At 41.3% G+C, this 71,038-nt stretch overlaps 4 protein-coding genes across 11 annotated transcripts in view; 3 read left to right on the forward strand and 1 right to left on the reverse strand.

The window, feature by feature from the left end:
- Positions 1 to 5,102: 5,102 nt before the first annotated feature.
- On the forward strand, positions 5,103 to 20,811 carry LOC135514096 (drebrin-like protein B). Of its 3 annotated transcripts, XM_064937294.1 has the most exons (15): positions 5,103 to 5,301; positions 8,357 to 8,412; positions 12,063 to 12,175; positions 12,281 to 12,355; positions 14,095 to 14,241; positions 14,760 to 14,837; positions 15,682 to 15,833; positions 15,945 to 15,999; positions 16,580 to 16,654; positions 17,005 to 17,134; positions 17,460 to 17,576; positions 17,992 to 18,108; positions 18,298 to 18,377; positions 18,571 to 18,652; positions 19,363 to 20,811. In XM_064937294.1, exons 1-15 carry the CDS (start codon positions 5,219 to 5,221, stop codon positions 19,497 to 19,499), a joined length of 1,497 nt encoding a protein of 498 aa, XP_064793366.1. In that variant the 5' UTR covers positions 5,103 to 5,218; the 3' UTR covers positions 19,500 to 20,811. The 3 variants fall into 3 exon arrangements, with proteins under 3 accessions (XP_064793366.1, XP_064793368.1, XP_064793367.1); XM_064937295.1 differs by lacking the exon at positions 17,460 to 17,576 and having other exon boundaries at positions 5,105 to 5,301; XM_064937296.1 differs by lacking the exons at positions 17,460 to 17,576; positions 17,992 to 18,108 and having other exon boundaries at positions 5,104 to 5,301.
- A 7,082-nt stretch (positions 20,812 to 27,893) lies between these two features.
- Positions 27,894 to 35,499, forward strand: LOC135514097 (AT-rich interactive domain-containing protein 5A-like). Of its 4 annotated transcripts, XM_064937300.1 has the most exons (8): positions 27,899 to 27,997; positions 29,276 to 29,324; positions 29,487 to 29,574; positions 29,790 to 32,522; positions 32,748 to 32,800; positions 33,397 to 33,494; positions 33,591 to 33,750; positions 33,876 to 35,499. In XM_064937300.1, the coding sequence occupies exons 4-8, from the start codon at positions 32,369 to 32,371 to the stop codon at positions 35,139 to 35,141; spliced, it is 1,731 nt and encodes a 576-aa protein (XP_064793372.1). In that variant the 5' UTR covers positions 27,899 to 27,997; positions 29,276 to 29,324; positions 29,487 to 29,574; positions 29,790 to 32,368; the 3' UTR covers positions 35,142 to 35,499. The 4 variants fall into 4 exon arrangements, with proteins under 4 accessions (XP_064793370.1, XP_064793373.1, XP_064793371.1 ...); XM_064937298.1 differs by lacking the exon at positions 29,276 to 29,324 and having other exon boundaries at positions 27,894 to 27,997; XM_064937301.1 differs by lacking the exon at positions 29,276 to 29,324 and having other exon boundaries at positions 27,894 to 27,997; positions 33,612 to 33,750.
- A 346-nt stretch (positions 35,500 to 35,845) lies between these two features.
- gins4 (GINS complex subunit 4 (Sld5 homolog)) lies at positions 35,846 to 41,747 on the forward strand. Of its 2 annotated transcripts, XM_064937302.1 has the most exons (8): positions 35,846 to 36,155; positions 36,446 to 36,532; positions 36,628 to 36,741; positions 36,846 to 36,943; positions 37,077 to 37,165; positions 37,318 to 37,408; positions 39,270 to 39,374; positions 41,122 to 41,747. In XM_064937302.1, the coding sequence occupies exons 1-7, from the start codon at positions 36,060 to 36,062 to the stop codon at positions 39,364 to 39,366; spliced, it is 672 nt and encodes a 223-aa protein (XP_064793374.1). In that variant the 5' UTR covers positions 35,846 to 36,059; the 3' UTR covers positions 39,367 to 39,374; positions 41,122 to 41,747. The 2 variants fall into 2 exon arrangements, with proteins under 2 accessions (XP_064793374.1, XP_064793375.1); XM_064937303.1 differs by lacking the exon at positions 36,446 to 36,532.
- An 18,268-nt stretch (positions 41,748 to 60,015) lies between these two features.
- Positions 60,016 to 71,038, reverse strand: part of LOC135513534 (phytanoyl-CoA hydroxylase-interacting protein-like) — a 16,849-nt gene continuing 5,826 nt past the window's right edge. Inside the window, exons 2-5 of one of the 2 annotated variants that reach the window (XM_064936415.1) lie at positions 66,588 to 66,764; positions 65,112 to 65,286; positions 60,856 to 60,973; positions 60,016 to 60,756 (exon numbers count right to left, since the gene is read on the reverse strand). In XM_064936415.1, coding sequence (XP_064792487.1) covers positions 60,213 to 60,756; positions 60,856 to 60,973; positions 65,112 to 65,286; positions 66,588 to 66,755 — 1,005 coding nt within the window. In that variant the 5' untranslated portion in view covers positions 66,756 to 66,764 and the 3' untranslated portion in view covers positions 60,016 to 60,212. Of the gene's footprint in view, positions 60,757 to 60,855; positions 60,974 to 65,111; positions 65,287 to 66,587; positions 66,768 to 71,038 lie in introns of both variants that reach the window. The other variant, XM_064936414.1, reaches the window with a different exon arrangement.

Raw genomic sequence — 71,038 nt, forward strand, 5'->3', positions numbered from 1 at the left:
CATCCATTGTCATGCCTTTACATTGGCCTAACAAACAGGCCGTACTGCAAGTTTGTGATGAGCCATTGGCCCGCCACACTGTTGAGTGGCTTCCTGCACAATGGTGGGCCAGCTCAACCCTGGTCCATGATGGGGTGCTGGCCCTGCCATCAGGCTCAGGACAACCACAACTAGGGGTTGACTCTATCGGGAAGCCAGGTACTAACCCTGATCATGACCAGGGGCTGGACTCCCTGTCAACAATCCACTACAAAACCCACATACCAAACTCGATCAACTACTATTCCTTCTGAAATGTTTGTCAGGTGGCGAGAAGCCAAACTTGTGAAATGCTTGATATTGTCGCAGTGACTGTCTTTCCGTAGATTTAATGAAGGATCAGTTAGGTTGACTGGGCTGGAAAAACATGTTCTAGACTATAGACTGGTTTTTACTTACTATGGAGCTCAATGCATACGTTCTCATTATGACATTTAGAATAGGTCGTAAGGCTATGATTTTGGCACAAAATGCCTTTTCAAAATTGTTCTACAATTTAGCTGCAATGGATTGAATATCGACTCTGAATACATCAGAATCATCTGGCAGTAAAACCAATTCTTAAAAAGACAGGCAGTCAGTAATGCCACTGGACAAAACTTGGTTGCTGATTTCGCTCTTTATATTTGTTTGGTTATTTATTTATTCGTAATCTGTCTTCCAGTTGTCATTTTTTAGTGCAATCAGCATCGATACATCAAATGTTCCTTTCAGAATAACATCTTGGTTTGATCTAAAGAGATACAGACTAGAATGATCTCATGATAGGCAGCTTGGCATGCTTTGCAAAATGAAGAACCTTTTCACAGCCATTTGCCAGATATTAGGGATTTCTTTACAATTAATTTGCCTGACACCTTTAATTAAAATCTTATCCTTTACCATTTTGTGTATAGATAATGTAAATTGCTATCAGGGCTTGTTTTCCCCAAAGGGACATTTAATTCATTTGATCAGTAGATACTTGCCATGTAAATTTAAATAAATCTACAATTTAAATTTTTTAAATGTACAGACTTGCTAACTTGAAATTCAGGACCAGCCTTTTAAAATAAATGCATCTCAAATGTAGTACTGTATGTGATTAAGACTTTCCAACACCATAACTCTTCTTGACTATAAAAATATTTAATCAAATCAAAGGCCATTCTTGATACACAAACTGTTGACTGTGAAAAACCCAGCAGCGTTGGAGTTCTTGACACAAACGGGTGGCCCTGGTATCTACTACAATACCCTGTTCAGAGGAAAATAAATCCTTCTTTAACTCCCCCCCCTTCATCTACACTCGGTATTCTCAAACTGGGGTACGCCAAATAAAAATGTGATTCACATTAAAAAATATTTTCAAACAGTCCATTTATATTTTTCGAACGGGGCTATACATTTGGGTGAGTTTTTTCTCTCACCTTTAGTAGACTCGTTTCACTGCCAAAAATAAAATTAATCCATCTCGTGTTCAGCGAAGTAAACACAATGTCAAATACAGGTAGCCTAGTAGTTAGAGCGTTGGACTCGTAATTGAAAGGGTGTACGATCGAATCCCCGAGCTGACAAGGTAAATATCTGTCATTCTGCCCGTGAACAAGGTGCAGAACCATTATTGAAAATCATAATTTGTTCTTAACTGACCTGCCTAGTTAAATAAATAAATACGATTTTAAATTACATCCAATCACATGAACTGTTACTCTCTCACGGGACTTCCACTAACAGTCAGTATGTAGCCAAACGTAGCTGCTGCTCATGTTGGTATCTGTACTGATGGCGCAAAAGCCATGACAGGGAGACTGGAGTGGTAACGCGTGTGCAAGCAGTTACTCCCGACGCCACTTGGGTACACTGCATCATCCACCCGAGAGGCTCTTGATGCCAAGCCTGACAGTTTGAAAGATGTTTTGGACACTACAGTAAATGTGGTTAACTTTGTTAAAGCAAGGTCCCTGAACTCATGTATTTTCTGCACTATGCAATGATATGGGCAGCGACCATGTAACGCTTTTACAACATACAGAAGTGAGCTGGTTATCAAGGGGCAAAGTATTGACACGTTTTCTTTACTGACCATACTTTTCACTTGTCTGACCGGTGCACAACTGAGCAAGAGGACAAGTACATTCGTGTCTAGTTTGAGAAACGGGCGCCTCACACATCAACAGGCAGCTTCATTAAATAGTACCCGCAAAACACCAGTCTCGAAGTCAACAGTGAAGATGCGACTCCGGGAGGCTGGGTTCTTTTCCCCAATCTTAATATTTTATTTTTATTGGCCAGCCTGAGATATGGCTTTTTCTTAACAACTCTGCCTAGAAGCCCAGCATCCCGGAGTCGCCTCTTCACGGTTAACGTTGAGACTGGTGTTTTGTGGGTACTATTTAATGAAGCTGCCAGTTGAGGACTTGTGAGGCATCCGTTTCTCAAACTTGACACTCTAATGTACTTGTCCTCTTGCTCAGTTGTGCACCGGGGTCTCCCACTCTTTCTATACTGGTTAGACAGTTTGCGCTTTTCTGTGAAGGGAGTAGTACATAGCGTTGTACGAGATCTTCAGATTCTTGGCAATTTCTCGCATGAAATAGCCTTAATTTCTCAGAACAAGAATAGACTGACGAGTTTCAGAAGAAAGGTCTTTGTATCTGGACATTTTGAGCCTGTAATCGAACCCACAAATACTGTTGTTCCAGATACTCAACTAGTCTTAAGAAGACCAGTTTTATTGCTTCTTTAATCAGAACAACAGTTTTCAGCTGTGCTAACATAATTGCAAAAGGGTTTTCTAATTATCAATTAGCCATTTTAAAATTATCAACTTGGATTAGCTAACACAACGTGTCATTGGAACACAGGAGTGATGGTTGCTGATAATGGGCCTATGTACGCCTATGTAGATATTCCATTAAATCAGCAGTTTCCTGCTACAATAGTCATTTACAACAGTCTATACTGTATTTCTGACAAATGGTGTTATTTTAATGGACAGCAAATATGCTTTCTTTCAAAAACAAGGACATTTCTAAATACCCCAAACTTTTGAATGGTAGTGTATGTATGCACAGTTGAAGTCAGAAGTTCACATACACCTTAGCAAAATACATTTAAACTCGGTTTTTCACAATTCCTGACATTTAATCCAAGTAAAAATTCCCTGTTTTAGGTCAGTTAGGATCACCACTTTATTTTAAGAATGTGAAATGTCAGAATAATTGTAGAGTGATTTATTTCAGCTTGTTCATCCTGTTCCCAGTGGATCAGAAGTTTACTTCCACGCAATTAGTACTTGGTAGCATTGCCTTTAAATTATTTAACTTGGGTGAAATATTTCGGGTAGTCTTCCACAAGCTTCCCACAATAAGTTGGGTGAATTTTGGCCCATTCCTCCTGACAGAGCTGGTGTAACTGAGTCAGGTTTACAGGCTTCCTTACTCGCACATGCTTTTTCAGTTCTGCCAAAAAAATAATGTTCTATAGGATTGAGGTCAGGGCTTTGTGATGGCCACTCCAATACCTTGACTTTGTTGTCCTTAAGCCATTTTGCTACAACCTTGGAAGTATGCTTGGGGTCATTGTCCATTTGAAGACCCATTTGTGACCAAGCTTTAACTTCCTGACTGATGTCTTGAGATGTTGCTTCAATATATCCACAATTTTAATTTCTCATGATTCCATCTATTTTGTGAAGTGCACCAGTCTCCCCTCCGACAACGCACCCCCACAACATGATGCTGCCACCCCCGTGCTTTACGGTTGGGATGGTGTTCTTCAGCTTGCAAGCATCCCCCTTTTTTCTCCAAACAAAACGATGGTCATTATGGTCAAACAGTTCTATTTTTGTGTCATCAGACCAGAGGACATTTTTTTGCCCCCATGTGCAGTTGCAAACCATTGTCTGGCTTTTTTTAATAGTGGTTTTGGAGCAGTGGCTTCTTCCTTGCTGAGCAGCATTTCAGGTTATGTCGATATAGGACTCGTTTTACTATGGATATTAATACTTTTGTACCTGTTTCCTCCAGCATCTTTACAAGATCCTTTGCTGTTGTTCTGGGATGGATTTTCACTTTTTGCACCAAAGTACATTAATCTCTAGGTGACAAAACGCATCTCCTTCCTGAGCAATATGACTGCTGCTTGGTCCCATGGTGTTTGTACTTGCGTACTATTGTTAGTACAAATGAACGTGTTACCTTCAGGCATTTGGAAATTGCTCCCAAGGATGAACCAGACTTGTGGATGTCTAAAAAAAAAAAATAAATCTGAGGCCTTGACTGTTGTTCTTTCGATTTTCCCATGGTGTCAAGCAAAGAGGCACTGACTTTGAAGGTAGGCCTTGAAATACATCCACAGGTACACCTCAAATTCACTCAAATGATGTCAATTAGCCTATTAGAAGCTTCTAAAGTCATGACATAATTTTCTGGATTTTTCCAAGCTGTTTAAAGGAACAGTCAATTTAGTGTATGTAAACCTCTGACCCACTGGAATTGTGATGCAGTGAAATATTCTGTCTGTAAACAATTGTTGGAAAAATTACTTGTGTCATGCACAAAGTAGATGTTCTAACCGACTTGCCAAAACGATTGTTTGTTAACAAGACTTTTGTGGAGTGGTTGAAAATCGAGTTTTAATGACTCCAACCTAACAGGCTGTGTTATCAGGGTTAGATCAATTTTGTTACTAATATCAGAGATTAGGGATGTTTCTACTTTGGGTCTGTAAAACCATTTTTTGGAACATAAACAATAATAAGCTTATCTAGAACGCTTGGCCCCACTCTACATCCTGCTGTAGCTACCCCATATAACTCAACATGTAAAGTTTATTTTACAAGCAGAAAAGTTAACAAGTTAACAAGTTAAAAGTCTACTTTGAGACAAAAATTGGGGTTGCATGTAGCCTAGTCAGTGTATGGAAAAGAAAAACAGTATATACATTACTTGCATAAATGGTACAGAAAGAGTACTGTAAACATGACCAGTTTCACGTCAATGTTCCATCAGAGGGCGCCTAGTCAGAGTGGATGAGGTGGAATGTTCTGTCAGAGATGTCTCTGGTTTTGTTCATGTTATGAGACGAGTTTCCTGTGTGCTGAGCGCTCATTCAGAAGTGATTATATTCTACTTCCTCCATAAAGTAGCTTGGACGGGCGTTTCACAGCTAGCGCAAGTGTTTGAGCGAAAGAAAGATGGCAGTGAACTTAAGTAAAAACGGAATTTCCCTGACAAATGCTTACAAAGAGGTTGTAGATGAGAAATCCAACACCAACTGGTAAGGACCGTAGCTAGCTTTAATTGCCTCGCCATAACATGTTGCATCCGCTATGTTTAAGTAGCTAGCTCCCTAGCTAACTTAGCTATCATCAGTTAACTAGCTCGCTAGTTGTGCAATGAAAATGAATTGTGTTACAACGAAGCAGTATGATGATTATTGCCATGTTTCGTCGAGGTAAATCTGATGACCTTGTAGTCTGGCAATTTCCTTAGCTCGTTGAGTAGCTATCTAACGTTAGCTAATTAGTTAATGATGGTGCTATATAACATGACTAAGCCTATTTGAGTTACCTGTTTTATTTTATTTTATTGGACTCATTCACATTGCAATGCCTAAACTTGTATGCAGCTAACTCATTTGGCTAATGTTAGCTAGCTACAGTAGCTAGTTAGTCCGAATTTGTACTAGAGAAAATACGTTTCTGGAGCATCAAGTTAATTTTCTGTGTCACTTCAAATAAAACCTGTTGGTGTTTAAAGATTACCTTAATTGACCTGCTTTAGTTGTCAAGACGGTTTATCAAACCCAGAGGGTTTTAGTCTAAGCACACATCCTGTTGCTGAATTAAAAGTTATTTAGCTCAACCATGGCATAGGGACCAGACTTGGCTAACTAAAAGAGGAAGCTCTCATAAGTGTTTTTAGACATTTCTCACCATATAATTACACCGAACAAAAATAAACGCAACATGCAACAATTTCAAAGATTTTACTGAGTCTCAGTTCAAAAATAATTTAAATGAACTCATTCGGCCCTAAGCTATGAATTTCACATGCCTGGGAATATAGGTATGCATCTGTTAGTCACAGATACCTTTAAAAAAAAATGTAGGGGCATGGATCAGAACCAGGTGTGACCACTATTTGTCTCATGCAGCGTGACACATCTCATTTGCATAGAGTTGAAAAGGCTGTTGATTGTGGAATGTTGTTCCACTCCTCTTCAATGGCTGTGTGAAGTTGCTGATATTGGCTGGAACTTGAACATGCTGTTGTACAAGTCGATGCAGAGCATGCCAAACATGCTCAATGGTTGACATGTCTAGTGAGTATGAAACAATGGGGTCATTTTAAGCTTCCAGTAATTGTGTACAGGGCTGTGCATTATCATGCTGAAACATGAGAGGATGACTGGCACTACAATGGGCTTCAGGATCTCATGGTATCTATGCATTTAAGTTTCTATCAAATTAAAATGCAATTGTGTTCATTGTCCATAGCTTATGCCTGCCCATACTATAAAGCCACCATGGGGCATTCTGTTCACAACATTGACATCAGCAAACCGCTTGCCCACATGTCGCCATACATGCTGTCTGCCATCTGCCCGGTACAGTTGAAACCGAGATTCATCTGTAAAGAGCACACTTCTCCAGCTTGTCAGTGGCTGTCGAAGGTGAGCATTTGTCCACTGAAGTCGGTTATGACACTTCAGTCAGGTCAAGACCCTGTTGAGGACGACGAGCACACAGATGAGCTTCCCTGAGACGGTTTGACGGTTTGTGCAGAAATAATTTGGTTGTGCAAACCCACAGTTTCATCAGCTGTCCGAATGGTTGGTCTCAGATGATGACGCAGGTGAAGAAGTTGAATGTGGAGGTCCTGATCTGGCGTGGTTACATGTGAGGTCGGTTGGATGTATGCCAAATTCTCTAAAATGACGTTGGAGGTGACTTATGGTAGAGAAATGAACATTAAATTCTCTGGCAACAGCTCTGGTGGACATTCCTGCAGTCAGTATGCCAATTGCACGCTCCCTCAGCTTTAGGCATCTGTGGTATTGTGATACAACTGCACATTTTTTTAAGTTCTATTTTATTGTCCCCAGCACAAAGTGCACTTGTAATGATCATGCTATTTAATCAGCTTCTTGATATGCTACACCTATTAGGTAGATGGATTATCTTGGCAAAGGAGAAATGCTCACTAACGGGGATGTAAAGAAAATTGTGCATAACTTTTAAAGCAATAAGCATTTTGTGAGTATGGAACATTTCTGGGATATTTCAGCTCATGAAACATGGGACCAACACTTTACATATTTTTGTTTGGTATACATAGCTCAACAAAAGCTCTACATTTTGCACACTAGATTGCACTAAGCTGAAATCGCTGTGCCATTTCCTGTTTGTTCAAATTCTAATAGTTTGCCTAATTTCAGTATATGTGACAAAACAAGCAAGTATAGTGTACCATCTAAACCGAAAATATAGTATTTTCAGCTCTTTGAAGCTGATGTACAAAACTGAAAGTAAAAGATGCAAAAATTAAACTTAAGAACGGGAAGCATAGAAATGACTCACATAGACCACTGCGCCACTATGGAGTCTAAGGCACTGCATTGCGGTGCTTGAGGCATCTTTTTAAAGAACCGGTTTGATCCCAGGCTGTGTCGAGACCGGGAGACCAATGAGGCGGTGCACAATTGGCCCCGCATCACCCGGGTTAGGGGAGGGTTTGGCTGGCTGGGATGTACTTGTCCCATTGCGCTCTAGCAACTCCTGTGGAGGGCCTCGCACATGCACGCTGATTTCGGTTGCCAGTTGTATGGTGTTTCCTCTAACACATTGGTGCGGCTGGCTTCCAGGTTAAGAGATCAGTGTCAAGAAGCAGTGCGGCTTGGCAGCGTTGTGTTTCAGAGGATGTATGGCTCTCGACCTTCGCCTCTGTACGGGAGTTGCCGCGATGGGACAAGACTGTAACTACCAATTTGGCTATCATGAAATGGAACAGATCTACCGCTTCTTTGACTTGCTTTCAATGAGGATGATAGATCTATCTCACTTTTCAATGTGAATTTGGTGGGTCACCCAAAAAGTTACATATTGCAGCTTTAATGGTTCCGATCCGAAGTTATGCCGTTCAATCAAGTGTCATGTTTTGAGTAAGGCACATCACTTAGCCAGGTTGCTTCAGGATGCTATTCTGCAATAGCTTGCCAAGTTTGGTTGTGAATACTGATGCTGACAGTCTATTTAAACTGCTTATTAGGCTACCAATGTACAATTTTGCAATGGTTGTGTGATCCTGTAACCTGGCGTTCTTCTCTGCAGGGCCTTGTTCACCTACGAGGGGAACACTAATGATATACGATTGGCAGAGAAGGGAGGTGAGTGTGGTAGACAGAATCCAAGAAAGGCTCCAACATATAAATGTATTCTGTCTGGTATCGAGTCTGCAATGTTGTCTGAGATCATCACCCTCACTTAAGGTGTACCACTGAATTGCTCTCAAAGCACAGTAAGGCAATTTAAAAGATGCAAGCAAAGGTAAATGTTAATCTTTTGCAGTAGTGACACATTTTTATTGTTTGGGTAAGTCTCTCAGACAGTTTTCTTTCAGAAGATAACTATTTGCATATGTGAAAAGAAAGATAACCAAGCATGTGTAATATAGTAGGAGAAAACATTTATATTTTAGTCATTTAGCAGGCGCTCTTATCCAGAGCGACTTAGTTAGTGCATTCATTTTAAGGTAGCAAGGTGAGATGACCACATGTCAGTCATAGTAAGTTGGCAAAAAATGTCCTCAAATTAGCTATCATTAAGTAGAAAGTGTACCCAATCGTGCTTTAGCCAAGATTGAAAAATAAGAAAATCAGCTGCTTGACTGAGGTACATGAAAATCCCAAAAAAGAATCCTTGCCCCAGGACACTTCAACAGGTGACTACAGGAACATAAAGAAAATGAGCACTGTTTCTGCATAGATCTGATAATTAATTGACGTGGTATACGAAAAGGCTTATGCTGGTGTATCCGCCTTTTCGGAGGGCAGGAGGATTAATCAAGATACTTACAACTATGGTTGCAAAGGGTTGGAAAATTTGCAGTAAAATTCCGGCCTGGAATTTGGGGAATTTTGTAAAAAATTCATCAAAAAAAGTTAGCTTATAACAACAGTGAACCTTTTTTTTGTTGGATACACAAGGCAATTCTAGGTCTTGTGCCATATTTTGGTTAAACTATCCCCAATTCAATGGAATTGCAACCCTCTGCATGCACAGTGCATTCTTCCATCACATGTACAGCTGATTCTCAAGATCTTGCACACTGAGATGCTATTGAGCCCACACTACTACACTGTCTGAGCCAAGGACTGCATGCTTTCTGGTAAGTTTTGATTACAATACTGGGTGGGGTGAATATATTTTATATGACATGCATGATTTTTTTTGCATGTCATAAATAGTAGCCTACAGCAAAGTGTGTTTAAATAATTTCTAACTTGTTAACAATTTCTGATGGTTAGTTTTTGCTACCATGTGGGTTTTAGATTGCTTGAGCCTGCTAATTGAGGAGTGTTAATTCACCTGTTTCCATATATGTTTCATTTTAAAACATTTTGCAAAGGAGTTGTTTAATCTAACTGCTTAACTATTTATCTGCATATGGAATTGTATTCAGGGTTTTTTCACTCATTATTTTCATAATCTTTACAGGAAAATGCTGCGGCACCATCTGATGTGGAGACATTTCACTACAGCTAATGTAGAAGGAAAAGCTGTGTACATTTGCAAACACTGTGCCAACTCGTATGTGAAGAATGCAAGAAAGATGCTGCATCATCTGGCCAAGTGCATCAAATTCCCTCAGTTCTCACAACAAGCGACCTCTGACAAAAGTCCCTCTACTCCTATTTGAGGTGAAAAGGATGAATCAGACACTTTATCGATAGCAACAGCTCATGGTCCTCCTAAAATCGGCATTTTTCTTTTCACTCAATGGAGGAACGTAGTCAGAAATGCTGATGAATGTCTTGCTTGAGCCGTGTATGCAACTGGTTCACCTCTGCTCACAGGCATGGTGTATTGGAAGAGATTTCTGAATATTCTTTGCCCAGCATACACCCCTCCAACCAGACATGCGTTATCTACTCATTTTCTGGATGCAGAGTTCAACAGGGTTCAAGTGAAGGTCAAGCAAATCATAGAGAAAGCAGACTGTATTGCAATCATCTCTGGTGGGTGGTCAAATGGTCATGGACAAGGAATAATTAACTACATCATCTCCAAAACTAACCAGTATTCTACAAGCGCACAGACACAAGGGACAATAGACACACCGGTCTCGACATTGCAGATGAGCTGAAGGCAGTTATCAATAACCTTGGACCACAGAAGGTATTTCCACTGGTGACAGACAATGCTGCGAACATGAAGGCTGCTTGGTCTAAAGTGGAGGAGTCCTACCCTCACATCACACCCATTGAATCTGCTCCTCTAGGACATCATGGCACTGAAAACAATGGATGCACTCTACAAGAGAGCCAAGAAAATGGTTAGGTATGTGAAGGGTCATCAAGTTATAGCAGCAATCTACCTCACCAAGCAAAGTGAGAAGAATAAGAGCACCACATTGAAGCGGCCCAGCAACACCCATTAGGGTGGTGGTGTCATGTTTGACAGTCCTGGAGGGGAAGGCGTCTCTCCAAGAAATGGTCATATCATAGTCTGTCGATATGGACAGGCCCATCAAGATGGATGATGTATTTTGGGAGAGAGTGGTAAGCAGCCTGAAATCCTGAAACCTATAGCAGTAGCCATTGTACGGATTGAGGGAGACAATGCCATCCTTGTGATGTTCAGAATCTGCTTGCATATGTAAGAGAAGAAATTCCAACTGCCCTGCCCACTTCACTGTTGCTCCAAGCAGTGGAAACTGCAGTTCTGAAATGCATCAAAAAGCGTGAAGACTTCTGCCTGAAGCCCATACACGCCGCAGCGTACATGTTGGACCCCAAGTATGCTGGCAAGAGCATCCTGTCATGTGCAGAGATCAACAAGGCCTATGGTGTCACTTCATTTCATGAAGCTGCCAGTTGAGGACTTGAGATGTCTGTTTCTCAAACTAGACACTAATGTACTTGTTCTCTTGCTCAGTTGTGCACCGGGGCCTCCCAGTCTTTCCATTCTGTTTGGAGCCAGTTAGTGCTGTTCTGTGAAGGGAGTACTCCACAGCGTTGCACAAGATCTTCAGTTTTTGGTAATTTCTTGCATGGAATAGCCTTCATTTCTCAGAACAAGAATAGACTGATGAGTGTCAGATGATTATTTAGCCTTTTTTTAAATGATCAACTTGGATTAGCTAACACAACGTGCTATTGGAACACAGGAGTGATGGTCATGATAATGGGCCTACGTTGCTATTCCAATAAAAATCAGCAGTTTCCAGCTACAATACAATACATTAACAATGTCTATACTGTATTTCTGATTAATTGTGTTATTTTAATGGACAACAAATGTGCTTTTCTTTAATAGACTTGACTTTCTAAGTGACCCCAAACTTTTGAATGCTAGTGTATGTTGAAAATGTTTTTGGGAGATGTGACTGATCATTCAATATTCCCTTTCTTTTGTTGTTCAGTGAAATCATCCCATGTGAATAGTCAACTCATTTAATTAAAAGTTAAAATTGTAACTTTTTTTCCCTATTGGAAGGATTTAATCATTTGCAATTATGTCTACTTATGATTAAGGTCAAATGTTTGTTTCTGTTGCCATATGGTAAATATATCCAATGCAAAAAAAAACATATACATTTAAATGGTATTAATTCCCATGGAAAGTTTCCACCTCTGAATATTCCACAAAATCTGCAACCCTACTTACAACACACACTGTCAAAAATAGAGCATGTTGAGAAAGGGTGCCATTTGCCATATATTGTGTACATAATGTAGGCTATACACAGTCATGTACATGAGAGACTTTGCATAGAACATCAATTCTACAATGTTCCTGATACTGGTGTTTTCAGATGGTGGACTGGAGGAACTGGTGGAGGAACTTAGCAGCGGTAAAATAATGTACGCTTTCTGTCGTGTCGAGGACCCAAACTCTGGCCTGTGCAAATACGTCCTGATCAACTGGGTGAGTGCTGTACTACACTCCCTTTTCTTCCAAAGGTGGCACTCCTCTGTATTTTGTAAATCATGTTGTCAAGTTGAATGAATCCTATGAGTATTTGTGTTTCAGACTGGAGAGGGTGTGAAAGACGCCAGGAAAGGACTATGTGCCAATCATGTCAGCTCCATAGCTAATTTTCTCAAGGTAATATAATTTGGCATGGTTTAGACCACTCTAACTCTGGACCTCGAAGCCAATTCCAATGCATTTTTAAAATTATTCCCTTCAAATTAGGGACTGATTTAGACCTGGGACACCAGGTGTGTGCAATTCATTATCAGGTAGAACCGAACCAGCAGGCTCCGGACCTCATAGGCTAATAGTTGAGTACCCCTGGTCTAGGCATTTTCTCCATACAGACTGCTTATGTTTAGTTAATGATCAAAATCAACTACTTTTGGTCATGTAGTGTAATTCTGTAGTATGTGGACACCTGCTCATTGAACATCTCATTCCCAAATCATGGACATTGATGGAGTTGGTCTCCCCTTTCATGCTATATCAGCCTCCACTCTTCTCGGAAGGATTTCCACTAGATGTTGGAACATTGCTGAGGGAACTTGCTTCCATTCAACCACGAGCATTGGTGGGGCCGGTTACTGATGTTGGACGATTGGGCCTAGCTCGCAGTTGGTGTTCCAATTAATCCTAAAGGTGTTCAATCGGGTTGAGGTCAGGGCTCTGCAGGCCAGTCAAGTTCTTCCACACTGACCTCGACAAATAATTTCTGTATGGACATCGCTTTGTGCACGGATTGTCATGCTGAAACAGGAAAAGGCCTTCCCCAAACTGTTGCCACAAAGTTGGAAGCACAGAATCATCTAGAATGTCATTGTATGCTGTAGCGTTATGATTTCCGTTCACTGGAACGAAGGGGCCCGAACCAAGAAAAACAGCCCCGGACCATTATTCCCCATCCATCAAACTTTACAGTTGGCACTATGCTTTGGGGCAGGTAGCATTCTCCTGGTATCTGCCAAACCCAGATTTGTCCGTCGAACTGCCAGATGGTGAAGCATGATTCATCACTCCAGAGAATGCATTTCCACTGCTCCAGAGTCCAATGGCGGTGAGCTTTACACCACTCTAGCCGACATCATGCGCAATGCCAAGCGATCTTAGGCTTGTGTGCGGCTGCTCGGCCTTGGAAACTCATTTCATGAAGCTCCCAACGAACAGTTATTTTGCTGACGTTGCTCCCAGAGGCCGTTTGGAACTCTGTAGTGAGTGTTTCCACCGAGGACAGATGATTTTTACGAGCTTCAGCACTTGGCTGTCACTTTTATGTGAGATTGTGTGGCCTACCACCTCGTGGATGAACCATTGTTGATCCTAGACGTTTCCACTTCACAACAGCACTTACAGTTGAGTGGGTCAGCTCTAGCAGGGCAGAAATGTGACGAGCTGACTAGTTGGAAAGGTGGCATCCTGTGACGGTGCCACGTAGAAAGTCTGAGCTCTTCAGTAAAGCCATTCAACTCCATTGTCAAACATTGGCAGTATTCATGGCTGTGTCCTCCAATTTTATACACCTGTCAGCAATGGGTGTGGCTGAAATAGTCTAATCCACTAATTTGAAGGGGCGTCAACATACATTTGTGCATATATAGTGTATTTATGTGTACACTTGCAATACTAACCTCAACAGGACATGAAATTAAGAACAATTGCAGGATTGGTTGAGGTTTCTGAATCAGCTCTTGAAGTGGTCTGTTATCAGTTGTTATCATGAAAGTCACCTTGCTAACTGCATGTCAACAAATGCTATGGGTGGTGGCTGTCAGATATCAAATATCCCTCCTATGGACAGCTCTTTCATGGCCTTATCTGTCTGTAATGTGTGACGCGTTTGTTTGTAGCTAAAATGTCTGCTGTAACTCCAGGGAGCCCATGTCACAATAAACGCCCGTGCAGAGGAGGATGTGGAACCTGAGGCTATTATGCAAAAGGTGGCCAAGGCCTCAGGGGCCAACTACAGCTTCCACAAAGAGTCCAACAAGTTCCGAGACGCTGGTCCCCAGGGACCTGTGGTACGTACCAAATACATCATCTTATCCTTTTGGTAATTAAAATCAGAACATTTTAGTTATGCATTGAGTTTGTTTCATCTGATGTTAAGTGTCTGTAGATATGTTTTGTACAGGCAGGTTGCACTGTTAGGCAAGTTGCTTTGTGGTCAGATATACTCTCATAGCTAATTTTTTTCGGTTAATAACTTGTCTGCCTGTGGACATTTTTGGTAAGATTCATTGCACAAGGCTGCGGATGAGAGATTCTCAGTGTGGGTTTGTTTCCAACGTGTTGGATGTTGTGACGTGCAGAGCTGGTTGTTTACAATGACTCATGTGCAGTAGAATCCAGGGGCTTAGTTGAGCTCATGATTGTTGGCCAGGGCTGGAACCAGAGAGACCAGGCCAGGACTGGACAGGACAGGCTGTTTAAAGCCAATATGCTGTGTCAGTACAGCATCTAGGTGGGGGGTTGGTGTCTAGGAGTGCCAATTAGTTTTTTGTTGTGTTTAACTAACGCTTGTATTTTGTTGTGACAGGGCTCTGTGTATCAGAAGACCAACGCCATGTCTGAAATCAAACGGACCAATAAAGATAACTTCTGGGCGCAGGCAGAGGTGAGTCAGCCCCAACACCTTACTCCCACTACAGGGACTCCACGGTGCCCCACTCCCAGAGTGCAAAGAACCTTGGCGTGGCTCCAGCAGGTTAATGCTCTACAACATCCATAGAGTATGACCCTACCTCACACAGGAATGGCGCAGGTCCTAATCCAGGCACTTGTCATATCCCATGTAGAATACTGCAACTAATTCGCTGTTGGCTGGGCTCCCTGCTTGTGCCATCAACCTTCCTAAGTTCTCCATGTCGCCACGCTCCTCCACACACGCCACTGGTGTCCAGTCGACGCTTGCGTCATCTTCCAGACCCTGGTACTTGCCTACAGAGCAGCAATGTGAAGCCCCTCCTTACCTTCAAGATATGCTCAAACACTATATCCCAAACCGAGCACGCCACCTCTAGTCTCTTGGCCCTCCCACCCCTACAGGAGGGCAGCTCCCACTCAGCCAGGCACAACTCTTCTCTGTCCTGGCATCCCAATGGTGGAACAAGCTTCCCCCTAAACTAAGGACAGCGGAGTCCCTGCCCATCTTCTGAAAACGTTTGAAAACCTACCTCTGAAGAGTATCTTAAATAACTCGTTGCTTTTTCTACTTGCACTGACTTTGCTCTTGAGGGAAAATGTACTTGATACGATTGTGATGTTGTCTCACTTAGTTATCTTAAGATGAATGAACTATTTGTGAGTCGCTCTGGATAAGAGCGTCTGCTGAATTACAAAAATGTACATTTAAATGTAAGTACTGGTTAGATTTGCTTGTGTTGCTCAGCTTGTTCTGATGAAATAGTCCTTTATGACAGTGAATACCCTAACCTGGTCTCGTGTTCTGTGTATTTCAGAAAGATGAGGAGAAGCGGCAGCGGGAGGAGCGCAGCAAGGCAGATGAAGAGCGCCACAAGCTGGAGAAAGATCGGAAGGATCGAGAGGCCAAAGAGGCAACGCTCAGAGAGAAGAAAGACAAGGAGAGGGCCTCTATGATTGACCAGCAGAAGTGAGTAAAATGGTGGTTAGTTAACTTAGCTGGAGGTAGTTATCTTATCGAGTTGACCTTATTAAGACAGCCAGGTTTCCATTAAGTCTGCTTTTCCCATTTGTTTAACAGGAAGTACCAGCAGCAGCAGGAAGCTGAGAGCAGAGACAATGAAAAACAACAATGGGTGAGTTGTCTGCTGACTCACAGCAGGACAGGCCGGCTGACTGAGGAGAATTCAAATCAAATCCGCTATGTTTAACTGGTGTTTCATCCTCATGTAGGGGGCAGCAGATCCGTTTATGCAACATGCACCCTGCCAGAACTGGGTTCAAATACATGTGTATTTGTTATTTAAATAGGCCTACATATTTTCAAATAATGTAGCCTTACTCATTTACTTCTATTGGAAGTAAATATATAAATAGCCTACTATTTAAATGCATCTTTAAATACCTGGGTTAAAAGCATGGGAGTGTATTTGAGTCAGTATATTTTAAAATACATGTCAATACTTTCCAAGTGTATTTGCAAATGCATTCAAATATTGAACTATTAGTTTTTTTTCCCAAAAAAATATCGGAACACTTTCTTTGAAATGTATATAAAAGTAATTGAGATATTTGAACTCAGGTCTGCACCCCACCTAAATGATCTGTTTTAAATGTGAAGGCACACATTTAGGACGTAAGTATAAATCAAGAACAAACACAACCGGTAGGTGTAGCCTCGTGAGTAGTGTTGCATTATGTGTGGTGCATCATCAGGAGGAGCAGGAGAAGGACTTCCAGGCAGCTCAGAAGAAAGGGATGAAGCGTGGTGAATCTGTAGAGAAAGCCAATGTGAGTTAACTGTGGCCCCCTGTAGGTTTAATTATTGTTTAAAGGTTCCCTATACCCTGTGACTCAGAACCCTCTGTTTCCTGCTTCCCTTTCCATTGACACAACCAAATCTGCTCCTTGCTTGAATCTGAACTCCCCATAGCTTCACTTAACTTCATTTTCCTGTTGTACATTCTTTCTGCTCTACTACCATTTACTGTGGTCATGACTTCTCATCTTTGAACATCATTCAGAACACCTTTATGCATACAGTAGATGGTATTGTTCCCTTTTAATAAAGAACACATCTGGAATGTTGCTATGGCTATACAATACCCAGTGTGTCTGTTTGACCACATGGTGTGTTTCAGGAGGCGGCCTCCCTGATCTCTCAGCGCTCTATGAACCCCAGAGAGATGTTCAAGCAGAGAGAGAAGGGCATGTCCCCCAGCACTACAGACACCCCTGCTGCTGCCCACACCCCTGCCAGCCCCCAGCCAGGTATGCCACCAATTCAATACAACTCTTTGCTTTTTATATACATAGTGTAGTTCTTAAAATTGTTTTTTTCCATGAGTGTTTCCTAGCTGGGCTTTCTAGCTCTGTCAGGTGGGGATGTGGTCTTGCAGCGAGATCACGGGATTGTCTGGGCCATGTTGAAACATGCAGGAGGAGAATCTTGTCGCATTACTCTGCCTTCATCAACTTTAACTCATTGTCTCGTATCACATCTTGTCTCTAGTCCACATCTGCTTTGTGTTGTCTCTGCTCTGCTGGGTAACCTTCCCGGCCAACCTGTCTGTCTGCTCTGGTGTGTGTTTCTCAGGGCGTTTGAACAGCCCTTTTCTCTCTAAGCAACCATGCGAACCCGAGCCGTCCCGCTTGCCCCTGCGCCAAGCCTCCCCTCTGCCCACAGGCTCCGCCTCTCCTGTCCCTGCTGCAGGTCTGAGTTCACTCATACTGCTGACACAAACTGACCCTTTCCCAACACACACACACATACTTCACATGCAGGTGACTGAGTGACATACAATTGCTATGTTTGTGATTTGGTCAAATACCTACCTGATGCTACTCGCTTTAAATCCATCAATCTAAATGATTGACCTGATGCTACTCCCTTTCATCTCTTGTTATTTCAATTTAACATCACCCTCATGGCTCATAGGCCATGTCCATCATTAGATCACTGTACATCATCAATCTCATTCAGTGTCTTGTTGTTTTCCATGACACTTGACAGATGGTTTTATAATTATTCCGTGTCTGAATATTTGAGTGCATGCATTAGTATGTTTGTACACTGTGTGTATCTGTGCTTGTATATCATTTGTGTGTCATAATTGTGTCATAATAAGAACCCAGTGTGGATGAGCCCGTTGTGGATGAATCCACTCCCAGTGTGGGTGAGCCATCCCAATCTGAGTGCTTAGATGAGCAGGATGCAACCCCTGAGGATCAGTGGCAAGATGAAGGTGGGCCCTGCTCCCCACACACCTCAGTCTGAACACACAACAGTCCGATTCATCTGTGTTTCATCATGACCCTTTCTCTGGACACATTTCATAATTACTTTGTACTCTGGATCCCTGGTGTTGCTGCTTCCACCTGTTGGTAGAGAGGTATTCCTTTTTGGATAAAGACAATTTACTTTTCTGTTTCAGTAAAGGCAACCACAGCTCCCACTGAGCACAACCATGCCACAGAGCCAGCCCAAAACAACCTCTATGAGGAGCCCCCAGAGGTAAATATTTGTCAGCACATGAACATTGAGATTCATTATTTGTAAACAGCAGTAGTATACTTTTTTTTTAAATCAGAAAATCCCTCATCACAGTCATTATTGAAATACCATTTGGACTTTGGTAAAAATTTGCGCTTGGACTTAAATGTGAAGAGCATTCTCAGAGGTATAGCACCCCTTGTTGTTCGCTCAGGTGGAAGAGAACACAAATGAGGTGGCTGCAAAGAAGACGGACCGAGGCGTCTGTGCCAGGGCTCTATACGACTACCAAGCTGGTAAGCATTGTTAGTCACGGCCCACTGACAATTTACAGTAGACACTGCCCACTGAACTGGTTCTCTGTGTGAACAATGTGTAACCGTGATGTATTTCCCATATGGAGAATGTGGGTGAAACTGCTAGATGGAAACTGGCAGTCAGTGAGCAGTGGTTATTACCCTAGGATTTTTTTCAACAACCGTGGCAAATTTGCGGGGGGGGGGGCAGCATGGTTTTAGAGGCACTCTTCTTGGCCCCATTGACAATGTTTCTGTTTTAATGCTAATTTCCTGAAATTCTACACATTTTGCCATGGGGCTGAGAGAAACTGCAGTTTCAAAACTAATTTCCTGAAATTCTACACATTTTGCCATGGGGCTGAGAGAAACTGCAGTTTCAAAACTAATTTCCTGTAATTCTATACTTTGCAATGTCTTATGCCTTGTTTTTATGCTATCTGGGTGACTCAAACAAAATCAATGGGAGCCACATGGCATGACATTTTGGGAATTTATGATTCTCTCGTTTTTATTTTGGTGAGTTCTCAAATATTGTCTTATAAAATAATATATAGGTCCATTATCCTTTCTACATACTTCCTGTTTTTTTAAGTGGGGTTCACGAAATCAGGGAAACATTGGCGACGGAATAGACACCTTACAATAATACAGTAACAGATATCCGAATGGACATGGTGATCTAAGGTATTGCTCTTTTCATTCCACAGCTGATGAGACAGAGATTTCCTTCGATCCTGATGACATCCTCAATGGCATCGAGATGATTGACGAGGGCTGGTGGCGGGGCTATGGCCCAGACGGTCATTTTGGAATGTTCCCAGCCAATTACGTGGAGCTGATCTAAGTCCATACCTTTCCCGCTCACTAGATCAGCATATAGGAGGCAGAAGAGAACCCCCCCCCCCAGAAGAATTCAGCAGTAGGAAAACTGCTAGCTCCAGAACACAGCATGTCAGAAGTAACTCAACAGTGAACTTTTCAGAGTCTATTGCTGAACTGTATCCTTCACATTATGGACCAATGTATGAACAGTGACCAGGGGGTGCTCAAATCTATCCCCGTTGATAAGAGAAATTTCATTTATGTTGTGAGAACTTAGGTGGCATTGTTTAGGTTTTGATGAAATCCCAAACTGAATCTCTTCTGTGATGCAGTAAATTGTCAGCCTTTTTTTAAAATGTTTCAATTCAAGATTCCATTGTGAACATTAATAGCACTTGTACATCACATATCTTAAAAAGTGAAGCCAGTTTTGTTCCAGATGTACTTTTTTTTGTTATTTGTATCATTCACTCATGTCATGTTCAGGATAATAACATTTCATAGCTCGCATAACGGTACCAAATATATATTTTTTGCCTTTTCCTCAGACTGACATTTTATGTGAGTTTGCTTAAGTAATCCTGTGTGAATTTCAAACCATAGTTTGGTATTGCAGTTGAATATTAGAAAACCAAAATGTTCTATATTTGCTGTGCTCTCCTGTGTGGCTGAATTCAAGAAAAGATGGGGGTGAAAATGACACAATCATCATATCCTTGTGCAAAAGTATTATTTTTTTTAAAATATGTAATGATTATGCTACAGAGCTTGTCCCCATACCCACCCTCCCTCTGCCCTCTTTTGCCCCTAGAGAATTTTAATGACTGACTGTTTCAGGGACCAGTTACATGAAACAAGGCATGAGTAATCTTTCCTGTCGTGTTGTTGAATCGTCTTGTCATTATCTGTGTCTTGGGTACAATTTGTCTCTGCTTAACCTGTCTTTCACAGTCCAGCTTTCATCCAAATACAGGTCTGTGAATGGCTGAATTTGGCAGGCTTAAGAGAGCAATGATCAGATGCTGTTATCATGTGAGAGTGCCAAATGAGGGTAAAGGGGTGGGGTGATGATGCTGTCCTCTGGAAAGTGCTTTCTCTCATTCTAATCTGTGTGGAAACTTCCTAACTGTTATGCAACTTCCCTGCTTTTTTAACTTACAATGAAATCATTGCAATAAAAAGTGTGTGGGACATTGTCACTTTAAATAAAGATTAAAAAATGATTAAAAAGGGTCACTGTAATTTCAAGGTGCATGATGTATCCGTTGTCCTTGTTTTTCAAGAGTATATTGTAATGCAAATACTTTCGTCATAATAAAAGAGTTCAAGTAAAATGTGTACAAGTCTTACGGCATCTTTTATAAATGTTGGTTGTGGCGGCAGTAAGTTGATTTAAACATGGGAGGGCAGTAGTAGCTAGCTGAATAGAAAGGAGTGAAAGCATTGGGGACATTCAAGGAGCTGTTTGCAACTGTTGCTACAGTTAGGAGTATCACTTTTAGTCTCATACATAAACCTTAGCTGTGATATATATATTAATTCTATAAGTAGTTTCCTGGAATGAGAACATAAAGGTAACTGCCGGGGATTGTTATTACCTCAGTTTCAGTTTCACATGAACGGACAGTTTTAAGTGAACGTTTTTTTCCCATCGTTTAAGATAAGATCTCACTTTTTTTCCCTCAACTGAAAAGACATGCCTTAAAGCCTCACAATGTGCACTTTCTAAAATTATTAGTTCATCGTGTTACTGAAAATGGCTGAAACTTACAAGAAACCTAAAGTCACACGAAAAATGAAGAACTGAAAGCATAGACCTATATTTGTTTTCTAACAGAATACAAAGTGTAACTAGAAAGGCCATTTGATGGGTTCCAAACCTAGAGACTGTCCTGTGAGTCAAACCCAGAGACTGTGCTGATAAGAATGGCAAAAACAATTCTGAACTGTTTCAGCAGTCTACTGACCCTCTTCACTGAAAGGCTGAGATAAATGTCATGGGATCTTTTACATTGAATTTCTCACTGTAAACGCTCAGTTTAACTTGGTATTAACGTGAATGTCATGTGGCATGCATTATGTCTCTAAGATTTACATGTACAGTGCATTCAGAAAGTTTTCAGACCCCTTGACTTTTTCCACATTGTTGTTACAGCCTTATTCTAAAATGGATTAAACACATTTTTTTGCTCATCAAACTACACACAATACCCTATAATGACAAAGCGAAGAACATATTTTTTTATGACATTTTTACAAATGTAAGACTATGTAAATAAGGTATTTGGATAGTGACACAATTTGCATCATTTTAGCTCTGTACACCACCACAATGGATTTGAAAGGAAACAATCAAGTTGTGCTTTAAGTATAGACTTTCATCTTTAATTGAAGTTTTGTCTTTAATTGAGTTTTGTCAAAATGATTGTATGAACCGTGTAGGAATTACAACCATTACAGTCATTGTGTTAGTATGTTATGTATGTTTGTAATAAATAGTCTGTTATATGTGAAAATGTGTTCGTATTATAAATTGTATTTTAATGTTTAAGGACTTTTGGAAGATTAGTCCAAATGGGGACAAAAAGAGATCCAAATTAAACCAATCAAAAATCAAAATAGACATCACTAGATGCTGGGTTTCTTCTCCGGTGATGCTCTGCCAGGCCTTTACTGCAGCTGTCTTCAGTATCTGCTTGTTCTTGGGGTGTTTTGCTTTCAGTTTTGCCATCAGCAAGTGAAATGTATGCTCAATTGGATTCAGGTCAGGTGATTGACTTGGCCATTGCAGAACATTCCACTTCTTTGCCTTAAAAAAAGTATTGGGTTGCTTTTGCAGTATGCTTCGGGTCATTGGCCATCTGCACTGTGAAGTGCCGTCCTATGAGTTTTGAAGCATTTGGCTGATTCTGAGCAGATAATATAACCCTAAACACTTCAGAATTCACCCTGCTGCTTTTGTCAATAGTCCCCATCAATAAATACAAGGGAACCAGTTCTATTGGCAGCCATACATGCCCACGCCATAACACTACCTCCGCCATGCTTCACAGATGAGGTGGTATGCTTCACAGATGAGGTGGTATGCTTCGGATCATGAGCAGTTCCTTCCCTTCTCCATACTCTTCTCTTCCCGTCATTCTGATAAAAGTTGATCTTTGTCTCACCTGTCCATAGGATGTTGTTCCAGAACTGTACAGGCTTTTTAGATGTTTTTTGGCAAACTAATCTGGTATTCCTCTTTTTTAGGCTTACCATGGTTTACATCTAGTGGTAAACCGTCTGTATTTACTCTGGTGAAGTCTCTTGATTGTTGACTTTGACACAGATACGCCAACCTCCTGGAGGGTATTCTTGATCTGGACAACTGTTGTTAAGGGGTTTTTCTTCACCAGGGAAAGAGTTATTCTGTCATCCACCACTGTTTTTTCTGTGGTCTTCAGGACCTTTTGGTGTTCCTGAGCTCACCAGTGTGTTCTTTCTTTTTAAGAATGTACCAAATAGTTGATTTGGCCACACCTAATGTTTTTGCTATCTCTCTGATGGGTTTGTTTAGATTTTTCAGCCTAATGATGGCCTGCATCACTGGCAGTGACAGCTCTTTGGACTTCATATTGAGGGTTAACAGCAACAGATTCCAAATGCCACACTTGATATCAACTCTAGACCTTTTATCTGCTTACTTTTAAATGAACTAATTAGGAAATAACACACACCTGGGCATGGAACAGCTAAGCAGCCAAATGTCCATTTAGTTTTGGTCCCTTAAAAAGGGGGGGGGACACATATAAGAAGTGTTGTAATTGCTACGCTGTTCACCTGATTTGGATGTAAATACCCTCAAATTAAAGCCCAAAGTCTGCACTTTCAGCTCATATTCATTCAATTCCAATATGCTTTGGTATATGATGTTGTAGACAGCTAAAATAATAATAACTTGGTCAATGTCCAAATATTTATAGACCTGACAGTAAGTATTTAGACTCTCTGCTATAAGACTCGAGAAAGAGCTCAAGTGCATCCTATTTCCATGGATCATCCTTGAGATGTTTCTACAACTTAATTGCAGTCCACCTGTGGTAAATTAAATTGATTGGACATGATTTGGAAAGGCACACACCTGTCTATATAAGGTCCCTCAGTTGACAGTGCATGTCAGAGCAAAAGCCAAACCATGAGGTCGAAGGAGATCGGAGACAGGATTGTGTCAGGGCACAGATCTGGGGAAGGGTAACAAAAAATGTCTGCAGCATTGAAGGTCCCCAAGAACACAATGGCTGCCATCATTCTTAAATGGAAGAAGTTTAGAACCACCAAGACTCTTCCTAGAGCTGGCTGCCTGGCCAAACAGCAATCGGGGGAGAAGGGCCTTGGTCAGGGAGGTGACCAAAAACCACTCTGACAGAGCTCCAGTGTTCCTCTTTGGAGATGGGAGAACCTTCCAGATGGACAACCATCTCTGCAGCACTTCATCAATCAGGCCTTTATGGTAGAGTGGCCAGATGGAAGCCACTCCTCAGTAAAATGCACATGACAGCCCGCTTGGAGTTTGCCAAAAGGCACCTAAAGGACTCTCAGCCCATGAGAAACAAAATTCTCTGGTCTGATGTAACCAAGATGGAACTCTTTGGCCTGAATGCCAAGCGTCACGTCTGGAGGAACCTTGCACCATCCCTACGGTGAAGCATGGTGGTGGCAGCATCATAATGTGGGGAGACTAGTCAGGATCGTGGGAAAGATGAACAGAGCAAAGTACAGAGAGATCCTTGATGAAAACCTGTTCCAGAGCACTCATTACCTCAGACTGGGGCGAAGGTTAACCTTCCAACAGGACAATGACCCTTAGCACACAGCCAAGACAACACAAGGAGTGGCTTCAGGATAAGTCGCTGAATGTCCTTGAGTGGCCCAGCCAGAGCCCGGAATTGAACCATTGAAACTCCCCAAATACAGGTGTGCCAAGCTTGTAGTGTCATGCCCAAGAAGACTCGAGGCTGTTATCGCTGCCAAATGTGCTTCAACAAAGTACTGACTAAAGGGTCTGAATTCTTATGTAAATGTGATATTTCAATTGATTGATTTTTTATACCTTTGCAAAAAAATCTGAAAACCAGTTTTTTTTCTTTGTCATTATGGGGTATTATGTGTAGATGGATGAGGGAAAAAACGATTTAATCAATTTTAGAATTAGGCTGTGATGTAACAAAATGTGGAAAAAGTCAAGGGGTATGAATACTTTCCCAATGCATTGTATCTATTTGAGTTGTATCTATTTGAATGCTATCATGTATGTACAGTTGAAGTCAGAAGTTTACATACACCTTAGCCAAATACATTTCAACTCAGTTTTTCACAATTCCTGACATTTAATCCTGGTAAAAATTCCAAGTCTTCGATCAGTTAGGATCACCACTTTATTTTAAGAATGTGAAATGTCAGAATAATAGTAGAGAGAAGGATTTATTTCAGCTTTTAGTTCTTTCATCACATTCCCAGTGGGTCAGAAGTTTACATACACTCAATTAGTATTTGGTAGCATTGCCTTTAAATTGTTTAACTTGGGTCAAACTTTTCGGGTAGCCTTCCCCAAGCTTCCTGCAATAAGTTGTGTGAATCTTGGCCCATTCCTCCTGACAGAGCTGGTGTGACTGAGTCAGGTTTGTAGGCTTCCTTGCTTGCACACGCTTTTTCAGTTCTGCCCACAAATTTTCTATAGGATTGCGGTCAGGGCTTTGTTATGGCCACTCCAATACCTTGACGTTGTTGTCCTTAAGCCATTTTGCCACAACTTTGGAAGTCATTGTCCCTTTGGAAGACCCATTTGCGACCAAGCTTTAACTTCCTGACTGATGTCTTGAGATGTTGCTTCAATTTATCCACATAATTTTTTCCCTCATGATGTCATATATGTTCTGAAGTGCACCAGTCCCTCCTGCAGCAAAGCACCCCCACAACATGATGCTGCTACCCCCATGCTTCACGGTTGGGATGGTGTTCTTCGGCTGGCAAGCCTCCCCTTTTCCTCCACACAAAACCATGGTCATTCTGGCCAAACAGTTCTATTTTTGTTTCAGCAGACCAGAGGACTTTTCTCCAAAAAGTACGATCTTGTCCCCATGTGCAGTTGCAAAGCGTAGTCTGGCTTTTTATGTCGGTTTTGGAGCAGTGGCTTCTTCCTTGCTGAGCTGCCTTTCAGGTCGATATAGGACTCGTTTTACTGTGGATATAGATATTTTTGTACCTGTTTCCTCCAGCATCTTCACAAGATCCTTTGCTGTTGTTCTGGGATTGATTTGTACTTTTCGCACCAAAGCACATTCATTTCTAGGAGACAGAATGTGTCTCTTTCCTGAGCGGTATGATGGCTGCGTGGTCCCATTGTGTTAATACTTGTATACTATTGTTTGTACAGATGAATGTGGTACCTTCAGGCGTTTGTAAATGGCTCCCAATGATGATCCAGACTTGTGGAGGTTTACATGTTTTTTCTGAGGTCTTGATTTCTTTTGATTTTCCCATGATGTGAAGCAAAGAGGCAATGAGTTTGAAGGTAGGCCTTGAAATACCTCCACAGGTACACCTCCAGAGATGAGTCTTCAGTAAAGACTTAAAGGTTGAGACCGAGTTTGCGTCTCTGACATGGGTAGGCAGACCGTTCCATAAAAATGGGAGAAAGCCCTGCCTCCAGCTGTTTGCTTAGAAATTCTAGGGACAATTAGGAGGCCTGCGTCTTGTGACCGTAGCGTACGTGTAGGTATGTACGGCAGGACCAAATCAGAGAGATAGGTAGGAGCAAGCCCATGTAATGCTTTGTAGGTTAGCAGTAAAACCTTGAAATCAGCCCTTGCTTTGACAGGAAGCTAGTGTAGAGAGGCTAGCACTGGAGTAATATGATCAAATTTTTTGGTTCTAGTCAGGATTCTAGCAGCCGTATTTAGCACTAACTGAAGTTTATTTAGTGCTTTATCCGGGTAGCCGGAAAGTAGAGCATTGCAGTAGTCTAACCTAGAAGTGACAAAAGCATGGATTAATTTTTCTGCATCATTTTTGGACAGAAAGTTTCTGATTTTTGCAATGTTACGTAGATGGAAAAAAGCTGTCCTTGAAATGGTCTTGATATGTTCTTCAAAAGAGAGATCAGGGTCCCTTACATCAGTAAGGGATCAAAGCCTTCACCTGGATTCACCTGGTCAGTCTATGTCATGTGTTCCTAATGATTTGTACACAATGTATTTTGTGTATAAAAAATGTCCATGTTTTCATCAGCTTAATAAAAGTAAATTGTGAGTCAAATTAAATATTTAATCAACTGACATCAATATCACAATTGCACGAACCAGTAACAATCGTAATACAGTTATTACATATTACTTAACTATTTGATGTGACAAAAGTTAAGATCTGTGAGAGCGCTCAGCACCTGCCCAAGTCATTAGTATATAAAATGGAAGAATTAATGTAGCGGGTTGAATCAATCAAGGTAATTATTTTTCAACAGCAGTGAAACAAGTGTTTTGTCTCAAAAAACTCCCTGTGAGATCCGGCCAGCCAACTGATAGGCTTGTTATTTTGACATTTAAAGGTTAAACATATATCCAAATGTCATACTCTATCTGCAACAAGTGGAAGACTACGGCCTATGCATTTCACTGAGATTTGAAACGTCTCTAGAGCAAAGCTGGATAAATAGTATCCTGCACCAATATTGACAGCTGTATTTGATTTGCTAGGTTTTTATTGAATACCTCCTAAGTTTATGCATAGATAAATTATGATTCAGCAAACCATTCCCATGGGTGAAATGCAAATTTCAGTGTGGTAGAGACAGTTTTGTTGAAAAGATCAAAATATCAGATTTTGTTTAGGCTTATATGTAGGCCTAATCTTAGCTCATTTCAATGACTATCTAGACAAAATGTTTTTATTGCTATTAGGTCAACATGTGGATTGAAATGAAATGATACTAGATTACTTTAGAATTTTTTGGGGCGATGACTGATCAGATCAAATGTTGACATAAAGAGCCGTTGTGTTGAAACGCCGTGCGATGTTTATTAACAGTGAGAATCGCATAATGGTGAACTTACTAAATGACGGAGAGTTTGACTGTGTGATATTAGATTGCTTCTTGTGTAAATATTTTCTGTCTGGGTTTTTAATGATTTGACTACAATGATCAAATATATCATCTGTTTTTGTTTTTTCATCTGTGTAGACTAGTCTAGTAAAACACATAAAATATTGCCTCAGGTAATCAATCTGAGAAAGGCTACATGAGAGTAAACAATTATTAAAACTGTGCTTCAATGTGCCTTGAGCCTATTATTAGGTGTTCAGAAAGCTGCTATCAAAAACTCTAACTCCCAGACTCACTTGCTGTCCCCCGAGACATGACGAACCAATGATGATCCACTGAAGACGTCTTATTTCGAGGTGTGCTGAATTAGAGGCGCTTCTTGAATAAGTTGTGCTGAAACAAAGTAAACGATCTTCGGGATTCAACGTATTGTTTTGTAATGAGTAAGTTTTTTTTTTAAATGTTAAGTACCATCAGCTTTCATTGTTTTAGTTGGAGAAGAATCTAAATGTTTTGGCAAATACACGTAGTTATAATGATGATGTAGGCTGGAAATTGTGGCACTGTTTAAAAGTATTTGCAATCAGACAACAGCCTATTGTTTTTAGTAACGTCGATCACACATTCAAATTTTAATAATACGAAATAAAATGTGATGGGAGGTTGTGAAATTGTGCTTAAGGTAGGCTACATTGCCTGGGGCAGGTAGGATATTGTAAGAATGCAAGTTAACTGACAAAAGTTTTTTTTAATAAAGACATAAATTACATGCATGTACGTACGTTCATACATGACAAGGGAAGTTTATGCAAATGTTATAATTTGTATACTAAATTAACTTTTTCGTTTAAAAAAAAGCACTGAGCAGAAACATTTGAAATGCTTTATTCAAGCAATATAGAAATATTAGTAACATTCCTAATTACTGGTTTGGAGCTTATGACACTGGAATACAACACAGATATGGTCAATTGCAATTTATCAAGACTTAAGCAGGTTACTTTAAACTGTAGATTAATTTGAATCAGATAGAAAAATACTTGTGATTCATTGGAAGTACCTCAATTACATATCTTTTTCTTTAAAAAAGTCCTTCATACATTGATCAAAGTACATATTTGAACAGATGAAATAGAGAAGTTCTATAGAAAGCATGATTCATGCTGTAAACCACAGCTCAGGAAATGGCTGATCTCGAAAGAGAAGCATATATTGGGTGAGGAAGAGATAAGAATGTGGTTGTTCACAGTTCATGGACAATGACAAATACGTTTGACAGTTGTCAGGATGGAACATGGACCGATTCGCTTTCAACCTTTTTATGTCTTATACATTCGGATCAGTAATACGGTTTTACTCTGGCAGCTAACAAAGACATGTTGTACCTAAAAATGATGGAGGGGTTTGGTCTTGGGTTTGGTGTATGATCATTTGTTTTCATTTATTCACCAACACATGCAAATGAAAAACTGAAAACCAAATAAAATTGTATGCCTTACATTTACATTTTCATCACATTTCTCATTTTCATTCATGTTGTAATGCTTTCATATCAAGAAGAGTACCACATAACTGCGGTTAGACTCATAAGCAGGAAGTGGTTTTGTAACCATGTGGTTTTATATTAGAACTGAATTTTCTTTTGTCGGTACTGGAGTGTGTTAGTTGACAAAATATTCAGTAATAGATCACAAGTCCACTCTTTCTTGCTGCTGGCACAGGACTGGAAATGCAACCATAGGGGAACTACAGAATCAGACTTTCACATAGGTAGGGTTTTATTGTGTCTTGTTCTGGATCACCTGGTCTGCCTGATGATGAATATGGGACATACACCATTCTTTGCTTACAGTTCACACATGCCCTGTATGGAGTGGAGGATGTGTGCTCTCACATAGTTGTGACTGTTTTTCCCCCTATGTTCCGTGGCAGTATTAGATCCTGAAGGGGAGCGAGACACCAGTAAGAGACCAGTCCAGTCAGGGAGGAGGGCAGAGGTGTGGAGGGGACACTGAACCAGGTGAGATGGGACACTGTCATTTATCACTCATAAGGACTCCAGGCAGCTTGAGACACTTTCAGTACGCTCACATCCTTAATTTCTTATTTGTGTTTCATTTCCCCACTGCTTTCAGTTCTCTATTTCTTCAAAAATCAAATAAGCATATCAAATATGAGGCTTGTGTAAGGGGTGAATTTTCTCTGACAAATGGTATGTTTTCTTCTTCTTTACAGAAGTAGTAAAATAACAAAACCACAAGTCACCTGAAGTCACATGCATGTCTTCTCTGATATGTCTGAATTCATGTGTGGCCATACAATTTAAAGACACAAATATATCTAAAGGGAATGATTTCTACAATTAGAAAATAAAATGGAATGTGAAGTACAGAGGCTACCGAAAGTCGAGTGTTTGTTATTGATAAGTGTATTTTATGTTTATGGTTTGCGTATGTTCATTGTGGCATAAATTCACAATTTTGTTTTGTCATCATCATAGGAAATAATATTGCTAAGTGTCATGTTGCAATATCACAAGTCTGAACGTTTCAGCTTATTCACAAATGAGTAATAGGAGGAAGGTGATTATTTTATGTGGGAGTTAAGTGGGTGGTGTATTATGGAGTGTGAAAGAATATACATACACATTTCCCTGTAATCTATCTGCACATACAGAAACTGCAGGAGTTCCACTCAGACACAGTTCTGGTAATTGAAGATTTGAAAATAAAAGTTAGAGCAGAGAAGCATCAAATTTCCAAGACACTGATCTGAGATGAAAGACTGTGGTTTCTGTGGTGACAAGTGGCCTGTTGATAGCATCAACCTGGCATCAATCAACGTGAGTCTTGTTGACACATTGACATCAACATCTCCTATGCCCTTTTCCAAAATGTGAATGTGGGGGAAATGTAGAGGCTGTTTACTGACAGTCTTTCACAGCGATATTCATGCTTATTTTAGTGTGTGATTTACTGTGATGTATATTGTATGCTGGGTTTCATGACTCGGACTGCAGTTGTTTCCTGTATGAAACCAATGTCACATGGAGCTGACTGACATCTCTCTGTTTTGTGGTCCAGCCATGAATAGAATGCATTTATTCAATATAGTATACAAATAAATTAACAACTGGCTTGCTTATCTTATAGTACTTACTGTAAACCTGTTCAATAGTCATGTGCAACTAATGCATTACGTTTTTAGAAAAATACTATTGAATATTTTCTGGAAATGTATTGCCCTATATGACTAATCCATATTCCAGTCATACATGCTTTGTCTTTGTTCTTATGAAATTTGCATTGCAACCCATTGACTAACAGATTAGATGTGAAGATGGCTGTGTATGTCATTAACAATTATTCTGCAACTCTGTAAAGTACTTAACCATTTAAAAATATATATTTAGTTGAAAATGACCTAAAACGCAACGTAACTCATCTATCCATAGCAAGAGAAAGTTGCAGCTGGCCAGTCAAGGCAGGAAGAAGAAAGTGAGAGAGCATTGCATGGTGTTAGTGGAGAATCTCATGGATGAACGATGGGCTGTTGTAGCTGGGAACTGTATCTATGGGACAGCTGTAAAGAGCTGTGAGTCAGTCAGTGCTATCCCAAATAGGGGCCTACATCTTCACTATGACTCACCACTGGGTCCCGCTTCTCGGAACCAGTAACCACAGATAGGAACCTGATTCAATATGAAACTCTGGTTGACTTTTGCCTACAGTGCAGCATACACCACCGAAACAAAATAGTCTCTGTATTTGGTGATTCAGACTGGGATATTTAACATATGTTTTCATTTTCTACTCTCATTTGATGTAAATGCAATAAAAAATATCAAACTTCTACACTATCTGTCCATAACCCTGTGCAAATTGTACCTGTATGAATGAACCTGTATACAAAACCAATATTTTCCCTTTCAGAATTTGGACTGTTGCCAAAAATGATACTTTTACAAGTTTTGGGGAATTTCAGCTTCCTATACTTTTGTTATGTTAGTAAGTGTTAGTTTGATCAGTTTAACGTGTCATATACACTTCTCATCCTGACGAGTGCAGTGAATGTGAGAACATTTATTGGTGAGCTTTGGGGTTAATTTCTGCTTGCCTCTACTGTTTCATTTGTCATTTGGTATCAACCGCATGTTGTGACTTTTCTACTCCTTAGTGTTTGCTGACACAAAGCTTAAACAGAGTTCATAATAATCCATTCCTGAAATATGCCTTTGAAAACAACTCTATGCTAAACCAATAGCACTACTGATAATTGCAAACAAAATGTTCTTACTTCACTTTTTTTTGCATGGAACAGATTCTAATCATGTGAACTACTTCCTACGCTACTCAGTCTTTGTCATTTCTAAATTACATTCATCCCATTCACTTTCATGTCAGTGGAAAATATATGTATAACAAAGGTCTTGTGAGTAAAGGCTTTGTGGGGGAAAGAGGCCTTTCATACTGTGTAAAAAAAACTATTCATACCTTCATATTTGTTATTACCAGGTCTAGACCATATGTCTGTTGGTTTCCCTTTTGTACAGGATGTATGATTACTTATTGAAAGGGGTGGTAAAAGCCAACTCAAATTCTAGTTGTCCAAGAAAGGACAAGTAGTTTGAGAACAGACTTGGTTGCAATCAACAACATAAAAATGATTTCCTATTTTAAGATTGGTTTATTTGCTCATTGCAGTTCTGTTTTGAATAATTACATGTAAAGTAATAGTATGCATTCCTGGAATTGGATTTGCATTTCTATCATTTCTCTCCCTCTTTTGTCGATCTGGTGGTCTCTACTGCAGCGATGGAGATTTCTGACTCGGCCAGTGACTGTGAGGAGAGGCCCAGTTCTAGCCCAATGGAGACAGAGGAGAGGTCCTTCATAGCAGGTTTGCACTGTTTCATGAAGGACCGTGGCACACCCATCGAGAGGATACCACACCTGGGATTTAAGCAGAGTGAGTCCATGTTCAAAGCATAAAGCCATAGCTTTATCACCCAATCTCTATCTGCATACATTATTATATAGATTAATTTCTTCTGCTCAGAGCACCTCAATCTCGAGCGTAGTTTGAAGTAAATGCGTGTGTTAACACCATCTCATCATACTGTAGCTTCATAGTGAAAATTATTAATTATATCATTGTGCAATGTCCCCATGGAGTTCAAATTTCTACTTGCAGTTAACCTGTGGAAAATCTACAAAGCTGTCGAGAAGCTTAGCGGTTACGACTCTGTGAGTACACCCATATATAGTACAGAATCATTCAATATGTTCACCAGACATAGGTTGTTGCTGTTTTTTTTTACACTTGACCTGATTGTTGATCATACATACAGAGATGGCAGTGGCAGCTACTCCTTGTATATATTTGTTATGTTGTCAAAGAGACCACGCAGCTTAGCATCTTGTGTGGCACATTAGCTTTAGTTGACAGGATGTTAACATGATTGTTCCTACCACATTAAGAGCCAAGTCCACACTAGGCTGCCAACATGAACCTGGCCATGTAGCCTACCGTTCTACTGCTTTGTTCTCTTTGGCTGAATGAAGTTTCCACTCTGTAGCATGTGTACACACCCAATGCGCTGAGAGAGGAAGGGTTTCTCTGAAATGCCACTTGAGTCAAATTTCACAGGAGCTTGGCCAATAGGACCTTGTTCTCTATTTTAGTAATGGGCCATTTATTTAAGCTCCCTCCATATATTCTTAATTAGTTCCAAAAGACAGATTAAGCATTGTCTTATACTATATGTCAAATATAGGAATAGTGATTCTGGATGAGTGTCTTAAAGGTGCATGTTTGCTCACTATGGTGTATGATCCAACAGGTGACCTCGCGGCGGCTGTGGAAGAATGTGTATGATGAGCTGGGCGGCAGCCCAGGCAGCACCAGTGCTGCTACCTGCACTCGCAGACACTATGAGAGGTGAGGACAGATACTGCTTTGCTCCGGCTAACCTGTCAGTCAAATCACTCCATCTTTACCTGTTTTCATGGTGTCATCTGTTTGTGTTAAATACAGGCTTGTTTTACCCTTTGAGAGACAGTTGAGGGGGGAGGAGGACAAACCTCTGCCTCCATGCAAACCGCGCAAACAGTATAAGAGGAGTCCAGATGGCAAGGGGAGCAAGTCTGAGGGCAAGAGGAAGAGGCCCCATCTGGAAAAGGAGACAGACTCTGAGGTACCTCACCTTTTACCTGTTAATGGCCATTGTCATAACAAAGTCACTTCCTGTACTTTATTACTCCTGCCTATGTACCCCACCTGTATGAGTGGAAATGACCTCTACATGTTGTCTCGTTACAGGGCCAGGTACATTCTACTCCATTGTCTCCATGGACTACTCCATCTGAAAGCCTCCACCCAGACCATCCTCCACCAATCAGTGAGACTACGGTGTGTGACGACCTCTCTTCCTCAGCATGCACCCTATCCCGCCCAGCCCAGGGCCCTACCTCATGCCCCTGGAGAGGAAGTCAGCTCCAGTCTGCTGCTGCAGATATCATCTCTCCTCTGGAGAAGAAGAAGCGTATGGCCCAGGCCAGCCTGAGCGAGTCCCAGGACTCACAGAGCGCCAGACAGGGGGACCGTAAGGGCAGGCCCTCTGTGATTCACTGCTCCCAGTCCCCAGGGCTCTTCCTTCCCAGCCGGACACGCACTACCTCTGAGGGCTCTCCTCTCCCTCCGTCCTCCTCCTCCTCCCGTAGCCCGTCCCCCTACTCCATCTCTTCTGAGGACTGTCCAGCACTAACTGAAGACAGGCCCCCAGTACCAAAACCAGAAGTACCCCTTAATTTTTCCAGCAACCCTATATCTGCCCACAGTGGGGTCCACAAGCCTCAGACCTGCAGCCCTGTTGTCAAGGAATATGTTGGCTTCCCTGGAGGACAAAGAGATTTCCCTCACGTCAGCCCCCTACCAGTTGAAACTGTCTCTATCAAAGGTCGAAGTAAAAACTCTGTATGGAGCCCTGTCTGCAATGGGAGTAACAGACATCCAGCTCACCAAATACCCCCACCAACGTCTTGTACATATACTGTTAGGTCTTGCTTGGTTCCATCCACCTCCAGTTTCAACAAGGTTTATCCCAAGTCTATGGAGTCTTTGCGGCCTATACCCTTTCAGCCAGGTTACACATTCCATCAGAACCCAAATAGGCCCATGTTGCATGATGACAGTCTGATCTATAAGAAGAAACTACAGATGGTCCCTCGACATTATCAGACGGAGAAGAAGCAGAAGTCCAGGACAATGTTGCCCAAGCCACTTCCAACTCAACAGCCTGTGTTCCACCCTAATGCCAGCATCCCAGTGTCCTACCTCATCCCAGCCTATGACAGGACAAGGGGAGACTCTGGGCAGAAGCCGCCTGTACACCCTCTCTTTATACCTACCCACGTCAGACTGTCCCAGTCCCAGACCAGCCCTATGTACCGCCATGTCCCAACGGGACACACACATACTTCCTCTTATGAGCCTGCTCTCTACTCCTATCCCTTTCACATTCCTATGTGTAATCCCCATACTGGATACAGCATCACTGGTGTGCATTATCCTCACACCAAGCTTTGATAGCCCCACTCTCAGACTCAAGGCCTATTGACAATGTGACAAGTCAAACAGAGATAATGACAGTACCTGCTTCGTTCTAGACATTTTCAAAACTTGCCTCGAACACTGCTGCATTCTATGTGAGTGATCAAAAGGCAAACATTGTTGTGATTGTTATGCTGAGATGTGCTCCCCTCCATGGCAACTGACAGAATTGCACTGATAAAAAGGACTATACTTTCTGTATTTGTAACAATAACTTTGAGGTTTACTGCAATGCACATGTGCTTTTACAGTATGATCCAATCATTTTACATTGATATAATATATGAAACAACACAGATTTATTTTTCTATTTCTGAATAAAATCTAAAACTATTCCTGTCTCATCCTAGCCTGCATTCTTTGGTAAGTAACCATGGTCTTTTTTTCTACAATATTTTAATGACATTGGAGCCAAATTAAACTTAAAAATAACATGCTCCATAATAAATTTTTGAGAAATGGGACATAGCACTTGATCCATGGAAAGTAAACTACTGTTCATTAAATTAAATATTTCATAAATGTCCCTAGCACAGGGCAATGCCTGAGCTGAAATAAACATAGTTTTGCAAATAACACTTGTATTGTATTAACTGTAGGCGTAAACCAAACACTGCGCGTTTGTTGCGCACGTTTGAAAGTCTCCGACACCTTCACGCGTTGTGTTCCGTTGGCGCGAACTTTAACCGGAAGTGTGTGGTTTTTGTTTGTTGTTTCCGTGTTGTGCTCTCGAAATCGAGCTTTACAGTATTGTTATTTGTAGTTGTAATGTAGTTGTAACGTAGAATGTTAACATTCTGCGTAGTTCAGCAGAGTACCAACGTTTTCTGGTCTGCGGTTGAATAATTATTGTAGACCTAGCAAGTCCGCTGAAGAGCAATCATTTCGGATGCGATGTCTGATGATCATGATGCCAGCGACATGAGCGGAGGAGATGATGGTCAAGAAGATGTGATGACTCCATCGGAACTGATTAGGAAACTGGAAGAGGTAGATAACTAACTAGCTTGCTAGCAATGTTCACTATATTGTAGCCAGACACACATGTTTTGCAATGCACAGATCCTGTCAATACAAAAAAAACGACCTTGTCACTGCTGCATCTCTATCATAAAGTGTGTGTGTGTGTGTGTGTGTGTGTGTGTGTGTGTGTGTGTGTGTGTGTGTGTGTGTGTGTGTGTGTGTGTGTGTGTGTGTGTGTGTGTGTGTGTGTGTGTGTGTGTGTGTGTGTGTGTGTGTGTGTGTGTGTGTGTGTGTGTGTGTGTGCGCTCTGTCCCCAGGCTTGGCTGAATGAGAAGTTCTCTCCTGAGCTTCTGGAGAACAAGTCAGAGAGGGTGGAGTGTGTGATGGAGCAGCTGACTCACATGGTAAATGGTGGTGGGGTGCAGCAGCTGTGTCTCTGTGAGCATGAAGGTTCCAGTAATAATAACAGGACTACTACCTTGTGTGATCCTGTTGACAGGAGGCCAATCTGCAGCGGGTTAGGAAGGGTGATATGAAAGCCAGTGTCCACCGCATGGAGATTGACAGGATTCGCTATGTCCTCAGCAGCTACCTCCGCTCTCGCCTCCAAAAGGTAACAACATCCCAGCATGGTGTTTGATGATGTTCTTATGAGAGGGACTATAAATTAATGCTCGGACTGACACCGTTCTCTCTGGTCCTTTGTTACATATGTAGATTGAGAAGTTTTTCCCTCATGTCCTGGAGAAAGAGAAATCTCGAGCGGAGGGAGATGCTTCGTTCCTGTCTCCAGAGGAGTTTGCCTTTGCCAAAGAGTGAGTGTTTTGTTGACGTTGCCGTTTGTGGTTATAATGACTGTAGCTGGACGAAAGTCTGTGCGTTGTTTGAATGTCTTATTTACTTCCATTATTACTATCGTATGTGCTGTGTTCCATCTCTTCCATTCAGATATCTGGCCAACACAGAGACCTATCTGAAGGCTGTAGCTCTGAAACACATGCCCCCAAATCTACAGACAGTGGATATGCTAAAAGCAGGTGAGGCCTGGCAAGGTATTATTTACTATAAACAATATTCTGATGGGCTGCTTGTAAAAAATATCAGTGGCATAATGTTTAATGTGCATGGATGGAAGCATTGTATTCACATGCCACATGATTAACTCCCATGTGTAATGATGTGTACCCAGTGCCAGAGCCCTGTCTGGACTCCTTTGTGTTCCTGCGTGTGAGGGCGAGACAGGAAAACATCTTGGTGGAACCTGAGACAGACGACCAGAGGTACAGTATCACATATGGGCATTGGACTGATTGATGGGTGCTACAGCTTCATGAGAGCAGCTCCATTTTTATTTGGAAAGGCTTACTACTATCTCATTTTGATGACGAAGTATCAAGATTCAAGAATAAAGTCATAATTTGGATGTTATATATGCAGCATATGTGGCAGAATATGTCTGTATACAGTGCCTTGCAAAAGTATTCATCCCCCCTGGCATTTTTCCTATTTTGTTGCATTAAAACCTGTAAATTAAATATATTTTTATTTGGATTTCATTTACTGGACTTACACAAAGTAGTCAATTGGTGAAGTGAAATGAAAAAAATAACTTGTTTCAGAAAAAAAATAATTTTAAATTAATTTTAAAAACAAACTGAAGTGGTGCATGCATATGTATTCACTCCCTTTGCTATGTAGCCACTAAATAAGATCTGGTGCAACCAATTACCTTCAGAACTCACATAATTAGTTAGGTTGCACACAGGTGGAATTTATTTAAGTGTCACATGATCTGTCACATGATCTCAGTATATATATACACCTGTTCTGGAAGGCCCCAGAGTCTGCAACACCACTAAGCAAGGGGCACCACCAAGGAAGCGGCACCATGAAGACCACGGAGCTCTCCACACAGTTCAGAGACAAGGGTTATAAAAAACATATCTGAAACTTTGAACATCCCACGGAGCACCATTTAAATGTTTTTTTAAAGAATATGGTACCACAACAAACCTACCAAGAGAGGGCCGCCCACCAAAACTCAAAGACCAGGCAAGGAGGGCATTAATCAGTGTCAACAAAGAGACCAAAGATAACCCTGAAGGAGCTGCAAAGCTCCACAGCAGAGATTGGAGTATCTGTCCATAGGACCACTTTAAGCCGTACACTCCCCAGAGCTGGGCATTATGGAAGAGTGGCCAGAAAAACAGCCATTGGTTAAAGAAAAAAAATAAGCCAACACGTTTGGTGTTTGCCAAAAGGCATGTGGGAGACTCCCTAAACATTTGGCCATCAAGGAAAATGCTATGTCTGGTGCAAACCCAACACCTCTCATCACCCCAAGAATACCATCCACACGGTGATACATGGTGGTGGCAGCATCATGCTGTGGGGATGTTTTTCATTTGCAGGGTCTGGGAAACTGGTCAGAATTGAAGGAATGATGGATGGTGCTAAATACAGGGAAATTCTTGAGGGAAACCTGTTTCAGTCTTCCAGAGATTTGAGATTGGGACGGAAGTTCACCTTCTAGCAAGACAATGATCCTAAGCATACTGCTAATGCAACATGCGAGTGATTTAAGGGGAAACGTTTAAATGTCTTGGAATAGCCTAGTCAAAGCCCAGACCTCAATTCAATCGAGAATCTGTGGTATGACTTAAAGATTGCTGTACACCAGTGGAACCCATCTAACTTGAAGGAGCTGGAGCAGTTTTGCCTTGAAGAATGGGCAAAAATCCCAGTAGCTAGCTTATAAAGACATACCCCAAGAGACTTGCAGCTGTAATTGCTACAAAAGGTGTCTCTACAAAGTATTGACTTCCTGCACGCTCAAGTTTTCTGTTTTTTTGGTCATATTTCTTGTTTGTTTCACAATAACAAATACTTCAAAGTGGTAGGCATGTTGTGTAAATCAAATGATAAAAACTCCCCAAAAATCTATTTTAATTCCAGGTTGTAAGGCAATAAATAGGAAAAATGCAAAGGGGGTGAATACTTTCGCAAGCCACTGTATATGTGTTTTCTATTTACTGTTACTGTCTGCAAGAATATACCAGCGTACTCCACAGACATTGTTTTGTTATTTATTGATATTCCTGGTCTTTTGCTATTTGACATTTTTTGTCCATTTTCTTTCAGAGAGTATGTTGTGGATCTTGACGAGGGTTCTCAGCATCTGATGCGGTATCGCACTATAGCACCTCTGGTTTCAAGTGGAGCAGTACAGCTAATTTAACTGTCAAGGTACTCAACTAATAGGCCTCACTGATTTCCCTCATATCTAATCTATGACACACACATCATTTACATTACATTTAAGTCATTTAGCAGACGCTCTTATCCAGAGCGACTTACAAATTGGTGAATTCACCTTCTGACATCAGTGGAACAGCCACTTTACAATAGTGCATCTAAATCATTTAAGGGGGGGTGAGAAGGATTGCTTTATCCTATCCTAGGTATTCCTTGAAGAGGTGGGGTTTCAGGTGTCTCCGGAAGGTGGTGATTGACTCCGCTGTCCTGGCGTCGTGAGGGAGTTTGTTCCACCATTGGGGGCCAGAGCAGCGAACAGTTTTGACTGGGCTGAGCGGGAACTGTACTTCCTCAGTGGTAGGGAGGCGAGCAGGCCAGAGGTGGATGAACACAGTGCCCTTGTTTGGGTGTAGGGCCTGATCAGAGCCTGGAGGTACTGCGGTGCCGTTCCCCTCACAGCTCCGTAGGCAAGCACCATGGTCTTGTAGCGGATGCGAGCTTCAACTGGAAGCCAGTGGAGAGAGCGGAGGAGCGGGGTGACGTGAGAGAACTTGGGAAGGTTGAACACCAGACGGGCTGCGGCGTTCTGGATGAGTTGTAGGGGTTTAATGGCACAGGCAGGGAGCCCAGCCAACAGCGAGTTGCAGTAATCCAGACGGGAGATGACAAGTGCCTGGATTAGGACCTGCGCCGCTTCCTGTGTGAGGCAGGGTCGTACTCTGCGGATGTTGTAGAGCATGAACCTACAGGAACGGGCCACCGCCTTGATGTTAGTTGAGAACGACAGGGTGTTGTCCAGGATCACGCCAAGGTTCTTAGCGCTCTGGGAGGAGGAAACAATGGAGTTGTCAACCGTGATGGCGAGATCATGGAACGGGCAGTCCTTCCCCGGGAGGAAGAGCAGCTCCGTCTTGCCGAGGTTCAGCTTGAGGTGGTGATCCGTCTGCCAGACAAGCAGAGATGCGATTCGCCACCTGGTCATCAGAAGGGGGAAAGGAGAAGATTAATTGTGTGTCGTCTGCATAGCAATGATAGGAGAGACCATGTGAGGTTATGACAGAGCCAAGTGACTTGGTGTATAGCGAGAATAGGAGAGGGCCTAGAACAGAGCCCTGGGGGACACCAGTGGTGAGAGCGCGTGGCGAGGAGACAGATTCTCGCCACGCCACCTGGTAGGAGCGACCTGTCAGGTAGGACGCAATCCAAGCGTGGGCCGCACCGGAGATGCCCAACTCGGAGAGGGTGGAGAGGAGGATCTGATGGTTCACAGTGTCGAAGGCAGCCGATAGGTCTAGAAGGATGAGAGCAGAGGAGAGAGAGTTAGCTTTAGCAGTGCGGAGCGCCTCCGTGATACAGAGAAGAGCAGTCTCAGTTGAATGACTAGTCTTGAAACCTGACTGATTTGGATCAAGAAGGTCATTCTGAGAGAGATAGCGGGAGAGCTGGCCAAGGACGGCACGTTCAAGAGTTTTGGAGAGAAAAGAAAGAAGGGATACTGTGTTTTTAAAATATGTTGGAGTGTGCATGATTCCAATCCAAATCTTACGTAATAGACTGCTTTGTACTATCATTTTAGCCTTTGCTTTTTGCCCTGAACATGGTCTCTTGGCAGCATTACCAACACAACAATGAGGCAATTTGCCTCTGAACTGCAACACAACAGGCAGTATATTATTATAGCACGTTTGCAGATCTGTCTCTGTAATAACATAGGCATACTCTATTTGGTCTGTTTTAGGTCCCTCTGTCCTTTGTTCAGTTCCACTTGTGATGGCTAATGACCAAAGGAACACTGACTCCCTTCATTGAACATTGCCTATATTGATTGAAGTACATTGAGGAGGGCTATATGGGCGTTATTTGTGGACTACCAACTCTTCAGGATCCGGGCATGAACTGGAATGTCTTTTAAATATGTTACTGATTTACGTACCTGAGGACACTCATATCTCTCACATGAAGCCTGCTTTGAGTTGTAATGGTGATCATTGGATATATAGAAGGCTATAAGTGAGAGAGACTTGAGGATGACAGGAATAAAATCATGTTATCTACATGTACATTATAAGGTTGAGTGGCACAAACAAATATAGTGAGTGTGTTTGTTGCTTGTACAATAAATGTGATTTGAAGGGTGTAGAGAATGTCTCAGTGGTCATGTACAGTGTACACATATAATTGCCATTGGCAATTATATGTGAGAATACTCTTGCTTTCCAACCACGGTGCAAGCATGACATTGCCATACATGAATTTGTATTTCGCATGCTGTTGCTGCCTTGGTCTTATGATGTGGTCTATTTCAAATCTGGGTGTGTGAATTGCTTAGACCAATAGAAATAAAGATGTAGATTTATGTTTATAGCCAGACTGATATTAATACTTTGACTCCATGGTATGATGTCAAGTCCCCTGTTTTGGGGACCTGTGTGTTTCTGGTGCCGGTTTCCGATCGCCTAAATCGATATGTGGCCACAAAATGGCTTGCATTGAGAGGTAGCCCTGATTTCTCACGCATAGGAGTATGTCTCTTATACCTTTGTGAAGCATGATAAGAAATCTGACACCACTTGAAGCTGGGATATCCCTCCTACCATTTATTTTGGTCTTCCGACTGTCAACTCCTGCCTGAACCCTACGTCACAGCCGCTAACAACGCATATTCCTGGAATCCTTACATCATAATGCAGCAGGAGAGGGGATTCGTCGCTGTAGCACATTCAGAGGTTGGTTTATAGCCAGCAATCTAAAGTAATTCATAGATTTCTGTTTGTCATAGATGGACAAGATTAATATGAAATGAAAGGTGAGTTCTGGAAGCCAAGCTTGAGCTCTGAGATGTTCACAGTGATGGGAGCAGACGTTTAGATCAAGAGAGACCTTTAGAAAATATGTACACTTTCTCTAACACTAAATATATAAATATGTCTTTTACAGTTGTACTCTAGTTAGAAAAAGTACAAGTCATTTCAAGTCTTATGCATACAGTTTTGTGGAATAGGAAATGTATCATATTTGTACTGTGTATTTGAGCTTGTGCCCTCAACTGACGACCCCTAACTATTTTTAACAGAAAGGTGAGATTTGAACCTTTCTTGGAGTATGCAGTGTTATTGTTTATGGTCCTCTCATGATAAATCATTACTTTTGGGGATTACAAAGAATACATTTTCAGTTACATTTAGTATACATTTAAGAGGTTAAGTCTTTAGGAATAGGACCTTGTCTCACGTTGCCCCCGAGTAAATAATGGTTGATCAAGCCATAAGCTGTGCACTAATGGTCCACAAAGACACAAGCTGTTTGTAGGTGAGAAGAACACGCCTGCATCATTACATGCATTAATCTTACACACATCCAATGACACCCAGAATTCCTCTCTTTCTATGCATCAGTAAAACATCTCAGTTGTGTGATCATTTATGAAAGGTCATACAAACGATGTACTGTACAGTACCTTCAGGAAGTATTCATACCTCTTCACTTATTCCACATTGTGTTGTGTTACAGCCTGAATTCAAAATGGTTTAACAATACCCCATAATGACAATGTGAAAACATGTTTTTTGAAAATGTTAGCACATTTTTTGAAAATTAAATGCAGAAATGTCTCATTTACATAAGTATTCACACCCCTGAGTCAATACTTTATAGAAGCACCTTTGGCAGGAATTACAGCTGTGAGTCTTTCTGGGTAGGTCTCTAAGAGCTTGCCACACCTGGATTGGGGCAAAATCTGCCCATTATTCTCTGTCAAAAATGATTATTGCTAGACAACCATTTTTAGGTCTCCATAGTTTTTCAAATACATTTACACTGAGTGTCCAAAACATTCTATGACACAGACTGACCAGGTGAATCCAGGTTAAAGCTATGATCCCTTATTTATGTCACCTGTTAAATCCACTTTAATCAGGGGAGGAGACAAGTTAAAGAAGGATTTTTAAGCCTCGAGACACTTGAGACATGGATTGTGTATGTGTGCCATTCAGCTGGTGAATGTATAAGATGAAAGAATTAAGTACCTTTGAATGGGGTATGGTAGTAGGTGCTAGGCACACCGGTTAGAGTGTGTCATGAACTGCAACACTGCTGGGTTTTTCACACTATCAAGAGTGGTCCACCACCCAGAGGACATCCAGCATACTTGACCCAACTGTGGAAAGCATTTTAGTCAGCAAAGCCAGTATCCCTGTGGAACGCTTTCGACACCTTGTAGGGTCCATGCCTCAACGAATTGAGGCTGTTCTGAGGGAAAAAGGGGATGCAACTCAATATTAGGAAGGCGTTCTTAATGGTTTGTACACTCAGTGTAAGTCAAAACTGTAACTCAGCCACTCAGGAACATTCACTGTCTTCTTGGTAAGCAACTTCAGTGTAGATTTGGCCCTGTCTTTTTAGGTTTTTGTGCTGCTGAAATAAAGGTGGATTCATCTCCCAGTGTCTGGTAGAAAGTAGAGAGAACTAGACCTCTAGCATTTTGCCTGTGCAAAGCGCCATTCTGTTTTTTTTTAAACCTGAAAAAAATCATGTCCTTAATGATTACAAGCATATCCATAACATGATGCAGCCACCAGTATACTTGAAAATATGGACAGTGCTACTCAGTAATGTTTCATATTGGATTTGCCCCAAACAGAACACGTTGTATTCTGGACAAAACGTTACTTGCTTTGCCACATTTTTGCAGTATTACTTTAGTACCTTGTTGCAAACAGGATGCATGTTTTGGAATATTTTTTATTCTGTATACAAGCTTCCTTCTTTTCACTCTATCAATTGGTTTTGTATTGTGGAGCAACTACAATGTTGTTGATCCATCCTCAGTTTTCTCCTTTCACAGCCATCAAACTGTTTTAAGATGACTATGGGCCTCATGGTGAAATCCCTGAGCAGTTTCCTTCCATTCCAGTAACTGAGTTAGGAAGGATGCCTGTATCCTTGTAGTGACTAGGTGTATTGATACACCATCCAATGTGTAATAAATAACTTCACCATGCTCAAAGGGAGATTCAGTGTATGATTTATTTTTATTTTTTACCAATCTACCAATAGGGGCTCTTCTAAGTGAGGGCATTGGAAAATCTCCCTGGTCTTTCTGATTCAGTCTGTGTTTGAAATTCATTGCTCGACTAAGGGACCATACAGATTATTGTGTGTGAGGGGTACAGAGATGAGGTTAACCACTAGTCCACATGGAACTTATGTGACTTGATAAGAAATCTTTTACTCCTGAACTTTCACTGAACAAAAATATAAATGCAACATGTAAGGTGTTGAAATAAAAGATCCCAGAAATGTTCCATACGCACAAAAAAGCTAATTCTCTAAAATGTTGTGCAAAAAATTGGTTTACCTCCTTGTTAGTGAGCATTTCTCCTTTGCCAAGATAATCCATCCACCTGACAGTTATGGCATAGCAAGAAGTTGACTAAACAGCATGATCATTACACAGGTGCACCTTGTGCTGGGTACAATAAAATGCCACTCTAAAATGTGCAGTTTTGTCACAAAACACAATGCAACAGATGTCTAAAAATTTGAGGGAGTGTACAATTGGCATGCGGACTGCAGGAATGTGCCATTTATCTGCAGCCATCATCTCAGCATGATAATGCACGGCCCCATGTCTCAAGGATCTGTACACAATTTCTGAAAGCTGAAAATGTCCTCGTTCTTCCATGGCCTGCATACTCATCAGACATATCACCAATTGAGCATGTTTGGGATGCTCTGATCAACGTGTACGACAGCGTTTTCCAGTTCCCGCCAATATCCAGCAACTTTGCACAGCCATTGAAGAGGAGTGAAACAACATTCCACAGGCCACAATCAACAGCCTGATCAACTCTATGCAAAGGAGATGTGTCGCGCTGCATGAGGCAAAAGGTGGTCACACCAGATACTGACTGATTTTCTGATCCACACCCATACCTATTTTTTTAAGGTATCTGTGACCAACAGATACATATCTGTATTCCCAGTCATGTCAAATCCATAGATCAGGGCCTAATTTATTTATTTAAATGAACTGAGTTCCTAATATGAACTGAAACTCAGTAAAATCTTTGAAATTGTTGCATGTTGCATTTATTTTTTTATTGAGATTATTTATGCTTGTCATAACAAAGGGGTTGGATATTTATTGACTAGATTTCAGCTTTTCATTTTTAATTCATTATTTGAACTGTCCAAAAACATAATTTCACTTTGACATTATGGGGTATTATTGTGTGTAGGCCAGTGACCAAAAGCTAAATTTAATCAATGTTAAATTCAGGCTGTAGCACAACAAAATATGGAAAAATTCAAGGGGTGTGAATACTTTCTAAAAGGCACTGTAGTTTCACCCACTATATTTGGACAAATATTGAATCATACGTTGCCATTAATGCTGATATTGCAGGGCTTAAATGCTTGTGATTAAATATGAACTGAAGGTGATGCAAGTTAGAATGGGTCATGTTTAATATCTCAGTTTTTAGTAGTCATGGTTTTTCCGGTTATTAGGCTACATCTGGTTGACTCAATATCATCAGCTCAGGGTTCTTTTTAGTCCACCTGGCTGTGCTGCTGCTCCAGTTTCAACTGTTCTGCCTTATTATTATTGGACCATGCTGGTCATTTATGAACATTTGAACATCTTGGCCATGTTCTGTTACAATCTCCCCCCGGCACAGCCAGAAGAGGACTGGCCACCCCACATAGCCTGGTTCCTCTCTAGGTTTCTTCCTAGGTTTTGGCCTTTCTAGGGAGTTTTTCCTAGCCACCGTGCTTCTACACCTGCATTGCTTGCTGTTTGGGGTTTTAGGATGGGTTTCTGTACAGCACTTTGAGATATCAGCTGATGTACGAAGGGCTATATAAATACATTTGATTTGATTTGATTTGGAAAGATAATCAACCAAGGGTTGTAATTGCATCAGCGTCACAGTATGGGGAACTGCAGCTCATCCTCTTCTAAATAACTAGGTCATTGAGTAATACTGTGTGCGTGAGATAGTTTTGTTGGGGAAATGATATGTCCCTAAGCAAAACCTTCTGAAGAGATAGACATAGTGGGGTTTTTACAGGAAGGTAGTGTGTTGCATCACTTGTTTTTTTCTGAAGCATTTCAAAAGTGATATATTTTCATTACATCACCAGTTGAACTATTAAACTTTAATACTATGAGCCAGGGATCATCAAATAGATTCAGCCGCGGTCCGTTTTTTTTACAAATCCTTTGTAGACTGCAAATTGACTGCAAGAAGCCAAATCAGATATGTTTGACTAAAACAGAATGATTTCAAACCTTGCTTACATTTGCATACAATCACGTCTCTCTGTTATGCATGGGAATACTTGGTAACAGATTCCTTAAGTTAAAATCACTTGGAGCTAATTTCCTGTGGGTTTTACAGTCGTATGTATGTCCAACAATACAAATTCCACAAAAAAATGCATTTAAAAAAAAAAAAATCCCAGAAGACTTGTGGGGCCAAATAAAACCACTCGCAGGACAAATTCAGTTGGGGAACCCTGCTATAAGTCATACCAGGGTGGCGTTGCTGGAATGATGTCCTTCAAAGATTGAATTATTTGATGATAATAATGATAGGTTTGCTTCTTCTTGGCTTACTAATTTTAACAGCTGAAAGAGAAGGGCTCACACTGCCATACCAGTGAGCTCATGGTCTTTGAGACAGAGTTTAGCTATGTGCTGCAGTACATGCCACAACACATTATTAGGCTACATCTGGTTGACTCAATATCATCAGCTCAGGGTTCTTTACGGCTCATTGAAAAGATAATCAACCAAGGGTAGTAATTGCATCAGCGTCACAGTATGGAGAACTGCAGCTCATCCTCTTCTAAATAACTAGGTCATTGAGTAGTACTGTGTGCGTGAGATGGTTTTGTTGGGGAAATTATATGTTCCTAAAGCAATACATTCTGAAGAGATAGACATAGGCGGGGTTTACAGAGAAAATCATCACTTGTTTTTTCTGAAGAATTTCAAAAGTGATATATTTTCATCACATCACCAGTTAAAACCACCAGCGGGCCAAATTCAGTTGGGGAACCCTGCTATAAGCCTTACCAGGGTGGCGCGGCTGAAATGATGTCCTTCAAAGACTGAATAATTTGATCATAATAATGATAGGTTGACTTCTTTTTGACTTACCAAGTTTAGTAGGCTTTGTTACTTTGGTCTCAGCTCTCTGCAGGTCATTCACTAGGTCCCCCCTTGTGGTTCTGGGATTTTTGCTCACCGTTCTTGTGATCATTTTGACCCCATGGGGTGAGATCTTGCATGGAGCCCCAGATCGAGGGAGATTATCAGTGGTCTTGTATGTCTTCCATTTCCTAATAATAGCTCCCACAGTTGATTTCTTCAAACCAAGCTGCTTACCTATTGCAGATTCAGTCTCCCCAGCCTGGTGCAGGTCTACAATTTTGTTTCTGGTGTCCTTTGACAGCTCTTTGGTCTTGGCCATAGTGGAGTTTGGAGTGTGACTGTTTGAAGTTGTGGACAGGTGTCTTTTATACTGATAACAAGTTCAAACAGGTGCCATTATTACAGGTAACGAGTGGAGGACAGAGGAGCCTCTCAAAGAAGAAGTTACAGGTCTGTGAGAGCCAAAAATCTTGCTTGTTTGTAGTTGACCAAATACTTATTTTCCACCATAATTTGCAAAAAATATATAAAAAATCCTACAATGTGACTTTCTGGATTTTTCTGTCATAGTTGAAGTGTACCTATGATGAAAATTACAGACCTCTCTCATCTTTTTAAGTGGGAGAACTTGCACAATTGATGCCTGACTAAATACCTTTTTGCCCCCACTGTATACTGTACACAGAGTATACCAAACATTAGGAACACCTTCCGAACATTGAGTTGTTTGTTTGTTTTGGCACCTTTAAACACCTCTTATTATCACATCTATGCACGCAACAACTCACTTACACTACTGACTACATACACCATTGTTTAATGTATATGGATTACTTCAGTTATTACATATATTTTTGTTGTTCCTTATCTCAATGTTGTCTCCCTTTTTGTTATGGGCTTCGAGCCGGTTCGTGACGATACCCTATCAAAGTTCGTGACAAAGCAAAAACAGGTTTGGAATTTTTATACATTTTTTTTTGACACAGAAATATCAAATTTACATAAGTATTAAGACCCTTTACTAAGTACTTTGTTGAAGCACCTTTGACAGTGATTACAGCTTCAAGTCTTCTTGGCTATGACTCTACAAGCTTGGTAAACCTGTATTTGAGGGGATTCCCATTCTTCTCTGCAGATCCTCTCAGGCTCTGTCAGGTTGGATTGGGAGCGTTGCTTCATAGCTATTTTCAGGTCTCTCAGAGATGTTCAATCGGGTTCAAGTCCGGGCTCTGGCTGGGCCACTCAAGGACATTCAGAGACTTGTTCCGAAGCCACTCCTGCGTTGTCTTGGCTGTGTGCTTAGGGTCGTTGTCAGTGTCGTTGTCTCTCTGGAGCAGGTTTTCATTAAGGATCTCTCTCTGTGCTCCGTTCATCTTTGCCTCGATCCTGACTAGTCTCCCAGTCACTGCCTCTAAACAACATCCCCACAGCATGATGTTGCCACCACCATGCTTTGCCGTAGGAATTGTGCCAGGTTTCCTCCAGATGTGACGCTTGGCATTCAGGCCAAAGAGTTCAATCTTGGTTACATCAGACCAGAGAATCTTGTTTCTAATGGTCTGAAAGTCTTTAGGTGACTTTTGTCAAGCTTCAAGCAGGCTGTCATGTACCTTTTACTAAGGAGTAGCTTCTGCCACTCTACCTTAAATGCCTGATTGGTAAAGTGCTGCCTTTCCAAATCATGTCCAATCAATTTACCACAATCAACTGGACTCCAATCGAGTTGTAAAAACATCTCACGGATGATCAATGGAAACAGGATGCACCTGAGCTCAATTTCAAGTCTCATAGCAAAGGGTCTGAATACTTATGGAAATAAGGTATCTGTTTTTTATTTTGAATACATTTGCTAAAATGTTTTTGCTTTGTCATTATGGGGTATTGTGTTTAGATTGAGCCATTTATCTTATTTTATCCATTTTAGAATAAGCCTGTAACGCAGAATGTGGAAAAAGTCAAGAGGTCTGAATACTTTACGAATGCACTGTATATAATGCAATGTTTTGTGTGAGAAAACCATCAGTAGGGTTGAAAATGCGATGGAAACCCATTTAACTTGTATTTTTTATTCGGTACATGGGAATTTAACAGCAAAAGGTATTTTATGTGGACTACATCGTCATGCATAGCCTTTTATCTGCAACAAGTCAATTTGATGGAAACATGGAAACATGCAAATATTGTTTTCATGCAGATTTTTGATTACTTGCATGAAAATGGGTCGCCAATTGGATGGATACTTAGCTACTAATCACGTGTCTATCAACAGTTTTTATGCTAGTAAAGTCATACCGTACATAAAAAAAATTCTCAACTATCTTGATGGAAACAGGAAGTTTCGGTAATAAAAATAAAATGCAGACAGATAATTTGTTCATTTGACATGGTGGGATCTTTTTGTTTAGGTAAAATTGATTATGCGAGAAATGGTGGTGAAAATATTGATATAATAACCATCATATCGAAGTAAACTTGGAGTCACGTGATAATAATGATGATAATGATAATGGCGCCAGAGGAGATGGCTGCCGTTTTACGGTCCGCTAACCAATTGTGCTATTGTGTGTGTTTTTATTGCGTTATTTGTAACTTATTTCACATTATTTGTAACATATCTTATGTTTCACCGAGTCGTGGCTGAATGAAGTGATGAATAACATACAGCTGGCGAGTTTTACGCTGTATCGACAGGATAGAACAGCTGCCTCTGGTAAGACAAGGGGTGGCGGTCTATGTATATTTGTAAACAACAGCTGGTGCACGAAATCGAATGAAGTCTCAAGGTTTTTCTCGCCTGAGGTAGAGTATCTCATGATAAGCTGTAGACCACACTATTTACCGAGAGACTTTTCATCTATGTTCTTCGTACCTGTCCATTTACCATCACAAACCGATGCTGGCACTAAGACCGCACTCAATGAGCTGTATACAACCATAAGCAAACAGGAAAACGTTCATCCAGAGGCGGCGCTCCTAGTGGCCGGGGAAACTTACATCTGTTTTACCTCATTTCTACCAGCATATTAAATGTGCAACCAAAGGGAAAAAACTCTAGACCACCTTTACTCCACACCCAGAGACGTGTACAAAGCTCTCCCTCGCCCTCCATTTGGCAAATCTGACCATAATTATATCCTCCTGTTTCCTGCTTACAAGTAAAAACTAAAGCAAGAAGCCAGTGACTCTGTCAATAAAAAAAGTGGTCAGATGAAGCAGATGCTAAGCTACAGGACTGTTTTGCTGGCACAGACTGGAATATGTTCCGGGATTCTTCCGATGGCATTGAGGAGTACACCACATCAGTCACTGGCTTCATCAATAAGTGCATTGATGACGTCGTCCCCACAGTGACAGTACGTACATACCCCAACCAGTAGCCATGGATTACAGAAAACATCCGCATTGAGCTAAAGAGTAGAGCTGCCGCTTTCATAGAGCGGGACTCTAACCCGGAAGCTTACAAGAAATCCTGCTATGCCCTCCGATGAACCATCAAAAAGGCAAAGTGTCAATACAGGACTAAGATTGAATCATACTACACCGGCTCAGACGCTCGTCGGATGTGGCAGGGCTTGCAAACTATTACAAACTACAAAGGGAAGCACAGCCGTGAGCTGCCCAGTGACATGAGCCTACCAGACGAGCTAAATTACTTATATGCTCGCTTCGAGGCAAGCAACACTGAAACATGCATGAGAGCATCAGCTGTTCCGGACAACTGTGTGATCACTCTCTCCGTAGCCGATGTGAGTAAGACCTTTAAACAGGTCAACATTCACAAGGCCACAGGGCCAGACAAATTACCAGGGCGGGTACTCCGAGCATGCGCTAACCAACTGGCAAGTGTCTTCACTGACATTTTCAACTTGTCCCTGACTGAGTCTGTAATACCAACATGTTTCAAGAAGACCACCATTGCCCCTGTGTCCAAGAACACTAAGGTAACCTTCCTAAATGATTACCGACCTGTAGCACTCACGTTTGAAGCCATGAAGGGCTTTAAAAGGCTGGTTCACATCAACACCATTATCCGAGAATCCATAGACCCACCCTAATTTGCATACCACCCCAACAGATCCACAGATGATGCAATCTCTATTGTACTCCACACGGCCCTTTCCCACCTGGACAAAAGGAACACCTATGTGAGAATTCTATTAATTGACTACAGCTCAGCGTTCAACACCATAGTGTCCTCAAAGCTCATCACTAAGCTAAGGACCCTGGGACTAAACACCTCCCTCTGCAACTGGATCCTGGACTTCCTGACGGGCTGCCCCCAGGTGGTAAGGGTAGGTAACATCACATCCATCATGCTGATTCTCAACAAGAGGACCCTTCAGGGGTGCGTGCTCAGTCAACTCCTATTCTCCCTGTTCACTCATGACTGCATGATCAGGCACGACTCCAACACCATCATTAAGTTTGGCGATGACACAAAAGTGGTAGGCCTGATCACCGACAACGATGAGACAGGCTATAGGGAGGAGGTCAGAGACCTGGCCATGTGGTGCCACAATAACAACCTCTGCCTCAACGTGATCAAGGAAAAGGAGATGATTGTGGACTACAGGAAAAGGAGGATCGAGCACACCCCCATTCTCATTGACGGGGTGTAATGAAGCAGGTTGAGAGTTTCAAGTTCCTTGGTGTCCACATCACCAACAAACGATTATTGTCCAAACACACCATGACAGTCGTGAAGAGGGTACGACAAAGCCTATTCCCCCTTAGGAGACTGAAAAGATTTGGCATGGGTTCACAGATCCTTGTACAGCTGCACCACTGAGAGCATCCTGAGTGGTTGCATCACTGCCTGGTATGGCAACTGCTAGGCCTCCGACCGCAAGACACTACAAAGGTAATGCGTACGACCTAGTACATCACTGGGGCCAAGCTTCCTGCCATCCAGGACCTCTATTCCAGGCAGTGTCAGAGGATGGCCCTAAAAATTGTCAAAAACTCCAGCCACCCTAGTAATAGACTGATCTCTCTGCTACCGCATGGCAAGCGGTACCGGAACGCCAAGTCTCAGTCCAAAAGGCTTCTTAACAGCTTCTACCCCCAAGCCATAAGACTCCTGAACAACTAATCGAATAGTTACCCAGACTATTTGCATTGCCCCCCTCTCTTATTTATGCTGCTGCTACTCTCTGTTTATTATCCATGCATAGTCACTTTAACTCAACATGTACACTACCATTCAAAAGTTTGGTGTCACTTAGAAATGTCCTTGTTTTTGTCTCTAACCAGAGTAGAAAGAGGAGTCGGAGGCCCCGGTGCACAACTGAGCAAGAGGACAAGTACATTATAGTGTCTAGTTTGCGAAACAGACGCCTCACAAGTCTTCAACTGGCAGCTTCATTAAATAGTACCCGCAAATCACCAGTCTCAACGTCAACAGTGAATGTTGGCCTTCTAGGCAGAGTTCCTCTGTCCAGTGTCTGTGTTCTTTTGCCCATCTTAATATTTTCTTTTTTTTGGCCAGTCTGAGATATGACTTTTTCTTTGCAACTATGCTTAGAAGGCCAGCATCCCGGTGTCGCCTCTTCACTGTTGACGTTGCGAACCCACAAATGCTGATGCTCCTGACACTCAACTAGTCTAAAGCAGGCCAGTTTTATTGCTTCTTTAATCAAATTGCAAAAGGGTTTTCTAATGATCAATCAGCCTTTTAAAATGATCAACTTGGAATAGTTAACTCAACGTGCCATTGGAACACAGGAGTGATGGTTGTTGATAATGGGCCTCTGTATGCCTATAGATATTCCATTGAAAATCAGCTGTTTCCAGCTACAATAGTAATTTACAACATATTTTCTTAGCTTTATTTAACTAGGCAAGTCAGTTAAGAACAAATTCTTATTTTCAATGATGGTCTAGGAACAGTGGGTTACCTGCCTTGTTCATGGGCAGAACGACAGATTTTGTACCTTGTCAGTTCGGGGATATGATTTTGCAACCTTTGGGTCACTAGTCGAACGCTCTAACCACTAGGCTATGCTGCTGTCTAACCTGTATTTCTGATCAATTTTATGTTATTTTTACGAACAAAAAAATTGCTTTTCTTTCAAAAACAAGGACATTTCTAAATGACCCCAAACATTTGAACGGTAGTGTACATGTTACCTCAATTACCTCGACTAACCGGTGCCCCAGCACATTGACTCTGTACCGGTAACCTCTGTATATAGCCTCGCTACTGTTATTTTAATGCTGCTCATTAATTATTTGTTACTTTAATTTTTTGTTTGACTTATTAATTTTTTACTTAACACTTATTTTTCTTAAAACTGCATTGTTGGTTAAGGGCTTGTAAGTAAGCATTTCACTGTAATGCCTACACCTGTTGTATTCGGCACATGTGACAAATCAAATTAGATTTGATTTGATATGGTGTGTGGTCTTCCCACTACAATTTGAGAAACCATGCAGTTTATTAGGCTGTGAATGAAATAAATGAGGATGAACTTTACAGGGTGGTGAAAGTGCACAGTGGTCTTGATACTCCTTTCCAATAAATATCAAAGGTCTTATTCTGGTGACATGGATGCTTGACTGCATTTGACAAATAAAAATATTCTCACTCTTATCGATAATAATCTCATGTACACTAGCCTACTTGCACGGTATCTGCAAACTGTTGGCAAGAACGCAAAAATGCCAAGTCCAGAGTAGTCATATTTGTTATTTAACGCAACAGGTTTTGGTACAAAACTATTGTTAGAATTGATGCGATGGAAACACATTGAACTTTAGATTTTTAGTCGGTACATGAAAACTTAAGAGAAAAAGTACTTTTTGTGTGCACTATGTTGTCACATACTGATTTTTTGAATAAACCTTAAATTATAGCGTTTTTAGATTGACTGTTGCAATTACTGTTTTTAACTCACCATATATAGGTCCAAGGCTGCTTCATGAAATGTGTGATGTTTTTTCTAATTAAAAGTCTTAAAAAATATATTTTAGCAAATTCTAAAATCGGAATGTCTATGACTAATTGCTGTATTTTATAGTGTCATTCTAACTGCCATCTATACCTTTATGATCTTCTTACTACAGAATATATCCCAAAACAACAGAAGATGGCCTGTACAACAGAATAATTATTATATTATCTTGATGTTAATGATTTATCATGAATCTGTAGAAGATTGTTCTTTTTTTTCTTTTTCATCTTTATCCTTCATAGGGTATTAATTATGAATGTTTGGTGATCAGTCCATACCTCAGTCTGTGGGACCTGTGGATATTGCTGTAAGGCTGTGGGACCTCTGGACATGGCTGTAAGGCTGTGGGACCTCTGGATATTGCTGTGAGGCTGTGGGACATCTGGACATGGCTGTAAGGCTGTGGGACCTCTGGATATTGCCGTAAGGCTGTGGGACCTCTGGACATTGCTGTGAGGCTGCGGGACCTCTGGACATTGCTGTAAGGCTGTGGGACCTCTGTGTCACGTCCTGACCATAGAAAGCTTTTCATTCTCTATGCTGGTTAGGTCGGGGTGTGACTAGGGTGGGTCATCTAGGTGATTTATATTTCTATGTTGGCCTGGTATGTTTCCCAATCAGAGGCAGCTGTTTTTCGTTGTCTCTGATTGGGGATCATATTTAGGCAGCCATTTCCGTTTTGTGGGATCTTGTAACGGCTGTCGTGGGTTGAAGAAGGCGAGGACCAAGGTGCAGCGTGGTACGTAGTCATCTTTATTTATGAATTGAACACTGAATGAAAAAAACAACAAAAGACAATGAACGAAACCAAAACAGTTCTGTCTGGTACAGAATACAAAAACAGAAAACAACTACCCACAAACACAGGTGGGAACAGGCTACCTAAGTATGGTTCTCAATCAGAGACAACGATTGACAGCTGCCTCTGATTGGGAACCATACCAGGCCAAACACATAGAAATACAACACACAGACCAAAACATAGAATGCCCACCCCAACTCATGCCCTGACCAAACCACAATAGAGACATAAAAAATGAACTAAGGTCAGGACGTGACAGATCTTGTTTTTGTGTAGCTGCCTGTGAGCAGCCCAGAACGTCACGTTTCATTTTTCTTCTGTTTTTGTTTGGTGAGTTTACTTATTATTAAACATGTGGAATTCTACGCACGCTGCTCCTTGGCCCAATCATTATGACGAACGTAACACTCTGGACATTGCCGTAAGGCTGGGGGACCTCTAGACATTGCTGTAAGGCTGTGGGACCTCTGGACATTGCCGTAAGGCTGTGCTGGAGCCAGTGTCCACCCCTGTGTCAGCTCTTTTGTGCATCCTCTCTGAACCACCTGAGACCCTGCATCAGAGCCCCTGTGCCAGAGCAACTCTCCCAGAGCAGCCTCAGCCCTACACACCTGTGACCCTGAAGGAGATTGGTCAGGATGAAGTCAAGGCTAAGACTCAAAAGGGTTGTCCCTAACAGCAGTCAATGTCTTCTCTGAGATGGAGCACTGGATGTTCCCACAGCCATCACGCCCAGAAAGGGACCAGGAAACGACAGATGGTGGTTCGAACTGCACTGTCAGGAATTTCATTGAAGAGAACAGGCTGCGTATGGGCTTCCCACAGCCCTCTGCATACTTCCTGTGTTTCCGTGCCAGGCTGAAGGAGGGCATGGTTCTCCTGGAGAACTGCAGTGTGACTGCACTGGCCCTACACGGAACAGTCTATATGAAGAACCTGAGCTTTCACAGTGCTGGGTGCATCCCAATCAACTTTGACTCTTGGCACAGCCACCAAGAAGTGCCCTGTGATTTCCTGAAGGAATGCTATGGTGTACCTGACACAGACATTTGAATTTGACATCAACCTGCCCAAGCTCCTAGATGAAAATATAGAATGATGTGTATCTTATCTACCTGATAGGTACAGCACCCCATTCTGTGAAAATAACAATGGACAGAAGTACAGCATCTTTGTCTCTGACAAGTCTAAGGCACACTGAGGCATAATCTGGACAACAGAAAGACTGCACGAGGTTACTCTGAACCTCACAGTAATATTTCTGTTTAGACCCCAAGGTGAACTTTAATATGCTAAAATGTGAAAAAGACCTGGCTACTGAACTACATCTTATCAGCTTATTAAATAAACTATTTATGTTTGAATTATGTGGATTTTCATATTTTTCACAGTGTGTGCTGCTTGTTTTCTGGAATAAAAGTAATTTGAATAGAATAGTATTGTAGATGGCTCTGTGCTTATTCCGTTTTAAACAATAATTGAAAACTTTTATACTTGCAATATTTCCAACATCTTCTATAATTCTGTCATTGTGCAATGCAATTCAATCCCCCCTTCCCCAAAACACTTGTGAATATTGGACTATATATAAATTGTGCGTTCCTGTATTATACTTAAGCTCAAATGTTTATTCTATTCTACTGAGCCATGTACTTTATGTTTGTATTCTTATATTTTATTATTTCTTATTGTTGCATTGTCGACAAGGAACCAGCAAGTAAGCATTTAGTTGGACGGTGTATACCATGTGTACATACTACTAATAAAACTTTAAACTTGGAACAATTTGATCCCTCAAAGGAGAGAGTGAGATAATCTTATCCCAGTAATGTACTTTCTAATGCCCACATGACTAAAGCCAGGTATCATACGCTATAGGGATCAGGTATTGTTCCTGTGGTATTATCCTTCCATAGATCTAGACAGCCAGAGACACAATATCGTTACTTATCAACTAAAAGACAAAAGGAATGATGGCAGAGGCAAGCTGTGACTGGACATGCTGCCCACTCAGAATGGGTCCCTGTGTACATGATGATCAGTGTTCTTAAGTACTTTAGTAAAAATACTTTAAAGAACTACTTAAGTCATTTTTTGAGGTAACGGTACTTTACTTAAATATTTATATTTTTGACAACTTTCACTTTTATTTCAGTACAATCCTAAAGAAAATTATGTACTTTTTACTCCATACATTCTCCCTCCAAAGTACTCGTTACATTTTGAATGCTTAGCAGGACAGAAAATGGTCCAATTTGCACACTTATCAAGTGAATACTTATTTTCCACCATAATTTGCAAATAAATTCATTAAAAATCCTACAATGTGACTTTCTGGATTTTTTTTCTTCTCATTTTGTCTGTCATAGTTGAAGTGTACCTATGATGAAAATTACAGGCTTCTCTCATCTCTCAGGTCTCTCTCATCTTTTTAAGTGGGAGAACTTGCACAATTGGTGGCTGACTAAATACTTTTTTGCCCCACTATATGTTTCAACAAAATACTTTAAGACTTTTACTCAAGTAGTATTTTACTGGGGGACTTTCACATGAGTCATTTTCTATTGAAGTATCTTTTACTTTTACTCAACTATGAGTATTGAGAACTTTTTGCACCACTGTACATGACTCACAGCTATTGTGTCACTCTGAAAATGGTTTAGTAATGTCTGATCACAGGAATCATGACACATCTGTTGTGGGCATTGGTTTGAGGCATTCTCTTTTTGACCAAATGGCATCCTACAGTCAATTCAAATCTTTATTATTCACTTATCATAAGCATTGACTCAATAACAAAGTTTGAACATTTTCAAATAGTAATTGAAGTTGACAGTGTGTTTTAACGTACAAGAAATATTGGAATCATCTAAGACCAACAGGTACTGTAAGGAAAAGATGGAAATATCATACGAATATATATCATACGAAATGTTATTTGACAATACAGTGTTACACAATGTGTACATCACAGCTTCCTCTAGCAATGGAGGATCTCAAACATACAGTGCCTTGCGAAAGTATTCGGCCCCCTTGAACTTTGCGACCTTTTGCCACATTTCAGGCTTCAAACATAAAGATATAAAACTGTATTTTTTTGTGAAGAATCAACAACAAGTGGGAAACAATCATGAAGTGGAATGACATTTATTGGATATTTCAAACTTTTTTAACAAATCAAAAACTGAAAAATTGGGCGTGCAAATGTATTCAGCCCCTTTACTTTCAGTGCAGCAAACTCTCTCCAGAAGTTCAGTGAGGATCTCTGAATGATCCAATGTTGACCTAAATGACTAATGATGATAAATACAATCCACCTGTGTGTAATCAAGTCTCCGTATAAATGCACCTGCACTGTGATAGTCTCAGAGGTCCGTTAAAAGCGCAGAGAGCATCATGAAGAACAAGGAACACACCAGGCAGGTCCGAGATACTGTTGTGAAGAAGTTTAAAGCCGGATTTGGATACAAAAAGATTTCCTAAGCTTTAAACATCCCAAGGAGCACTGTGCAAGCGATAATATTGAAATGGAAGGAGTATCAGACCACTGCAAATCTACCAAGACCTGGCCGTCCCTCTAAACTTTCAGCTCATACAAGGAGAAGACTGATCAGAGATGCAGCCAAGAGGCCCATGATCACTCTGGATGAACTGCAGAGATCTACAGCTGAGGTGGGAGGCACTGTCCATAGGACAACAATCAGTCGTATATTGCACAAATCTGGCCTTTATGGAAGAGTGGCAAGAAGAAAGCCATTTCTTAAAGATATCCATAAAAAGTGTCGTTTAAAGTTTGCCACAAGCCACCTGGGAGACACACCAAACATGTGGAAGAAGGTGCTCTGGTCAGATGAAACCAAAATTGAACTTTTTGGCAACAATGCAAAACGTTATGTTTGGCGTAAAAGCAACACAGCTCATCACCCTGAACACACCATCTCCACTGTCAAACATGGTGGTGACAGCATCATGGTTTGGGCCTGCTTTTCTTCAGCAGGGACAGGGAAGATGGTTAAAATTGATGGGAAGATGGATGGAGCCAAATACAGGACCATTCTGGAAGAAAACCTGATGGAGTCTGCAAAAGACCTGAGACTGGGACAGAGATTTGTCTTCCAACAAGACAATGATCCAAAACATAAAGCAAAATCTACAATGGAATGGTTCAAAAATAAACATATCCAGGTGTTAGAATGGCCAAGTCAAAGTCCAGACCTGAATCCAATCGAGAATCTGTGGAAAGAACTGAAAACTGCTGTTCACAAATGCTCTCCATCCAACCTCACTGAGCTCGAGCTGTTTTGCAAGGAGGAATGGGAAAAAAATTCAGTCTCTCAATGTGCAAAACTGATAGAGACATACCCCAAGCAACTTACAGCTGTAATCACAGCAAAGGGTGGCGCTACAAATTATTAACTTAAGGGGGCTGAATAATTTTGCACGCCCAATTTTTTTGTTTTTGATTTGTTAAAAAAGTTTGAAATATCCAATAAATGTCGTTCCACTTCATGATTGTGTCCCACTTGTTGTTGATTCTTCACAAAAAAATACAGTTTTATATCTTTATGTTTGAAGCCTGAAATGTGGCAAAAGGTTGCAAAGTTCAAGGGGGCCGAATACTTTCGCAAGGCACTGTATGGTCCTCTGTATCAAACAGTAAGCCCATAATCTATCGTGCCTTTCTTTGGGTCCACATGATGATTGATGATTTTGATGATTTTGAATACTAGTAGCGACAGAGAAGGATAGGGCAGCCAGCATGCACACACCCCAAGAGATGGGCTGTCCCAGTTGTGTTACTTTACCTTACACTATGAGATAAATGAAATCACTCTGCACATTTCTCTACATCTGCTGCCATGCCTACACAAATCCTCACTGTTCTCTAAAGCCTGTCAGTCCAGCCCGTTTTCTCAGCGGCCCACACTGATGTTGCACACCTTGCAGCTGGGGTCCTTCTTGGCGTTGGCCGTCGTCTGGCTCATCTGGTGGTGGCCACTGATCTTCACCACACTGCCCTGCTCCAGATGTATCGGCTCTGTGTACAGCACCTCCAGGATGACATCACTGGCGTGGCAGAACAAGGACTCTTCCTCTTGCCTTTGAGGGGGGATGTATGTCAGGAAGGGGTTGGCAGTCAAGTCCAGCAGGGGGAGACTGGTATGGCAGAAGTTATCCCCCTCTGAGCCAGCAGGGGCCAGTACCAACACCACATAGTGATAGGCTGTGTACATACAGTAGAAGTCAGCAAAGTAAAGATTAGTGTTGCGATTCAGCAGGTTCCCGGCCGGGATCTGGAAACGCAGGGGGCCGTAGGGGGAGTCGTTTGGAGGAAGACCTGTGTCAAACTCAGTGTTGCAGCTGAGGAAGACTCCCTGCAGTTTGCTGTTGATAGGAGAGCCATGGCTTCCACTATTGTCTTTCATGGCTGGGCGCATCAGCCCCCCACACTCAGTTCTAACAGAAGAGGAGAAACATTTGTAAGTTTTGTTATTGAACTTCACAGCACATCCATATATACCTGTGTGTATTGACAGAGAATTGTGTGGAACTGACCTGACATATTGAAAATAATCAGGGTGCTGGTTGCGATAAAATACAGAGAACCTTAGCAATCTTCCAGCAGAACCCTTCGCTTTGCTAAGGAGCTGTTTGAGGTGGTCCATGGCATAATCTGTGTCAAACAACAACTGTCAGTTATGAAGTTCCTGCTTCAAATACTTTTTTTGGGCAAATTCAATTGAATCTATACTCTAAAGCTGGTTATACTGTGTGTATGTAAATACTGTATATACAGTTGAAGTCGGAAGTTTACATACACATTAGCCAAATACATATAAACTCAGTTTTTCACAATTCCTGACATTTAATCCTTGTAATAATGTCCTGTCTTAGGTCAGTTTGGATCACCACTTCATTTTAAGAATGTGGAATGTCAGAATAACAGTAGAGAGAGAAATTTATTTCAGATTTGGTTTCTTTCATCACATTCCCAGTGGATCAGAAGTTTACATACACTCAATTAGTATTTGGTAGCATTGCCTTTAAATTGTTTAACTTGGGTCAAACGTTTTAGGTAGCCTTCCACAAGCTTCCCACATAAGTTGGGTGAATTTTGGCACATTCCTCATGACAGAGCTGGAGTAACTGAGTCAGGTTTGTAGGCCTCCTTGCTCACACGCTTTTTCAGGTCTGCCCACAAATTTTCTATAGGATTGAGGTTAGGGCTTTGTGATGGCCACTCCAATACCTTGACTTTGTTGTCCTTAAGTCATTTTCCCACAACTTTGGAAGTATGTTTGGGGTCATTGTCCATTTGGAAGACCCATTTGCGATCAAGCTTTAGCTTCCTGACTGATGTCTTGAGATGTTGCTTCAATACATACTTTTGGGAGCAATTTCCAAACACCTGAAGGTACCACGTTCGTCTGTACAAACAATAGTATGCAAGTATAAACACCATGGGACCACACAGCCGTCATACCGCTCAGGAAGGAGACGCGTTCTGTCTCCTAGAGATGAACATACTTTGGTGCAAAAGTGCAAATCAATCCCAGAACAACAGCAAAGGACCGTGTGAAGATGCTGGAGGAAACAGATACAAAGGTATCTATATCCACAGTAAAAACGAGTGTTATATCGACATAACCTGAAAGGCCACTCAGCAAGGAAGAAGCCACTACTCCAAAACCGCCATAAAAAAAGCCAGACTATGGTTTGCAACTGCACATGGGGACAAATATCGTACTTTTTAGAGAAAAGTCCTCTGGTCTGATGAAACAAAAATAGAACTAATTTGCCATAATGACCATCGTTATGTTTGGAGAGAAAAGGGGGAGGCTTGCAAGCTGAAGAACACCATCCCAACCGTGAAGCACGGGTGTGGCAGCATCATGTTGTGGGGGTGCTTTGCTGCAGGAGGGACTGGTGCACTTCACAAAATAGATGGCATCATGAGCAAAGAAAATTATGTGGATATATTGAAGCAAAATCTCAAGACATCAGTCAGGAAGTTAAAGCTTGGTCGCAAATGGGTCTTCCAAATGGACAATGACCCCAAGCATACTTCCAAGGTTGTAGCAAAATGGCTTAAGGACAACAAAGTCAACATATTGGAGTGGCCATCACAAAGCCATCACAAAGCACTGACCTCCATCCTATAGAAAATTTGTGGGCAGAACTGAAAAAGCGTGTGTGAGCAAAGAGGCCAACAAACCTGACTCAGTTACACCAGCTTTGTCAGGAGGAATGTGACAAAATACCCAACTTATTGTGGGAAGCTTGTGGAAGGCTACCCAAAATGTTTGACCCAAGTTTAACAATTGAAAGGCCAAATACTAATTGAGTGGATGTAAGAATGAAATAAATTAAAGCCAAAATAAATAATTCTCTCAACTATTATTCTGACATTTCACATTCTTAAAATAAAGTGATGATCGTAGCTGACCTAAGACAGGACATTTTTACTGGGATTAAATGTCAGGAATTGTGAAAAACTGAGTTTATATGTATTTGGCTAAGGTGTATGTAAACTTCCGGCTTCAATTGTGTATATACACAGTACCAGTCATAAGTTTGGACACACCTACTCATTCAAGGGTTTTTCTACATTGTAGAATAATAGTGAAGACATCAAGACTATGAAATAACACACATGGAATCATGTAGTAACCAAAAAAGTGTTAAACAAACTAAATATATTTAATATTTGAGATTCTTCAAAGTAGCCACCCTTTGCCTTGATGAAAGCTTTGTACACTCTTGGCATTCTCTCAACCAGCTTCAATTGGTATATATATACACAGACTCCTCACAAGTCCTCAACTGGCAGCTTCATTAAATAGTACCCACAAAACACCAGTCTCAACGTCAACAGTGAAGAGGCGACTCCAGGATACTGGCCATTTTGCCCATCTTAATCTTTTCTTTTTATTGGCCAGTCTGAAATATGTTTTTTTCTTTGCAACTCTGCCTAGAAGGCCAGCATCGCGGAGTCTCTTCACTGTTGACGTTGAGACTGGTGTTTTGCGGTTACTATTTAACAAAGCTGCCAGTTGAGGACTTGTGAGGCATCTGTTTCTCAAACTAGACAATATATTGTACTTGTCCTCTTGCTCAGTTGTGCACCGGGGCCTTCCACTCCTCTTTCTATTCTGGTTAGAGCCAGTTTGCGCTGTTCTGTGAAGGGAGTAGTACACAGAGTCGTACCAGATCTTCAGATTCTTGGCAATTTCTCACATGGAATAGCCTTCATTTCACAGAATAAGAATAGACTGACCAGTTTCAGAATAAAGTTATTTGTTTCTGGCCATTTTGAGCCTGTAATCGAACCAACAAAGGCTGATGCTCTGAATACTCAACTAGTCTAAAGAAGGTCAGTTTTATTGCTTCTTTAATTAGAACAGCAGTTTCAACTGTGCTAACATAATTGCAAAAGGGTTTTGACCAATTAGCCTTTGGATTAGCTAACATAACGTGCCATTGGAACACAGGAGTGATGGTTGCTGATAATGGGCCTCTGTATGCCTTTGTAGATATTCCATTAAATATCAGCTGTTTCTAGCTACAATAGCCATTTTCAACATTAACAATGTCTACATTGTATTTCGGATCATTTTGATGTTATTTTAATGGACAAAAAATTTGATTTCTTTCAAAAACAAGGACATTTCTAAGTGACTCCAAACTTTTGAATGGTAGTGTATATGGACCCCAGTCGGGGTCTCAACTTATTATTGAGAGTAAGAATAGTAGAATACACCATGTGCATTTTCTAAATTTGGTTGTGGATCAGCAGTTTTTCTCTTGTTATGTCAGTCACTGACAGTCACTTAATTAGCCATGTCAGCTAACAATGTTTTGACTTGTAGTAATAAACCTGTAGTAATCATGGCCAAATATTGACTAGTCACGCAGGGCATGTGTCCACGGGCCCTGACCTCCATGGGGCCCCCATTGATTGTGTTAGTCATTCTCACTCGGATCATATTTTTATTTGTTTAACCCTTATTTTACCAGGTAAGTTGACTGAGAACGCATTCTCATTTACAGAAACAACTTGGGGAATAGTTACAGGGCAGAGGAGGGGAGATTAATGAGTCAATTGGATGCTGTGGATGATTAGTTGAACATGATGTTATGATTGACACATTGGGAATTTAGCCAGGAAACCGGGGTTAACACCCCTAGTCTACAATAAGTGTCATTGGATCTTTATTGACCACAGAGAGTCAGAACACCCATTTAACGTCTTATTGAAAAGACGGCACCCTACACAGAGCAATGTCCCCAATCATTGAGCTAGAGTGCCTCCTACTGGCCCTCGAACATCAATTCCAGCAGTATCTGGTCTCCCAACCAGGACCAACCCTGCTTAGCTTCAGAAGCATGCCAGCAGTGGGACGTACGGTGGTGTGCTGCTGGATAAACATGGCAAAAGTCATTTCTTTAAAATGGCAAAAGTTCTCTCTCCATCCCATGGCAAAATGTGTGGAATTGCAGAAAACGTTCTGTAAATCTGCAACATTTTCTCTACGCCCCTTGGCAAAATGTGTAGAATTGCAGGAAATGTACTTATAAAACTGAGTTTTTTCTCTTCACCTTCAAGAGGGGTGCCATTAAAATGTTTTGCCGCGAGGTGGGGTGCCCCCCAACTAAATCTTGCTTAAAGGCTAGAGCCGGGCCTTTGTACTTCTATAAAAATAATAATAGATTTATTTTATGTAGTGCTTTTCATACCAAGTACAATCTCAAAGCCACTTTAAAAACAAAAAAACGTAACTTAAACAAATGTAGGGATCTGGCAGACATACCCCCTGTGCAGAACTCGACCATCTGGCTCCAGTCAGACACCAGGTACTCTCCATCTGCCTGTCTTACTGCTGTCTGCACAGCAACACAGTACTCTGTCCGCGGGCTCAGGAACCAATGGCCTCTCACTGCCATGGGTAAGGGCACCGCCTTGGCCACCAATTTGGTGGGCACATCCTAATGGGTGAAACAAGGATACATGTTAATTCAAGTGACTCATTAGTTGAATTACAAGAGTACAGCAATTCATTGATACAAATGCCATTTTCGGTAGTTTCTAAATGCTTATTATGTAATCATACTCGTGAATTTTACATTTCTGCCACATATTGTGGTACAAACTGGTCTAGCTAAGCTGCTGTATATCTAACCAAATTAGTGGCTTTGTTTTGGCCAGGGGCTCTAAGACGCAACAAGCTCAGAACTAATTGCAACAAGCTCAGAGGGGCCACATATCCATGACAACCACCCTGGTGCAAATCTGTTTGTGTCACTTTGATTCCTGAGTGATAGAAACACGCTTCCAATCAAGTACTCAGCACAGCTCTGGACAACGGAAGTCAGGAGCTTTTGTAAAGGCTGAGGGGAGAATAAGACAAAAGTATATTGATCAGAAATGAAGAAAAATGAATACCTTGCATTGCTGACTCAAATATGTGAATTACGGAAAGGACTTATGAGATAGAAATGACAATAAATAGAGATCCTTACCAAAGTAGGTCATCAAGTATCTAACGTGTGGATAGAGTAGGTGTAGAGATAAGTAAAGCTCAGAAGCTCCCATTTAGGGATGACTGAGCATGACATCTTTTATTTCAATCATTCAAATTCTCCCTCTGTCACAAGATAAGAGATTACCTCAAATAATAGCCATAGGTCCTTCCAACAGTAAGGCAATTGAATCTGCTGCAAATGCATAATTTCTGTCTGTTAGGAAGGATCCCATTGTAAATAACGGTCACTTCATTTTCTATTTCAAACATTCTTGTATTTTATATAATGATTGCAATTAGCTAAGCATATATATATTTTTTACCCCCAACATGTTGTTAAGAAAATAAAAGGAAATGATGGTTAGTGTAGAGTAGCTCAGTTCAGCAATTGGTCTGGAATAAAATCACAGTTCATAGCGAAGAGAAAAGAGCTGCAGTTTTAGGCTTTGTCAGTTTTTAGCCATTGGAGAGGAAAGAAATGTGACAATGAGCTGCTTGCCCGAAACTGTTTTGCAGCACACAATAGACACTGCACAGACACTGTCTCATGCAAGGCCATCTCTGGTTATATCAAAATATATCACATCCCATGTTGTAGTGAAATGTCTTTTATTGGAGAACAGGATGGAATGACGTAAAAAACATGGCTCTCAGTGGGAGTCAGAGCATGATGGAAATGGTCATTAAGTTAAGGGGGAAGGATGGGGGGGGGGGGCGGGGAAGGTTTTATGAGGGAGAAAAGCAGTGACAGTCTGTCAGACAGACCCTGTGCTTGAAGCGGTTGGGATCCCCGCCCTCCTTGCGGCTGAGGTCAATGAAGAAGTGTGTGGCCTTGGCAGTATCCTCAGGGGTCATGTCCCAGCCGATGCGAAAGGAGTCGCAGGTCACCTCACAGATCTGGATATTATGGGGGGTGGAAAGGGCTGTCTCCATGGTTGTTAGCTGCTGAACAAGAAGAAAAAGGAGATCAGATGGGATCAGATTGTAACACTGTGATAAAGACTTATAGGTACAGGACTGAGAACATTTTATAGAATAAAAAAACCTCCAGTGAAATAGCTACGTTGCAATATTTTCCATGTCCAATCTCAATTCCTTCCTTTCAAGCTATTTTTGATCATTCTAAATCCATTGTGACTTGCAATACTAATCAATGAATCACGATTGGATGTATCGACTGTTAGATTAGTTTCACTTTCTCGACTTCCTCATCATGCATAGAAGGCTGGGACAAATACTGTGCTAAAACACCAAGATGGAAAGATTAGACAACAATGACACTGCCAGCTACGGAACATGCCTCAGACCAAATTCAATTAACCTTTAGTTAGGGGACCTGTCTGTGGCCACATCTCCTCTCCTCTGCCGTATTTGCTGCCCTTCTCTCTCTCTCCTCCCACCCTCTTTCACCCTCCACTGGCTTTTCCTTCATCACAATATACAACCCTATATTACGCCCACAGCCAATTGACTGGTCTCTGCAGGTTCTCCTTATTTCATAATCCACCAACAGCAGTCGCCTGGCAACCAGGCAGCATCGGCCACCATGTTCAAGCCTCTCGTTTTACATTGCCTCATTTACCTCATCTGCAAGTCTAAGGAAATGGTCTTACAGTCAGAGCTTAAAGGTCCAATGCTTAAAAGTCCTATATCAAATAATTTCTGGGTAACAATTAAGTACCCTCCTGTGATTGTTTTCAATCAAAATGGTTAAAAAAAATGTTTAAACATCTTAGTAAAGAGCAATTTCTCAAGCAAGGATTTTGCAAGGACTGTCTGGGAGTGGTGTGGGGAGGGGAAAACTGAAAACTAGCTGTTATTGGCAGAGAGGTTTGAAACTCTCTTTCTTATTGATCTATTTAACTAATTTACCTCCTGGTGATGTCACCAGGCAGCCCAAAACTCCATCCCATCAAAACAGGCTGACATTTCAGGTGGTCTTTTCCAACAGCTCTAACACTAATAGGACATTATCATAATTTTCACAATTTCATAATTTTATTCCAACCTCATAGTGTGGAAATATATACTGTACATTCAGAAATTATTCAGACCCCTTGACTTTCACATTTTGTTAGGTTACAGCATTATTCTAAAATGGATCAAATAGATTTTTCCTCGAATCAATCTACACACAATACCCCATAATGACAAAGCAAAAACAGTTACTTTTATTTAATTGTTTTGCTAATTTATTCAAAATAAAAAACGGAAATATCACATTTACATAAGTATTCAGACCCTTTACTCAATACTTTGTTGAAGCACCTTTGGCAGCAATTATAGCCTTGAGTGTTCTTGGGTATGACGCTACAAGCTTGACACCTGTATTTTGGGAGTTTCTCCCATTCTTCCCTACAGATCCTCTCGAGCTCTGTCAGGTTGGATGGAAGCTTTGCTGCCCAGCTATTTTCAAGTCTCTCCAGAGATGTTCGATCAGGTTCAGGTCCGGGCTCTGGCTGGGCCACTGAAGGACATTCAGAGACTTGTCCCGAAGCCACTCCTGCATTAACTTGGCTGTGTGCTTTGGGTCGTTGTCCTGTTGGAAGGTGAACCTTCACCACACTGAGGTCCTGAGCACTCTGGAACAGATTTTCATCAAGGATCTCTCTGTACTTTGCTCCACTCATCCTGACTAGTCTCCCAGTCCCTGCAGCTGAAAAACATCCCTACAGCATGATACTGCCACCACCATGCTCCAGCGTAGGGATGGTGCCAGGTTTCCTCCTGACATGACGGTTGGCATTCAGGCCAAAGAGTTCCATCTTGGTTTCATCAGACCAGAGAATCTTGTTTATCATGGTCTGAGAGTTCTTTAGTTGCCTTTTGTCAATCTCCAAGTGAGCTGTCATGTGCCTTTTTACTGAGGAATGGCTTCCATCTGGCCACTCTACTATAAAGGCCTGATTGGTGGAGGGCTGCAGAGATGGTTGTCCTTCTGGAAGGGTCTCTCATCTCCACAGAAGATCTCTAAAGCTCTGTCAGAGTGACCATCGGGTTCTTGTTCTCCTCCCTGACCAAGGCCCTTCTCCCCCGATTGCTCAGTTTGGCTGGGTGGCCAGGTCTGGGGAAGAGTCTTGGTGTTCCAAACTTCTTCCACTTAAGAATGATGGATGCCACTGTATTCTTGGGGACCTTCAGTGCTGCAGAAATGTGTTGTTACCCTTCTCCCTATCTCTACCCCGACACAATCCTCTCTTGGAGTTCTACGGACAATTTCTTAGACCTCATGGCTTGGTTTTTGCTTGGACATGCCCTGTCAACTGTGGGACCTTATATAGACAGGTGTGTGCCTTTCCAAATCATGTCCAATCAATTGAATTTACCACAGGTGGGCTCCAAGTTGTTGAAACATCTGAAGGATGATCAATGGAAACAGGATGCACCTGAGCTTAATTTCGAGTCTTATACCAAAGGCTCTGAATACTTACATAAATAAGGTATTTTTGTTATTTATTTTCATAAATTTGCAAACATTTCTATAAACCTGTTTTCGCTTTGTGATTATGGGGTATTGTGTGTAGGTTCATGATGACATTTCTTTTTTTTAAATCCATTTTAGAATAAGGCTGTAATGTAACACAATGTGGTTAAAGGCAAGGGGTGTGAATACTTTCCGAATGCACGGCATAAAACAAGAAAATCACGTTTTTGACTGCACTGGGCCTTTAACAGAACAAACAAACAAAACTTTTATTTTCTAAGTTGGATGTCATCTCTGATTGAATGTATTTCCTATGGTGCTCAGAGCACTATGAAAGCTGAGCAAGCAGAACGAGTGCAACTCAGGGGATATGGCATGTGACATGTTGGAAGAAATAGAAAAACCGTGAATTGACAGGATAAGGTTATCTATGTATGGTCTTATTTATTTGCCCATAACAGCCAGGGGATTCAGGCTGGTGAACATAGCCTTGAAGACTGGAGTGTGTGTAATTTGTGGGTTAGCCTATTGTTTTTGATTAGCTGTCACATTCCCTCTCCTGAATTGATGATGCCATTGATGTGCCTTCCAGGGTAAAAACAATGATCTCCCTCTCCGGTCCTGGCTGCTGTGAGTATGAAAGACAGGCAGGGAAGGCATCAACTTGTGAACTCCACTCTACTGGCTTCTTTTGATCATTCTAAATTCATTGTGACTTGCAATACTAATCAATGAATCACGATTGGATGTATCGACTGTTAGATTAGTTTCACTTTCTCGACTTCCTCATCATGCATAGAAGGCTGGGACTTCTCTTTCTTTCAATTGCATGTTTTCACCCTCAGTAATTCCTGAGAGGAATTATCATTATATAATTATATAAATGTTAATGTCTCCTCACCAGGATCCTTGACCTGGGGAAAGGTTATTGGGTTTCCTGTATGTTACCGAGTTGTCTTTGAACTAGCCTTTGATGTAATTACGTTTTATGCAGACCTAGCAGTTGGATTAAATATTAATCATCGAAATGAGAAGTTGTTCGGTTCATCTTTATATCCATGCCTTACACTTAGAATATAATGTCTCTTTTTTGTATCTCTGTCATCCTTCTTTACCTTCCATGTCTTATTTTTCTCCCATCTCATAATGCCAATAGCTTGGTACAACACAACATATGGCCCATTTCCTTGATTATAAGAACAGACACGTAACATGTGCTGTAACAGTTTGATGCTCAGCAGTATGCGGCTAGCAATAAACAGTAGTAGTACAGACAGCATCTCTGTTATATTGTGTCATATTTGTTTATTAGTGAGAATGGATGTTACAGTGAGTGGATGGTGGAGAGACTGCGTGCGTGGTTTACAGTATGTGAGGTTCACTGTGTGACACATTGGTGTACATACTGCCTGGTCCTGTAGTGCATCTGCTTACCTAGGGCTGAGGCGGTCATTAAATGTTGTCAGCCGGTTGTTGTCATGCAAAAGACTGCTGGTTTCACGGTAATTTACTGTTAATTAACATAAACCCTTATATCGTCTCCAGGCCTCCACACATACAAGCCGCATACAAGCCTCTGTCGTGCGCCTTTGAAAAATCTACATTTGAAAATAGTCTAATAAATCAATTGAATATACACCATCACAATAAATCTATTTCTATTTTTCCCATTCTGGAGCGAGTGATCATATGAAGACGCTATGGTGAGAATAAACCTGATCATTTGAAACAGGACCAAAAAACTAGATTTAGAATTATTTGGTAACTTTAGTTGTGAATGATACAATAGAAC

The sequence above is a fragment of the Oncorhynchus masou genome, chromosome 25 (assembly GCF_036934945.1).
Source record: "Oncorhynchus masou masou isolate Uvic2021 chromosome 25, UVic_Omas_1.1, whole genome shotgun sequence".
NCBI lineage: Eukaryota > Metazoa > Chordata > Actinopteri > Salmoniformes > Salmonidae > Oncorhynchus > Oncorhynchus masou.

Bases quoted from the DNA above. Each gene is read 5' to 3' on its own strand.
- LOC135514096 (XM_064937294.1), top strand. From the start codon at position 5,219: ATGGCAGTGAACTTAAGTAAAAACGGAATTTCCCTGACAAATGCTTAC. The intron at 12,176-12,280 runs GTGAGTGCTGTA...TTTGTGTTTCAG, and splicing joins AATACGTCCTGATCAACTGG to ACTGGAGAGGGTGTGAAAGA. The intron at 18,378-18,570 runs GTAAATATTTGT...TTGTTCGCTCAG, and splicing joins TCTATGAGGAGCCCCCAGAG to GTGGAAGAGAACACAAATGA.
- LOC135514097 (XM_064937298.1), top strand. From the start codon at position 32,369: ATGGAGATTTCTGACTCGGCCAGTGACTGTGAGGAGAGGCCCAGTTCT. The intron at 32,523-32,747 runs GTGAGTCCATGT...TTCTACTTGCAG, and splicing joins ACACCTGGGATTTAAGCAGA to TTAACCTGTGGAAAATCTAC. The intron at 33,495-33,590 runs GTGAGGACAGAT...TGTTAAATACAG, and splicing joins ACTCGCAGACACTATGAGAG to GCTTGTTTTACCCTTTGAGA.
- gins4 (XM_064937302.1), top strand. From the start codon at position 36,060: ATGTCTGATGATCATGATGCCAGCGACATGAGCGGAGGAGATGATGGT. The intron at 36,156-36,445 runs GTAGATAACTAA...CTCTGTCCCCAG, and splicing joins TGATTAGGAAACTGGAAGAG to GCTTGGCTGAATGAGAAGTT. The intron at 37,409-39,269 runs GTACAGTATCAC...ATTTTCTTTCAG, and splicing joins CCTGAGACAGACGACCAGAG to AGAGTATGTTGTGGATCTTG.